We start from the raw sequence: 71,863 nt of genomic DNA, 5'->3' as shown, positions 1-71,863 counted from the left end.
GGTTAAGTATTTTTTTAAGGGCAGTTAATCTCCTTCTAGTGGGCTTTATTTTAAAAACAAGGTTTCCTTCCAGAAAGCAACACAAAACCTTAAGCAGAGCAGTGTGATGTTTGCAGAGGCAGTGTGGATTGGGAAGGTGCTCTGGATTTGCAGTGTCTCACTCGGGTGTAGCATGTGGTTTAGCAGAGCCACCACTTGAGTCTACTGGTGGAATTATTGCTTGGCTGCCAGTATGCTGTATGGTCCCAAATACTCACCTGAAGGCTTGGGAAGGGTTTGCCACTTCCTTCTGCTCCCTGTTTTCTTGGAAGGATGCCTGCTGATGGGTAGGACGGGTGGTTCACTACTGCCTGATGTGAGTCCAAAGACTGGCATCCCCTATGTGTTGGGGAGTACTTGTGAGAAGTGAAGCACAGTCCCTCAAAAGAATAATTTGGGGACTAGATTGAACATTGTCCCAGGTAGCGATTCCTTGCTTTGCTTGTTATAATTTGCATGGTCCAGGTGTGGGATCTAACCACTGGGATATCAAATCAAGTGGTCACTAATTGATGTCCAGCAGCACAAAGCGAGAGCTCTGTCACTATTTTGGACTCAAGTCCTTAATCAAACTAATTTGTGAATTTTTATGCTATGTAAATATCATAAGGTTAAAAAAAAATGATTGCAATATTTATCCTCTCTCCAACCATCCTTCCTTTAATGAGTTTTATAGCTGGTTAAATGCGTGCAAATGCTTAACATGGAGAAAGGGTTGTCACTCAAGTGGGATTCATGCATTTTTAAATGTAGCTAAGCCTCTTCAAAAGCTGCAGGTGGAAGATGACGTCTTTATCATGGTAACAGGAAGCTTTGCTGTGTGACTTCATGCACCATGGGCAGCTGAGCCCAGAACCGAGGGCCTTCAGAGCTGGATCCGGGAAGTGTCAGAGGCGGTCGGTGTTGTGCATCCAGGCTGCTGCGTGGAGCGTGACTAAACTCTGCCTGATGTATTATGGCATTTCTTGAAATAGCGCTTTGTACTTTTTAATGAGCTGGGCTATCAGCTCTGCATCAGTGGATGGTTAAAATGGAGAAAGAATCGCTTTAACGTTAAAACTGTGCCTGGAGGACTTCTCTGGGAAATTGCTTATGATTATTAAGTGAATATAATACGGTAAGACAACCTTGCTTCTTTGCTGTGCTCTTTTTTTCTTACACTGAGTGCAGTTTTGGAAGTTGAAACATGTAGAGATGGAAAGTAACATTCAAATGGGAATGGCTTTGGAAGCCATGCAGTGCTCTCTCCCTTTGAACGTGGATAGGGAAGAGAGGTAAGACACAATTTATTGAGATGCAACTTTTATAGAAGAATTGGATTTCTTCTGAATATGGTTTGATTGTGTGCCAAACGGAAAAGAGGCTGAAGCCAGAGCACTTCATGCACTGACCTGGAGAAGAATTCCTTCCAAAGCAAATGGGCTGGGGAAAAACGAGCCTCATGTTGCTTGTTCCTTCTGTGTGTGTGCGTATGTACAGCTAAATAAATGGGAAGATAGCCACCCTCTGTGACACTCGATGATGATGATGAAGTGGCCATGGGGGGGAGTCGGGCTGGCTGCAGTCTGACCTACTATGGGGCCGCAACACCCTGGGAGTGTTTTATGCAACCTAGGGCAGGTAGCATGGGTTGCCATAGGTAGTTCTGCCAAATTACCACTGAGATTTACCCCTGCATCCTGTGTGTGTTATTTCTTCCACGGTGCATTTGTTTCTTATGCTGTTTTCAGAATTGCCTCCTGTTTCTTCCCCAGAATCATCTCATCTGAGATGGTATTTCAGCAGATAAGTAGCCCACCGGTTGCGTGTTACTCCTTTTCTCCAATAGAGCGGCACACATTCAGGGAGGAAAGCAAGGAGGGAAACTGTGCTGGAGCTGGTGAACTAATTTGTTCTCCAGATAGATGCTTGCACCCTTTTCCCACTCAGATACGTACCGCACCATTAAACACTATTAAGTATTGGCAGCTTCACAGTAAACTGCATTTGTGATTTGTCTACTGTGTAAGCAGAAAAGGCAATCCCATATCTGCTTCAGGAATGGCTTTACTCTGCTGGGTTGGGAATATCAGTAGTAGTGAACAGAGTCCGCTAATTTTGGACTACAGTGGTGACAAAACGTGCTGGTGGAAGCGCTCATGTTGTAGGGCAGGAGTTGGAACTAATCACTTTTCTACAGGTGCTACAGGGAAAATAGGTTATAACTACAGCCCTGTACCATGTGCTGGTTGAAGCTGGTTCCCTTTTAGTCTTTATAGTAGTGATAGAGCACTGCGTGGAATATCATAGTTTTCAAATAATTTTTAACCTTTATTTCTACAAATTAATTCCTCCTAAAAATTGGTGTTTAAGCAGATGCACTTGTCATATAGTTTTTTCATTGTGCCACAGTCAGAACCCATGGTCGTCCTTTATGGCTAACTTCTGCAAACACTTGCCTGGCTTGAACAGCAGAAAATGGTGTTAAATTTGTGTTCCTGTTTCTGTGGGGAGGTGCTGTAGCTCTACAACCTCTGATTTTCTCTGTTGTTCTTGTTGTGACATGGATGACGCTGAGATGCACATAGTATCTGACCAACACTTAAAGATAGAAAAAAGCAAAACTTGGAGCACTTCAATTATGGTGGTTGCTGGATCTCGCCCAAGAGGGAACAGGCTTTGTTGAATGATCAAAGGTCTCCTTTGCTCATCAGCTGCTCAGAACGGAGCAGACAGATGTTTATCTAGCAGATTGTCTTGTAAAACTGTAGAATTGGCTTGTGCAAATAGCTGTGCATGCAAAACATGACTGATGTTATTTCAGAGGCTTTTCTAATGTCATCTGAAAATCTGTTCCAGGCAGAGAACCTGGGATCCAAAATTGAATAAATATCAAACAAAGATACCTTCTGCTCCTAAAGCCACCTAAGACTGAAAATAGTGTGGTTGGATTAAAGGTCGGTATGTTGGGGGGGAACTAGTGGTGATTAATTGACATGGAGTTAAAGTTCCCTCTCGGAATCTGTGACTTCAGTTTTAACAGCTTGCCCATACTTTCTGCTTTTGAGCTTATCTGTTTCAAGCTTTGCTTCTGGACTGAAATGACATACTTCTCTTTAGAAGACCAAACCCTAAAATATTTTAGTTGCAGTGGTCTCCTGAGTAACTTCCCAACAGTACAAACATTTTTACAGACTTTCCTTTAAATGATGGTAACACTTGGGAAGCAAGAGAACAGCCCTCTGTCATCTAGCTCAGAATCAACCCTCAGGAGGCGAAATGTTCACTTTGAGTGTTCAGCTCTGACCACCCTCGGACTTCCCAAGTGGAGACCTAGAGGCAAAGCCTTATTTTGTGCCTACATGGAACGTTTTGTGCTGATGTTCTTGACTGGTGTGTAGGCAGAGGAGCTTTGCGGTGGGCAGTCTGGAGGGCCTCGGCAGCTGTAATGAAAACTCTGATGGGAGTGGTGATGAAGCAGAAATCTTGTGCAGCCATTGCGTTGTACCCTCTGTGCCGTATAGCTTCCCTAAGAGAAGCTCTCCATTGCGGTTCCTTTCTGATGATGGTGCTTCATCAGAGCAGTTGGCCTTGATGATCCTAGCTCATGGCTTGGTGTTTACTTTAGTTGCTTTCTAAATGATCCTTATTTCCAAAGGTAAGAAACTGCAATAAAGACAATGAGCTAGACAATTACTTTTCCTAGACGTATTTGTGGAAGAGGCCAGTAAACTTTACAGATTCCCTTGAAAAGTCTTCTGTGGATTCTTCTTCCATTGCAGAATTGGGGCTGACCCATACAGAAGCGTCACTGCAGATTCATATTGAATCCCTGGGCAATACATCCATCTGCCTTGTATTTGCAATCTACCTGGTTACTGCCATATCAGTAAAATGATCAGAATTGGGCTGGTTTTTTTTTTTATTTTATTTTATTTTGGCCAGATACTGTCATTGACATCACTTAGTTTGGCCTGGAGATTTTTTGAAAGAACTGTATGGCCATTATATATGCAAATAGTTTAGATAAGCACAGTTGAGAAGCCATCAGTAGGGCTGCAGCATGAAGAATTTCAAGTATAAAAAAAATGAATTATAAGATTGATAGCCCATGTGCTTAGTGGTCAGAATGCAAATAACAAAAGCTGCAAATCTGGGCAGAGACACATGCTATAAAAAGCATTATCACAAGACTAAGCTGTAGGAGACACATTTTTGTGCGGTAATCTACTGGATTTATTTTGACAATTATTTATTTGTGACAGTGGTGGTTGTGAAAGTGGAATTTTTAGCAGTCTTGGTGTAATTATAGAGGACTGAATTTGTAAAGCTGCTCAAACATTTTGCATCAGAGTTGGGTGGGTTTTTTTCAGCCAAATACATGCCTTTTTTGATTAAAATAAATATTTGTCTTGAAACTTTTCTTTCCCCAGAGGAGTGACTAATTGGTATTCACAAGATTGAATACTTTAATATTTTATCCGAGGCCCCTAAATTCTGTCACTCCCTTCTCTTTCAGGCTAAATAATTTAGGTTTCAAATGCATCAAGTTCGATAAAAGCCACCTTGTTAACATCTCCTGTAGAACTGCAGCTCTGTGTGCTGTGAGGGATGCTGGAATAACTACATCAGTAATGCTTCTAAGTTAAATTGAATGGGGCAAAGGAAGAAGACAGTGGGGAAATGCTGGGCAGGCAGTTCATTTATTTTAATTTTGTTGGTTCTTTCACATCTGTTTAACTAGCTGCCTGACACAGGTACACTGGAGACCATAAATGTCATGGGTATTCAGAATACTTCCATCGTGTTGTATTACAGGAATATATATTAGATCTGCATCTAGAGAAGCTCAGGGCTTTAACAGCCCAGGCCCTTTTCCCTGGATGTTGATGTTTATATTCTTCCATTTCCCCTAAGCCTGAAACATGTTAAAATATTGTTTGCAATAATTGACTAGATTTGCACCAAGAAACATTTAATAATAAAAAACCCCAAACCACGTCTCATTTACATTCCTGTTTCTTCTGCAACTTAATTTCTCGAAGTTGAGACAAAACTTGCAGATTCAAAATTGATTGGCTTTTTTCAATGCAAAACTATTTAAGTTGCAAAGTGGCTGAGAATGGATGGTGTTTGAGGTAGTCAGCAGTCATTGGAGGGGGGAAGAAAGCTGAGGCTATACTGAGAATAAGGATGCTCCTCTTTGTTGCTCTGCGGGATTGTTTATTCTGCAGCTGTTTTCTGTGTGGAAAACTTGCAAGTCATTGCTGTGTCAAACAAAGTTTGGAGCGGATTGGGCAAAAGCAAGAGTATGATTAGTGGAAAAAGAGAAAATAGCCTTCACAATGTGAAGAGGTTGAATGATGATCCTTGTACAGCCCTGATGTCTTCCAATTCTTCTGCTCTTGCTGGAACGGACTGTTGGATATTTTCGAGCTCTTCTGTTTTCTTTAGTTAAACAACTTAGTATTTCCATCTTTCACTGATCTTCATTTCATTGGTGATGTTAAGACTGAAATAGCAGTTTAGTTACTACTCTAAAAAGTAGTAATAATTCTTCATGTAGATGCATGTAGAGTAGCACGTGTAAAGCAGCAGTAAAGACAGGGACTAATTCTGTTCCTGTTGAACTTCAATTTTGTTTTGCCACAGATTTCTGTGGAAGCAGGGATTTTTTTTTTTTCATGGCATATGGGATTCCTAAAGACTGGGATTTGGTTATGAATGAGCACGCGTTTCCAGAATGGAATTACTTGAGTTTGTTTAATCAATTGTGGATTCCTCCAGAGTGACGCTGCAGTGCCTATGTGAGGAGTTAGTTCTTTTTAATTGCTCCCATATGTACTGGCAGATAGCATATTAACCATGCCCGGGGGGGATAAGGGCATCTGGTTGAATCTCATGGTGCATATTTTATTTCTTTTCTGGAGGGATTTGCTCCCCCGCCCCAGACCGTAGGTATGTATATATGTGTATAATCACTAGCATTTTGAAACTTAATACTCAGCTGAGGGATTAGTTAGGCTTCTGCAAAATTATCTGAACTTTGCTGACAAGTAAAGAAGAAGAAACTGAGGTTTTAGAGAAGCTAGAGTTTCTGAATATCTCTGCGTTTGGGTGCTTAAATTGTGAGAACTTGGAAGCTTAATCTCCCTTCTCGTCAAGTGGTTAAGGACTTGTCCTTTGAAAAATCAGAAAAATGGAAACATCAGAAAAGATTAATTACCTTTGAAAAACCTTGAAAACACCATGCAGCCCCAGCAAAGGGGAGCGCCATCCTTGGCTGCTTTACTTGACTCATTCTGCACTGGAAAAAGCAGAGTAATTTTGCATCTGACTGTCTGGGTTCAGCTTAACCAGTAAGGTAGCTGCAGGAGGAACTGGAATGTAAATGAGTTGGTTTGATTTTCATTTGTAAAGGTTTCTTGGTGCAAATCCTGTCAATTATCCAATTCTAAAGCTTTGCTGAATTAATGAGATGCTTTGTAGAAAGGTGTTTTTGATCACTTTCTGAAGACTCTGGTATTCCTGAGGTAGGCTTTCTGGTGCGCTGCTCTTACTCGTGGCTTTCAGAAGCGGGAAGGCCTACTGCATGAGGTGCCCCTGGGGACAGGCGTTACACATTCGCACTGCAGTGGGACCCATGTTTTGTCTGTGTTCTGCATCATCTGCTTAAAGGTTTGTTAGCCATTAATCCTGGCAGAGTTCCCTCATGATGAATTATTTGCTGGTGGGGGCATGAAAGGAGTAATATTGCAGGAGATGAAATGCCTGCGAGTAGTTGGGGAGTGTGTGTGTGATGGGACAGCAGTGCTGGCCAGACACGGTTCCCTTGGGGATGCTCTGGAGCATGCACTGATGGTGCTCATGGGGAGGTGTGGAGAGAGGGGAGGCTAAAGCCACCAGGCTTTTTTCTTTGCCCTCTGCAAGGCTTGGGCGGATGCACCCTGATGGAGGCTTTCCAAAAAGGCTGACTTGCTGAAGAAGCAGGTCTGTTCACTTGGAGATGGCTTGTATCCATGGGAAGTAGGAGGACCCCCTCTCGGAGACCCTCAGGAAATGCCAGGTTTAAATTCTGGGGGTGTGTCAGACCTGGAGAAGGCGGTGCTGTAAATTAGCATCAAAGGAGGCAGTGTTAGAATGGACAGCTTTAGAGCAAGGGTTGGATTCTCATTATCTTGTAGCTGTAAAGACAAGAATTCATGAGCCTTATCCCAAAAGTTCATTTGGTTTATATTTAAACAATACGTAAGCTTTTTGGGCAAGAATTTGTACCCTTTGTTTCTGCATAGTATTAGGCACAATGTTACCTCTGGCAAGTATTCAGGGCAAATTGCCTGTTTGTAAGCAGGCGTCTATGTCATCCAGTCCATATACCTGTCTCAGCGAACAAGTCTTAGAAAGGCAAGAGAGAGGTCACTGGACTACATAACTGCTTAAAAAGTTATTGATTTACTGCAAAAAATGAAGGAGAAGAGTGAGTGAAATGCTGGTTTTGAAGGGGCTGTGCTGGGGAACGCAGTGGCTGTCTGGCAGGTATTGTACGAGATGGCCTTGCTCTGCCAGGCACGGAGTGAGGAGAAAGAACTTTTTAAAGCATCGTCTGACACAGAATTTATTGGAAAGCCTCCAAGAGCAAATTGAAAAAGCAACAGCCGCCTTCATGCTGCAGGATTCCATTGTTTTAATATCGGGCCAACTATACCAAATAATACATCTACTGGAAGTGCATGTTAGGAGAAAAACATGTTGGAAAGCAGCTAAGAGGTCAGCTCAAAATCAAAGTGAATGAACTTGACATATCTATGCTGCTGTGTGTCCTATTTTGTTCTTTCTCTTCTTGTCAGCTCCTATTTCCTCATTTATTTTCACTCTTTTTTTTTTTAATTTTTAATTTTTTTTTTTTATTTTAACCATTTGTCTTGTGTTGGGCTTGTGTTCCAGCTGCCATTTGTCCTGAAAAATGCTGGGGCTGATAAATACCTGCGCTTGCACAGAGAAATTCTGGCATACTGATACTTTTGCAATTGTAATAAAGTTTAAAATTTCAGGCTTGCACACAGACATGGTGCTTTTGGAGAGGTGCTGCTGCTCTGGTGATGAAGGTGAACAGCAGATAACAACGATGACTTTGTTTTCCTTCAGTGCCATGTAATGGAGCTGTGCTTCCCAGGCTGATTTTTCTTTGCTGGACTTCTGAACGTAGTTTGAAGACCAACATCATCAGGGATGGGATGGAAGAAAAAGGCAGAGTTGTTATTGCGAGTGTAAATGTTATTTACAATGATTGCATTTAATAAAATACACAACACAGCTATCTGTTAATTGGGTTTAGGTGGCATGAGAGCTAGTTCAGTCATGACGAGGTTATTAAAATTTGAGCATTAACAGTGATTTCTGCTGCCAAAAGTCTGGGAAGAAGTTATTTATGAGAGCGGATCAGTTGATGCATTGGTGAAATTCATTATGCTTTATTTCTGTTGATGCTAAAAAAAAAAATGTTGTTCTGGTATAGAATATATGCCGTGAACACCAGGCATCGGAAACTACAACTTTCACTTCAAAATATGTTCAACAGTTATCAGTAAATAATAAACTGTAAAAGCCCAAATCCAAACAGACATATTTAGATGTTAATCTTCCATCCACGTGCTTAATTTCCACTAAAATAATGGACTGGGAATTTAGGTACTGTAATGTAGAGACTGATCAAAGAACTTTCTATTGTAGTACTGTGACTTCTTTTACATCCTCCACAGACATTTTAGGGAGATCTTTCTTACTTTATTTTCATGCTTATGAGTGTCCTGAAATACTGACTCCTTCCTACTCTGATATGGATCTCTATAGTGGGACTTATGGCTAAACTGCGAACTTCGTTTCTGAATATCCTGTATATTCAGATTGCTTAGGTTGGGGGGTTTAGTTTGGCCAAGTGTAGGGAGATGTTAGAGGATCAGCCATGAAATTGTCATCTGGCTCTGAAGTTCCCTGCAGTTTGGAGGGTGTTTGTATCTGGGATTCTGTTTTGTTTGGGCAGCGATCCTGCTGATTGGAATCGCATAAGCTTGGCAGCAGAATGGAGGCATCCAGCCAGAGCAAACTCAAAGTATACAGGGTCTGAGAACAAAACGTTTCACATGAATTAAATTGTGAGGAAACAGAAATTCTTTAAACTTGTAAGAAAACAAGGCAATGCGAGCATCGTCACACAGGCAGCTGTGTGATCGGGGCTATCAATAGGGAGCGCAAGTTTTATCTATGAAATCTTGATAGTTGTGTGTTTTTAAGAGACACGTCTTATCACTGCAGGAAGAAGAATATTCCCCAAGAAACTGGTATTAGAGTGAGATGGAATAACTCTCAGTGCTTGCATGCAAAGATCCAGTAGCATCTTTGCTGAAAGGCTTTTTGATACTCAATTGATTTCGGTTTCCTCTGTACCATACACTGCAGCTGGGCTTGCCATCCTAGAAAGGTTCCCCATGTCCTTGTCCTGCTTTTCCATCTGCAGTTCTGTGTCCCCCTTCCCTTCATCTATCTGTTTTTTCTGTATATTACAGGCTTTTCTATGGGAGAAGTCTGGAGGGTCCCTGTGCCCGGCAGCAGGGAGCGTTGCTTGCAGCGTGCTGGGTGCTGCCTCTCCTGGTGCTTTCCCTTCCCCAGTCTCATGCCTTGCTTGCTTTAATGCCATCTTCTGCTTGCTGTCCAGTCATACAGATTTGAGCTTACCCTGGCAGATGCAGATTACTCTTTTCTATGCCAAAATGCTCCCTGCTGCCCCTGTCTTTCCTCTACGCTATCTGGCAGAGGGGTGGCAGGAGCAGGGGGGCGTGAGAAGGGGAAATGGTGGCAGGCACTGGTTTGCTTGCTAATACACAATCATGAAGGGTGACGTTGGGCACTTCTTTTTTTTTGATCTTTTTTCTTTTGTGGCACGACGTTTCCCAGAAGCCTTGCCCCAAGATCCTTGGGGGTGCGATGCCCTCAGTGTGGGTGTGATGAGTCTCACTGTGGGCCTGTCCAAGTTCCTCTACTTCCAAAACCCCAAAACAGGGCACCCGCAGGCAAGTCCATTGTCCTCTTGTGCCCGCTGCCATTTCTTTGCAGTTGAGACACGTACATTCAGACCATTAACTGCTTTTTCACCTAAGTAGCATCTGTTACCTGAAAGAGATTGAATGGGCTTAGTTTGATAGGCTGGCAAAACGTAGCTCTCTGCATGCTAGGTGAGGTAGGCTTTTAACAACCAGGTTTCTGGAGTTGGATCGGTTTCAAGAAGATTACTCGGGCCGGATCTGCTTGAGTATAAAGAGTCGTGACGTGATCTTGGATTTGTGCGTGCCAGTCAGTTTTGCGTTACAGAGCAGGCTGCTGATGGGATGATTTCTGACTTTGATAAGTGCTTCCATCCCTGCTGCACAGGGTTTTATTGTAGTGTTCACTACAATGTTTATATGAACTGCTAGTAAAGGATAAATAAATACAGCACAGTAAAGTTTAATATGGGGGAGGGGAAAGTATTTAAACTGTATAAGCCATATTTGTTTAATAAGAAATGGATCAGATGTGACATTTTTCTGTACTGGATAGCATTTGCTTTAAACAAAACAAAGCCTTGAAATGATCAGTTTTCATATGAACAGTATCAGAGTTCTGTTCTTGCTGAAAAGCTAGAGGCTTGGGGTGGGGTGGTCCTCAGGTCACAGCTGTGCTCGTGTCACTGATGGTGTAACCATACTGCTAAAGGACTACCGTGGTGTCATCTCCTCTGACCATGAGTGAGGGTGGACTCATATCTACAGACTGGATATGCTGGTACTCAAATTCCACTAGAAAAAAGGACATTTGGACTTTCTAAAATTCTCCTACAGTTCGTTGCACTTGGTTGTGTCTTTCCTCTCCTCGGCTGCTGTGTCTTTCTGTGGGATGATGTTTTAAAGTTTTGGTTTTATTCCAGAACTAAATTGATCTCAAGGTAGAGGAAGCATTTGCACTGAAGTAGTAAATGATACACCTTTTGTTTTTAATTTTCTAGGGACTGATCTTTTGCGGATGCTCTAATGTGGATTTCATCTGGAAATGCCTTTGTAGATGCTGTAGAAGGATGAGTTGCCCAGAGGATTGCTTCTCATTCTGGCAAACCCCTCTTTCAGAGGCTTTGAACTTTTAGAATAACTTTTTCATAAGTTAACATCCTGTCATTCTGGGGTTTGCACTCCATGTGTGTCTTTGGCAAAACTTGGCCAAATGCAGGTCATCTGGAAATGTGATGCCAGTTTGTGCAGTCGTGCGTTGGTTGTAATGCTGACGTTAATAGATAACGGGGGCTGAGGTGCTGAAGACTTTTTCTTACGTTCACCATGTTGCAACCCAATTAGCCTGTAAACTGTGTTCATTTTGCTCATTTCCTGTTCCTGGATTGCAGATTATGACGAGTTACATTCCTCTCTTCCTTGACATTTGTTTTTATATTCGCACCCAATATATAACCCTTTCTTAGATTTATTGAATTTGAGTCTTTATTTCCATCATTGAAATGAAAAGATCCAGTAGCCCATGTTTGGCTGCTGAGTACTCACTATTGTGAACAGCAGTGACTTGTTTAGTTAAGACCTGAAGATGAAGAGCTGTGTGGAAGCGTGAAGCATTATTACTACAAATTGTCAGTGCATACTTTCCCCTCCAAGACACGTTTAATTGTATAGAGTCACAGTTGGTTTCACCAAGACATTTGGCCCAAGTTGTGGAAGTGACTATATTTTTTCTGAAAAACTAACCAAAACCCCAATGCTGTTAATTTTTAGTTTTAACAGCAACAGAAATTGTTCTTGGACTAAATACATAGTGCCTAAAATTTGCAAATTGCATATTGTGTAATAGTTAATCTGGAGGTAATGTGTGGCTGTTGAGCTGATAACAAAATATATGTTGAAAACAATTTAGAAGTTTTTGATTCTTATGTTCAATTAACCTCTATAAGGGGGTTAGTGATCACAGGGTTCTCACTGAAATAGGGAGCACTTTGAAGATCACCAAGGAGGCAAGTATATATTGTACCTCAGTAGTGACAGTCTTGGCCTGTTGCAGGTTTGGGCTACCACTTACACCCCCTTCAGTTTTCTTCTACAGGCAGAAAGGATGCCATTAGGTCTGGTAAACTAAGCAAAAGAAAATGATGGAACTTGAATCCTTGAATAAGCAAAATTACGGTTTTGTATTTAGATAATTTTCTGATGTTATTAGGGGCTTTACTTAAATTCTACTCTGAATGATTTCATGTTAAGCAAATAGGAAAATACAATGCTAATTACAGCTCTGATCCTTTCTTTGGTAATTAAGGTATTTTGTTTGCTCAAATTTTAAAACTTGCTGCCAATTTCTTATTGTTATGTTGCTCCTTGCATTTCTTTCAAATGTAAAGTCTATATCAGTAGCACCATCTCAAAGGATACAGGATGAATGACGTGCAATTTTGAGCTATTGTTACAGTCATGCCAGTAAAGAATATCTTCTTTTGATGATTTTCAGTATAAGAGCTACCAAATGAACGTAGTGGTTCTGGCACATGAAATGTGCATGCTATAATGTTCCCTGAACCTTTATTCACTGAATTGCCAAAGCCATGCTTTTCAAGAACTTTGTAAACTTGAAGTACTTTAAAGAAATATTCTGAGTTCAGAGCAGTGGAGAGCTAACGTCTCTTCTCAAAAAATACACTGGCTGCTGTTATAGGTGAGCATTTGCCAACAGTTTCCGCAGGAGATGCCAGTTTGGAGGGGAAACTAAGAAATGGGTTCAGCGAAGCACTTTATCCTGTTCTTGGCTTGAAGCACATGAATAATCCCATTGACTACCCACGTGTGCTTTACTGGGACTGCTCACATAGTGAAAGTTAGGCATGTGTTTAAATAACTTGCTTATTTGGGGGCTCACTGCGTGATGTCTCCTGGCAGAGACTTGATTTTCTTATGGCAGCCATCATATGACCTGTGTGCAGGGAGCACGGCATTGTCTGCACTAACCATGCACTCCAAAGAAAAAGGCTATTTCTGTGTCCACCCCCAGTCCGTCCTGCACTTCTCTGGCAACTGATTATCTGTTTGCTGCCAATTGTGCTCTGGTGTTTTTGGCACCCTACCACTCCAACTTGCTGCTCATACAAGTATTGAATTGCCTTTGTGAGGCAGAGAGTAGTCTTTTCCTTGTTTAAGACTGTATATGTGGTTGTTAAAACATGACAATAAGTAGATCGTTGTTATAGCTTTCCTCATTTTGGTCAAATTGTGCTCCCTCTGTCAGTAGCCGTGCTGAAGTTGATAGAGATGCTAGCAGAGGAGAACCACCATTTCAGAGGTCCAAGCTCAATACTCAGAGGGGCTAAATGGAGTTTTTTCATCTATTGAGTATCTAATGGAAGCACCATTCTTTATTTGAGAACCTTTGTAAACAGATCATCTATGGAAACAGAGCTCTTTCAGCACACAGAGAGGGAGAATTTAAATGCTAGGATAGGATCTTCTTCAACCTGGTTTTTCACAACCATTATCTCTGGTTTGATCCAGAATTGGCCCACTGGCAAAATAGTACAACTTCAGGCTAAAAATACATTTAGGTAAGTTTTCCACCTCTGCCTTCCTCTCCTGTCCCCTGCATGCACAGGGCAGGAGATGACCTTGGAGACAGCGTTTCCCTGTGCTTGAAAAGGGGCCGATCACAGGCGGGGGGGATTGCCATGACCTGTGCACGGCGGGTCTCCAGCACCCTCGCCCTTCTGCACGTTTTCTCCTCTAGAAATACAACCTCTGCAGTAGGTTAGCAGACCTACAGCCTGTATATAAAAGCAAGTCAAGCTAATAGAGAGAATGACAGTTGTAGTAGATGGCAACTAGTTAATGGGACCAGCAAGCCCAGGCGGTGCAGTTGGTAATCAGTGGTGCTCCTTCAAACTCGGGATCTCAGCCTTTGAGCTTGCTTTACATTTGGTGTGGCTGGTTATCTGTTGTTTAGCCTTTGCTAACAGCTTCACCAGAGAAGCCTAGGGGACTCCCAAAAAAAGGCTGTTAATCGGAACTGAAAGGTAAATTGAAATAGGTTTTCTCAGTGAGTTTAGTAATCCTGGATGGCAAAGAGCTCTGTTATCTTCATGTGTCAAAGAATATTCTTTACATGTGTAGTCATCTTAAATGGAGTACTCTTGCTGGGGCTGTGTTCAGGAGAGTGAATGGGATAATGTGTAGTATGAGACAGATGAAAAATAACATGAGTAGATTTCTTCACTGGGATGGAAACTTGAATGCTTGCACAAACAGCACAGAGGCCCTAAAGTATTGCTGTAACAGGCTGTAACTTCATGCGTGAGGTAGGAAAACAAGTACTGTTTATGCCTTGAATATGCTTATGCGAGTGTTATAACAATTATTAGACTTAAACACTGATGAGCTAAGGTTTAAACTGGTTTAGAAGTGTATTAGCAGACTTTCAGTTAGCTAATGATAAAGCATTGATGAATTAAGTAGGAAGTTTATTTCCAAGAAATTATCATGCATTTTCAATAGAATACTCAAATCCATAAAAATTCATATGAAAACAGCATAGTATCCAAATAGTCGATTCATCCCCTGTGTATAAATAAAATGTTTAATAGGCACACTCCTCACCTAAAGCACAGGACTGAAAAGCAAGGACCTGGATTGATTTTCTAGTTCGGCATAGAGACTTCTTGTACGGTTCTGGGAAATCACTTAGCATCTCTCTTTCTGCAAGCCACACCAAGTACTGTTTGTCTGCCTTGCCAAAGGTGAAGGGGAGGCTGAGGAAAGGGGTGACTGCAAAACAAGTTAGGAATCTCCCATTGAAAGTCAGAACAAATGGTTTGGTTTTGATAAAAGTAATCTGGAGTCATTGCGCATGTGTCTAATAACTGCTGATTTAGAAGAGTCAAGTTATGAAGCTTTAATAAATTCATATTTCCATAGACAGTACTGCAGTATATTACTAGCTGGGAATACTACATCAATTTGCTTCATATCTGCATATTTTCCCCCTTAGAAATGAGAATGTTCAGCTTCTCAAATGAAGGTCAGTTCAAAGAAACATCTAAATGTTGAAAAAAGTCTCTTGACTCCCCTGATTCCACAAAATTGATTTGGAAATCTTTCAAGGATTGGCTTTCTTCACTGTAAGCAATTGCCGAGAAACTTTTCTTTCAATGACACAACTGTCCACTTAGATAGTTCTCCACGCAAGCCCGGGGAGTTATTTCTCATCTGTTATAGCAAGTGACAAGTTTTGAATAACATCTATTGGTTAGTACCAGTAGTAGCATTTGCATTGGAGACTAGGGGGAACTATTGCCTACGAAGGAAGAGAATTTAAAATTCACATACTCTTTGCTTTTAGGCAAGCTGATGAGGCATTCAGCTTGGTGGGAATGGTAACATCTACAAAGGTCAATGGGATGAGATTTAAGTATGAAGGAAAGAAAACAAGAATGGATGAATCTGTAGTTTTTTGAATGGTCTTTGATCCCCTGTTCTTCCCTCCCTATGGTGATTAGTGGAGCAACTGGGTCTATGAACAGTTTTATGATATGCCTGGGAGTGATCAGAGGTTGAATTTAGACCCTTTTTGGGACATACATGGATTCTAATGAATCCTCTCATTTTGTGTGTGTATATCTTTTTTAATTAAAAACAGTTTCCACATTGCTAATAGCAGTAATGGATGTTCACGGTCTTAAAACTTGTTAACTCTCCCCATGGAAATTTCCGAAGCACTGAATGGCAAGTGAAACGTACAGACACGTCCAACTATTAACTCTCATTTTTCTGCACTAGAACTGGAGATAACTGCTTTTCTTTCTCTGCTTAGCACTTTCAGACCATGTTAAAGACTAAGTTGAATGTCCTAACTCTTCGGAAGGAGCCTCTCCCGACAGTGATCTTCCATGAACCAGAAGCCATTGAGCTGTGCACCACAACTCCCCTCATGAAGACCCGGACTCACACTGGATGCAAGGTACTCAGGAGTATAATCGCAAGGAGTGAGACCACTGTGAATGTGTTGAATGTATGTCTGAGGACTCTAAAGAGCCCAAAGTAACCAACATGGTCATTGTTATTCTGGAAACCCCATTAATTGCTACTATTACTATAAAGTTTGTAAATGAAGAAAGTCATTGGGTATTTCTGACCTGAAATTTTGGGCTTCAGGAAAAAAAGGTTTGAGTTGTGTGGCACAATGCAAATTGTGGAGGATTGCTAACAGCCTGCAGTGAACACCACTCATTGTAAACACCACCGTGGTTTCTGTAAGTGCTAGTGCTGAGATGGAAGATGAAGGGCCAAATGCTGTGTATTTGCATTTAGCAATTTGTACTAACAGAGGTATATACCTACTGAAATAGGGTTGCAGCTTAAAACTTGAGGTTAGCTTGGCTTGGGGGTTTTTGGCTTGTTTGTTTTAAAGAGAGAAAAAAAAAAAAAAAAAAAAAGAAAGAAAAAAGGGACAGGGAGGAGACCTAGATCTTGATTTGGTTAAGCAACAAGATGAATTTGCCCAGTTACATCAAAGCACACCTTCTGAAAAAGCTGTTCTTCTTTAAAGTTTAATGGCTTAAGAGCTTTGAGTGTGTTCTTGTGCAGTAAGAAACCATATAAAAATAGCAAACAAATCTGCACTGTTTGCATCTTCTGTTTGAGCCATTTGCCTTGGTCGCAGAGCTTGCCTGGTCTTGCAGAGCCATGGGCAGCCTCGCAGACTGAGCTGGGTACCAGTTTGGCCTGTGGTGCCAGTCGGGACTTGGCAGCCAAGTCCCCTTCATCCAGCCTGGTAGTCAGTTGTAGGGAGTATCCACTCACCCTCGAGGATCTTGGTCAAAATGGAGAGAACTGGGCTTCAGCCTCCACTGCTCCGTAAAGTGTCAGCTCTAGTGGAGCTGTTGCCTGATGCTACATGTACTGGGTAAGGTCCAAAGTGCAATGAAATGTCCTAACCCCCTCCTCTGCCAGTGTCTATACACACATGCGTGTGCACATACGCATTCTTCCTTGTTGGAGGATCTGATTTGAGTGAGACTGGGTTGGAAGAAATTCCTTCCTGGTGGGTTCCCCTGCTTTTCTTGGCATGCTGTGTGGATGGCAAGGGCTGTCGGCATGCTGTGACGGGCTTTGCTTGGGCACTTCCTCAGCAAAGTTTCTTCTTGGGAAGTGTCATTTTTGTTTGACTTTTTGCCTGTCACAACAGCCAAGAAACAAGACTGCTTTTGGGTGTTGAAGCAGTGCTGCCCTGGGCTGGCGTAGAGGAATGCAGGGCAAGGGACCCTAATATGGTTTGTATGTAGCTCATAGCATTCGCTCTTCCGCGGTGATGTGTTTTGTCCTTCATGTTGACATCTAATGAATTTTTAGAGAACACTAGCTATCATAAAAATGGTTCACAAAGTATCTGGCTTTCACCCCTAGTGAGGGAGAGTTCAGACATAATAATGCTTTCTGAAATCAGTTTATCTCTGTGAATGTGTGTAGAATTTAAATGAACCTTTTCACTTAACCTACAGTCCTTTGACTGGAAAAGATGGATTGCGGAGAGATGTTGAACCTCTCAATGAAGAGAATCTCATTCTATATTTAGAGATATCTTTCATTTATTCATTTATTTTTCCTGCAATATAACATAGTAGCGGTGACTAGGGAACATCTGCTGCCACAGGGCTTCCCTTTTCCTGCTTGTACTGTCTCTCCTTCTCCCCTTCCCCCGGTACTTAGTTCACTTCCTGCCAGTTCTGGAGCCTTATGGTGGTGGTTTCGGGGTGGTGGCCAGCCCTTCTTCAGATGATTCAGCAGTTGTGATTTCCCATACCCCCCTGAGAAGATGATTCCACATATATGTTGTTCCTGTGGCTAAGAAATTCTCTTCAGTCATTAACTGTCAGGCTCTGATTTTACCTAGTCACAATCTCTTTCTTTTTCCTCTCTCCTTTTTCTGTCTAAATGTATTCTTCTCTTACATGGCTCATATCCTCCAGCTGTTTATAGGTAATTAGCCTTCCTCTCCTCTTTCCCCTCTGATTATTAGTTTCTTGCTGAGTGATATGATAATAGTGTTGCCATAACAAAGCCATTATTTTATAATACGAGTTTTTGCTCTGTGGGGTCTGATCTATCACTGCTATTCCAGGTGTAAGGGGGGAGATGCTGTGGTGTCGCTGGTACCACTGAGCCTCTCTGGTTCTGTGTCGTTGGCTTTTAAAGCAGGAGCACAGCATCCAGTTTTTACTTTTATGAGTCACACTCTTTTGATCCTTAATCGTTTTATTCCTCCTGACTGAAATCCCTCCAATTTTTGTATGTAATCCCATTAATGAGATAGCATCATTCTTCTGACAGAGGCTCCAGACATCTAATTTTATTGCACAGTTCTGATATAAGCCTCAGCTGGCACCATCTTGTTATGGGAACTTGACACATGCAATTGCTTTGCTATTCAGAGGTCTGGGCATTGGTTTTCTTATGGGATTGCTCTTTTCCTTGTCCTTTCATCCCAAGATAGGCTTCTCTTTTCTCTTTCATTTGGCGTTAGCTGCTGAATCCTGAAGAATCAAAACTTTTCTGCTGAGATCCAGTCTCATTCTGTAATTGAATGGGAGGGTTTTAAGAATACCAGAGAAATGTCTTGCTTGAAGTAATCTAGGGGGAACCCCTGCAAAATCTGGAAAGCTGAGTAATTGAACAAATTTGGAGAGCTTCTCTTTCCTGCCCAATTCCAGATCTGATGCAACTTTGTTGCCATTGTGTTTCCCAAAACATATTGTTTGCTTACAGCAGAAGGCTTAAGACTCGTTCCTCCTGTTACTGCACATGTACATCTGCCTGCTTGGGCTGGCTCTGCTCTCGCCGTTCCCACCCTTCTAGACTTGTGGGCATGATTTCACCAAACAGGAGAAATAGATAAGTAGTTGCATTGATTTGCAGCACAGACCTTTAGGCACACATTTCAGAGTTTGTGGTACTGGTTGCTTAGTGGGGGTTGGCTTGGAAGCCGAAGTTCCCAAAAGGCACCTTCTTGCCCCTTTTTCCCTCTTTTCCTCACCACTCCTGTTTGCAAATGGGGAGCAAGAGCCCTGCACCCTGGGGTTGGACTGTTGCAGCCCCACTCAGCAGACAGCCTACAACAGAGCAGGATTTCTGCGTACAATAAAGCACTTGCACTCTGGGTTTTTTGTGTGTGTGTGTACTGTGTTTGTTTGCTTTCATTTGAGCCATGGTGTGTGTTAGGTGAGAGGCAGGTCTCTGGCCCTGGAGGGACCACAGCTTCTTGTCCTCCTCCAGCCGAGACTGCTGGGGCAGGGCGGTGGGATGCAGTGCCAAGAGGGTTGTCATCTCTCTGGCAGCCGCGGTTGAGGACCCACGGGTGTCCTACCTCTTCCTTGCAACAGACATGGCGTTTGGGAATGCTGGAACACCAAGCTTTAAGGTCAGTTGCTGCTCCAAAGAATGAAAAAACCCAAGTGGCTTATTGTATACCTGTAAATGGCAAGTCTCAGCTTAAGCCAAACCACCCTGTGCTGGGGAAGGACAAAAAAGATTGAGAACAAATCTTTTGTTCTTCCTAGCTGGAACACGCTTTCAATCATAGGTTCCTAATTTGCTTTTATTTAAACAGAGCACATTTCTATATACAGACATGAGTGTGGTTTAGATGCGTGTATATAAAAATCCTTGTTCAGATCCTAAGGATTTTGCTTGGACTGTGGCTGTCCCGCTTGTAGGTCTTTCATGTCAAATGTTGTGCACCCTTGTGTTTCAGCTGAAACCTCCTCTTTCCTTATCACAATACTAAGTGCCTCCAGATGGAAACTGAAAATCTGGAGTATCTCCAGAAAACAAGTTGCTCTTTACTCAGAAATGCATGCTTTCTCTGTGCCTTTTAACATATTTTGTTTAAGTTCTGTGTGTTTTATTCTTCCTTAATGTCCTAATCGGCTTACACTGATTCTAATGTTTCTTGATTTCTGTCCCTTTGAGCTATGGTGGTGGCACGAAGGGAACTGCCTAAATGACTCTCTTCTGCTGTAGCTTTTCCAGGCACTGCTGCAGTAATGCAAAAGGGCAGAGGTTAAAAATGCTGCCTGCAATTTTTGAAGTGGTATTGTAGGTTTAACTTTTTTTTTTAATTTCTACTGGACGGCTCTTCAAAGTGAAGTCAGTGATGAATAATCAGTAGCTCGTTGTTATCCACCTGGGTCAGGCAGTCTTAGTCCTTCACTTCCCACCAGTGGACAAGATTTTCTCGGCAGCCTGTAAGGCTGAGATGAGAGGAGCATGAACACTGCAAATAACTGCATTCTTAAGAGGATGCTTTTATTAAATGGGAAAATATATGTATTAATGATACAGTGTTTGCAGGCATAATACTCGTTGCTTGCCTGTGTTATTGGATTGAGTTGGTGAGATTCTTTATTTAGGCTTTGTGGAAGGTATGATGTTGAAATTTCAGTGATAGTGTATCTTAATTGAAGATTGATGGAAGTCTTGTTTAGCAATTTGTATAAATGGCATTAGAGTGGTACTGGTGTTCTAAAATCAAGTCTTGCACATATTGATATAGACTTAAAAATAGCCAAGAAGCTATTTTTTCATAAATATATTTCCATAATATATTTTCAAAAATATTTCCATAAATAAATGGAACTTGGTCTTTCAGAATAGCTTAATTGCATTACTCACAAGGCAAAAAGAAAACAGTTCCTCTACCAACCTCACTGCAGGGTGGTGATTACGGTGGGGTTTATTCGCTGCCTGTATAGCAGGAAGGGGCTGTGGCCACGGTTGGGCTTCCCTGGCACAGCGTAGTGTCCGCAGTTAGGCACCGCGCTTGGCTCTTGCAACTCCAGGACACTTGTGTCAATCTGTTAGCTGGATTTGAGGTGTTTTCTGGGAGAGCTGGGCAGTGTCTGCAGGGCCTTAACCTGTGCGATGCCAAGGGCCTGCCTTCCTGCAGCCTGCCCTCCTGCTGCAGCTCCGTGCCCTTTCAGCAAAGCCACCGTGGCAGCCTGTTGCCCTTTTTGCTGCTCTTCCCCTGGCCTTGCTGGCTGCTGCCGCGAGTTTTCATTGCCCCCTTTGTGTCTCTGTCTTTCTTCCATTTTTCTTTTCTCAAAGTAACTTTCACCATTAGAGACAATGTATGCCATCAGTCGTGGGCCCTACTAATAAATCTCTCTGCATGCGAAACTGTCTCGACATCCTTTGAGTGACAGGATTTCCACCAGTGTAGCACAGACTGAAAGTTAGTCTGCAAGGGAAAAGTTCGTTGTAAGTTTATAAGATGAATGGCAAGTAATATTGATTGTGATCCGATTATGATCCATAGAAATAAAATGGTTCTCCCTGGGATACTTATTAAATAAATAAAACATTGTCTTAAAATTGCCCTGCTAGGCCTGATTCTAATTTCTTGTGTAAGAGAGTCATTTAGGAATAATGTCTGCTCAGATATTACTGCCTATTTTTGGTTTTCTGCCTTGTTAATTCTGATTGCAAAGGCCTTGCAGCAGGACTGTCTCTTACCACATGCTTGCAAAATACCCCATTTCTTCTCTACCCTAGATGCCTCTTCAGCAGATTTATTAATGCTGTGTTGCTGGTTTTATTGGTCATTGTCCTTTTAAAACTTAGACTGTTATTCTTTGGGTTTTTTTCCCTCTAGATCAGACTTTCCCAAGCTGTTTGCCCAGCATTTCTGTCCTGTGCAACATATTGCCACTTGCGTCCCATCCTTACCAGCTCAGCCATGGCAGTGGCCAAATACGTTATTGCTTTAGCTTTCAGGACACCACGTGCTCCCCATCTCCTGGGCCTGGTTGCCCCTCAACATTCAGAAAACACCCAAAATGATGAACCATTCTCTCAGCTTTGTCCAGCCCACACAGTGTGGTTTTGGTGGTGGCAACCCCAGCCGCATGCCTCTTCCCCTTCATTGCTCCCCAGACCCCAAATTTTTCCCCTGGCGAGCTGAAGAGTGGGTGAATGGCTCCCTTCTGCCGCACTGTTTACTGTACGTGAGTTAGTTTTATGTGTCTTGATACTGAATCAGTCAAAATTAATGCAAGGAGAACATTGTCTCTCATTTCAACATGCAGAGACCAAGATGCTCTTTCCTGTTTGTACCACCCTCAAAAGGGCTGAAAATGTGCCCTAAGGCTTTCTGAGCTTGGGAAGTCCGGATGACATAAATGGGTGGTTAACAATCTAGTGTTTTACTTACATTTCCATAGACAGTTTAAAACCCCTACTCCACTTGAACATTTATTGCTATTTTGGCTACTGAAACTGTAGCTGGTTGGAAGCTGCAGATATTCTTAAAACCACCTCACTTTATCCTTATAAAGCTTAATAAAAATGTTCTCTTTGCAGCTACAGCCTGGTCAGGAATTATGTTTTGAGTGCAGATTTATCCAGCTGTAAATACAAGTCCAGCTAGCTGCCTGGTCTTCATTACCATTTTGTAAGCCTGTAATATTAAGATGGCCATTAACTTTAATAAAGAAACAAATTAAACAAGTGAGACAAGCTAAACTGTACCATTACTCCCCAGCCTACTGTTTTCCACCACGTTTAATGTGAGTGTGAAGCGCAGAGCTCATTTGCTTCTTGCTTCATTAAAGGTCTTCTGCTGTTATCCTTAAGCATTACATATTTTGTACTGTGAATTGAGAGCTTGTTTTTCTGCTTCTTTCTCCCCTCATCAAATGAAACAAATGTGAACTCTTGCATGGGGCAAATCTTAATAGCTTCAGTATATTTAGATATAGTGCTCGTTGGTGAGAGATACAGAGGCTTTAATGATGTGTTTTCCAAAAGTGAAGTGCATCAAATAAACTAATGCCCCAACAAGTATGTTATGTGAAAATGAAGTATTTTTACTTTTTCTTCATGTAGTGTTACAGAAATGAAAAAAAAAAAGTAATACTGAAGTTATGGAAGTGTAAACTGCTTGCAGAAGCCTTGCACATGACTGTATCCCAGAGTGCTTTAGAGAATTTGGCCAAGTCTTGTTCTCATGTTGAAAATGGAGAGTTGCATGTGCTCGTTTCTTTTTCAAGTCATGACCCTATGGTAAGGTCCTGCCCCGTACCTATGAAATTAAGGAGAGCTTTGCCGTGGGCTCCATTGTGAGCATGGTGGGATGTGGCCATGCAGGACGGCAGCTGCCTTCGGGCAGCACACACTGCATGGTGTTTGGCACTGGCTGCTCTCAGCTTTCAGCATCAGAGACTCTCCCTTGCATATGACTTTTTTTATTACATGCATGGAAAGCCCATTTACGTCAGTGAGGATTTATGCTTTAAATGAGCGCGGAGGACCTAATAGAAATATGAAGGGTAGATGCAAGTGGAGAATGTTGTTAAAGCGTTGTAATGCTTCATTTCCTAAAGTCCAGGAGTCTTAGATAGAGAATATAAATTGGCTAAAGCAATTGAATTTAATCTTAAACTGAGCCTGCTTTAAATAGGACTTTCTGCAGTGTTCAGTTTTGCTGTGTTGTGGATGTATTTGGGCATAATTTTATTTGCTTACTGGTAAAGTGGTATTGTAAGACTAATGTATTCTGAGAGCGGTGGAAGTTTTATCCTGTCAGATATGTTGGTGGTATTTTTTTTTTTCTTAGCATTTGTACTGGTGACATTTTTCAAGCCACAGTTCAAGTAAAGGGCATCTTCTTATTCAGGAAGTTCTTCCATCCCATCTAAAAACGGTCACATATTTCAGTCAGCTTCATGTTTCTGCTTTACCCACCTTTACAAAATAAAGCATATTGCTTTTTTCTACTTACAATGGAGTAACTTTGCTCTGAATATATGTATGTTAATTAAAGGAAAACAGTTTTGCCCACTTCTGCTTACTTTTGGATTTTCATTAAGAATGTGTGTCTCAAACCATTTTAAAGAGTTCATAAAAAGAATTAGACCACCGCCTTGGGAGGAGAGCGCTGGTGACTGGGAGGACAGGAGGATTTCTGTGAGATGCTCTGCATGTTGGTGGCCAGCACAGGGCTCGAACTACCATGGGTGCAGGGCCTTTTCCCTGTGCTTCCCCTTGGACTTCCTTCAAGCGGGAAGGAGCTCAAGGCTGGGCATACTGTGAGGAAAAGTAGGGAGTGAGCCGGGTTTCATAGAGAGTTTTGGAGTGAAAATGGTTGTGCGTGTGTGCACGCTCCCAGGAGGACTAGAGGATTGTGTCCTCTGCTCCTCAGGCTGGGTAGGAGGCTTCCAATTATTATGGACTGTGCAGATGATGCCCAGACTGGTCCCCTGGAAGTAGAGGTGTGTCCTCTGCTGCTCCATGGAGTGAGGCCCAGGGTCCCTGGCTTGGTCTGTGGAGTGACCTGTTCCCAGCACTGCTTTCTCTTGCATGAAGAAATTGGAGCAGTAATGTCGCACCAGGTAAGCCAGTTGCTGAGATATATGTGTGTTCCAGCCCATTTTCCTTGGCAGTAAGCTGCAGAAAATATCCCCTAAATAACAAAAGAATCCCTGAAAAATGCAAGGAAATAAAAACTCAGAGCATCCTAATGCACCTTGTGCTTTACTCCTCCTCCCTTTGGTGCACGTACTGTATTGCTTGCACAACCATTCCGTACCTTACATTTCTTCTTATCGCCGTAGTTCTGTCCCTGTAGTGGATGTGGTGAGTCCCAGTGAAGAAAATGTGTGATGATGCATGATATGGAGCCTGGGAAAAAAGAGTTTTTAACATAAAGAGAAGTCCCTTTGGCTGGAATTGAGCACTTCCTTTGGCTTTGGAGTGTGGAAGTTATTAGTTGCTTTTGATTCAACAAAAGCTTGAATTGAAAGTCATCAGCCCTTAATTTGTTAGCAAACGGTATTTATCAGCAGCAGTAATCTAAATCAAACCTCTTAATGTAAAACAAGGCACTGAACAGTTTATATTTCAAGTAGTTATGGAAGAAATAGTGATTGACGTTCAAAGAACACTGTGTAAAAAGCCAAATATATAGGAATTTAAAATGTTCCCTGTGACCTGGTTGAGAATGAGCACTGGCCGTTCCCGAATTTCACCCTTGCTTGTAAAAGCAACTGGGAAACTTGTGAGGTACCAGGGAGGCCAGGCACTGTGTGCTGGTGAATGCTCAGTAGCTCTTTTACTGTGTATCGTTTGTACTTCTGTAGTATTTCTTGCCCAGAAAGATCCCAAAATGCTTTCTAAAACAGCTCTGTTGTCCCCTGCTGTTCAGCTGCCATTCTCGGCCAGCAGCCCTATTTTGCAGAGGTCAGATCAGCTCACCAAAGCTCCGGGGAAGGCTGTATGGGCACACTGTACTGCGGATAAAATATGCTAGGGGAAAACTAAAGAAGATGCTGAGAATTAAAATGCATGCTTCTATTAAGTAGTAATGGATTGAAAAAAGGTACTAAAAAGCAATGTATATTAATGAAATTACTTTGATGCATAAAACTCCAGGGAATACTTCTGTATCTTGAAAGCCAAATGTGTTTTTTTTTGTCAGTTCTAGAAATCCCACTTTTCAGGGTAGTTGGAGCTGTTGTCTAATTATGGCTGTCTTTGTAGGAGATAGCATACCAAAATAGTTTTCTCTCAAAGAATATTTAAATATTAAAAAACAATTTAATCTCTGTACAGCAGGAAATATTTAGTTTGAAATCATAAATTTCCAGAATTCCTTAGGAGATAATCTTCAATTACACAAATATATAGTGCCATATAGTGCATGCCAGTAAGTTTTGTCTTTTGCAATCTGGCACAAAGCCAAGATACCAGTATGAAGCACAGTGGCAACTGTAAGGTCCTAGATAGCTACAGATGTGTTAGGATATTTATTTTTTATGCTGTAGAAAATATTGTGCTCACCACGATTGCTCAGGCAAAGCCTTCTGGTCATAGGAGCTAATTGCTTCCATAATAATGAAGGTTCAAATACCTAAGACCTAATAGCTTTTGACATATAAAAATTAAAATGAGATTGAAATTTATTATAGTGGTTACGCCGAGCAGATGCTGCAGTCACTGTCGATTGTTTTGTTCTAGCATGTCCTTGAGAAACATTTCCATCTCAGTGCGGCTGTTTCAGCCTAAGGATGGAGCTGTGATTTGTGTTGCTGGAGAGCACAGGGGAGCTGGTGCTTCTCCACGGCCCTTCGGGCATAGGTGTAGGCCCTGGTGTGAGCTGGCTTGAGGAGGAGGAGGCACCCTTCCTTCACAGCACGTGAAGTGATACTTTAACAGAATTGGAGAACTTCTGGTTCTGCGGCTCTTGCTCCCTTGTGTTATTGCAGCGGGCACCTCCCCACTCTGCAGTATGAAACTTGCTGGGAGAGGTGGTGGCAGATCTTTTTAGGCCTGCTTTTTCGCCACAAAGACATGCGTGCTGATTCTGTGAAGGTATTCTGTGCGGCTCTTCCCTTGCAGCCATGGATATTGTTTCTTTGATTTCCATTAGAATACTGCAAAATTTGCATTTGGCACTGGCTACCCACTGCTCACGCTCCTTTGAGCCAACATGAGCCTTCTCAGGAATTTGTAATCTCTGCTTACAGCTGTACTATGCCCAAACCCATCAGTTCTTATTTTGGGGCTGATCCTGTGTGCTGAAAGCTTCCCACTGAAGCAAATGACATTGGCAAAAAAGGAGGCTGAAATGGATTACAGATCCATTCTTCTGTAGATGAGGTACTGTTGGCCTCGTTCATTGATGCACAGGCTGCTGGAATGTAGATTAATGTTGCAATCACAAAATAAAATGCCGTCAGAGAAAAGATGTCCTGTGTGTGCCACCTCCATTTCTGTTGGTCCCAGGAGTAATCCTGTCCTCCTCATACTATTCCAATACAGTCTGCAATGCAGTGTGACGTATAAATACATTAGCTTGGAAGAGGAAAGAAATTTTTCCATTCCTGGGGTTGGATGTCAGTGGCTGAGACTAATAACATTTTTTTGTTTGTTTGTTTCATTAAAGGATTTTTTTTTCTTTTTTTTTGCATAGTTAATTAAATGTTCATAACAGCCATCTTTAGGCAATACTTCTGGGCAATTTTAAGGCTTGATGTATGTTATCTATTGCTGCTCAACTACCTTTACTGTAATCTATTGTGGATATTTGACTTAAGGCTTGCGGTAATTCAGTAAGCTTTCTTCTCTGAGATTCTAGGTTGTATAGGAGTAACAAGTGGTACAACAACAGAGGTACAGGGGGGTTTTTTTAAATTTTTTTTTCCTTCTTTAAAATTGATCTGCCTCCTTTCTAAAAGTTTACAGTCTGGTTTGGAAAATCAGTAAGTACTCCTAGGTTAAGAACTTCCCTTGTACTACTAACCCAAGAATCTGTGGTATTCACCTTTAATCATTTCACAGCAAGATCCTATTAAATGATACATATTGTCACTGAAATAAGATAGTGAATTTCACAGCTATGTAAATTGGGAATTAAGTTTAGTTTTACCAGAATGAAAAAATAATATTGAATTGGTAGTGTCCTGTTAACTCTGATAGAACAGAATGCTGTCTTATATACCCACTGAGAGTATGGTCTATCCCTTTTTGGGAGCTGATGTTCATTTGCCTGTTAAATATCAGGGTTGCTTTCTGGCTGCTAGAGCATAGCACGCTGCGGAAAAAAAAATAATGAGTTAATCAGCTGGAAAATGGTCTTAATTCATTATGCTCTTCAGGTTTTTTTTTTCACCTGTAAGGCCATGATGACATGATCTTCTGATTAAAGTGCTCTCAAGATTTAAATGGCATGGCAGTGACCTGCACTTGATAAATTACAAACTTGGGACATGGATAACCTTACATTTAATAGGTGCCCATACACAAACATTTGAAATAGAAGGAAACTACTTTAACTTAAATGAGCAAATTTTGGATTAAGAGCAAGTGGAAAGTGTCTTTATAACTGTACTTTATAAAATTCATTGAACTGTTTGCTGAGAAAGATTTGTGAATGAGTAGCTGTTTGGTGGGATATTTTTATTTTTTGCCCTCAGGGACTTGTTTTATTTTGGTGTGCATTGTGGCTTTCCCCCTGTCCCCCAATTTATTTTTCAGTAGCAGAAAGAAAACAAGAGGGGAAAAAGCAAGCTTCAAGTCAGAACAGATTTAAATTAATATCTCCAGGATCAGAGAAGGATCTTTATAAACATCGGTATAGTTGAGTACTAAACTGGGAGAGGTAAGAAGAAAGGGTAAAATAAGATAGGATAATGCGTGTGTCGTGATTATTTTGAGAATGTCATTGAAGTTGATTCTGAGAATCCTCTGGGACAGGATCGGCAGAAAACAAACTGGTTCTGGTTCTTTATGGAAGCTGCTTTTTTGACTGAATTATCTATAGGCTGGGAGTAATTCCCCTATGCTGATATGTCTGACTCATTCTTACAAATAGCAGAATAATACATTTCAGCTTTGTCAGCTATTTGTAACCACAGCGGCCAGAATCCCTGTGGGAATCCTTGTTAATGGGATGCAGTTTTGGGGTTGGCTTTGCTACGGTATAAATTGGCATACTTCTTTGACTCGACTGCCATGCTAAGTTATATTGTCTCAGAATTTGGCCTTTTAGTTTAACACGTGGCTTGGGATTCCTAATGATTGAAAGCAGTCTGTTAATGAAATCAAAGTAATTGGGTACAGCATATGTGAACCAGTGCTGTTTGTCATTTGTTATTAGGCTGAAGTGTTAAAAATATTAAGTAATCCTTGAAATGATTTTTATGAAACAGCTTGATAGCGATATAAAGCTTTGTCTTGAGTTGTATTTGAAGGTCTTCATACAAGGCCAATGAAATTGTGTGACTCTGCATTCCCAAGTGGGAAATATGATATACAGCTAATAAATATATTGTATATATAATTTAAGTTTGGAATAGTTTACAGCACTTCCTTAGAAATACTGAGGATAAACAGAATGACTTTAATTACCAGCAACTTATTGATGATCTGCTCTAACGTTTTCGTTCTGCAAGACTTTCCTTATCTGTGTATATAGTTCTTTGTTTAAACGTTACCGTTTTTATGCAGACAGTGTGCGTCTCTGGGGTGAAACTTGTCCCAAAGCAAGGGACTAGCATACAGCTATTGCTGTAGCTCTGCTCAGAAGGGGGTTTTACCACAGGGTGGGTGGGCAAGTGTTGGCTGGAGCGGGAGGCATGTGTCTGTTGACGGCTCCAAGCCGCAGGATGTGGGTGCTGGCTGCCCCTGAGGTCCCGGCTGCCCCATCCCACAGCAGCTCCCCTGTGCAGGGATGTGGGGCACGGCTCCTGGCCACGCCACCATTGGGGGCGAGGGGCCCGAAATGCGCTCCGGCCGCTGCTTGGCGTTACTTGGGTGCGTGGTGCTGCTCGGCCTCTCAGTGCCATTTCCTTGAGTGAATACAGCCTGCAAGGGACTCGCTTGCACGATCTCCTGCCAAGCCCTGGCTGCCCTGGGCACGGCTTCGCACTGCCGCTGTCCGACACCAGTGTGTTGCACAACTGAATGCTCTCCTGCATATTTACATAAGGTGCAAATGTGGTCTCTTTTTCAGACACATGCACACACTAAAAAGCTGGCAAGAAAAACACACGGTGGGATTTCTGTGGCCTGGTCCTGCTCAACAGCTGTGGCTGTGTCAACTTTTCAGGTTCTGTGTGTGGTAATGTCACAGGTGAGTGAGCCTGGGTTTAAATAAATGGTAATCGAACAGACCCCAGACTTGAGGTCTCTGTGTGCATCCCTGGGATGCTCACACCACTCATCAGGGACGGGGATGCCCCAGGTCCAGCATGGCCTGTCGCCTCCATGCACCCCGGACCCTTTGCTGGGTCTGCCTCAGGGCTGTGGTGGGGCTATGGCGGGGCTCTGTGTTGATCGGCCTCCAAGACCCGCGCTGGCCTCTGCGCTCTGACCCTGGTTTCCCCAGGCCCCGGCACTGGGAGGACTAGTGGGCTTGCTTCCACTATTCTTTAAGAAAACCTTGAGGTAGTTTATGTACATCAACATACAAGAAACAACCTTTGGGGGAGGGGACTGGACCCCCCCCCTCCCCCCAAGAAAAAAAAAAAAAGCCCCAAAAAAGAAAACAAAAGAGAGCCCTCTGGGGTCTGTGGGTGGTGGGAAGGCCAGAGCAGCCATCCCTCTCCGTAGATCCCCCTTGTTGGCCCTTTCAGGGGTTTTTGTGTGTTGCTGTAGGCCTGAAATCAGATATTGGTATCTCGTGGCTATTTGAAATACTCTCATCAAGAGTTTATGCAGTGGGAATTAAATTCCTGTCATTTCAGACAAAAGAGTTTCAGTTGGAGTCCTCCACTGTGACACTAGAGGACTCTCTGAAAGTCTGTTATGAAACCAGAGAAGAGAAGTTTAGGTAATTTAGCCCCTAGACTTTGCAGCATGAGCCTTGTGAACAATTGTGAGGCGCTCTTGCTGTCTCTTTAGATTTGTTAGCGTGTCCTCGTTTTGCAGTCGAGTCCTCATCTTCGGCCATGTGACTTGGTACGGCATGACTGACGGGTGCCAAGGAGCAGCGAGGCAGGGCCAGGCTTGTGGCGGTCAGGAGCCCTGCTTGATGCTTGCACTGCAAGGCGAAGGGCCAGAGGAGTTGCATCTTTCAATTAAATATTAAAATACTACTTTGCAACACATTTCATAAGATTGCTTTTATTCTCATTGGCTCCTCAGTAAAGTGGTGAATTTTATTTTGGAGTGAGAGACAGAGATTATGATTAGAGATCCTTCTGTAACTTTTTTCCCCCTTCTTTGAATTAGGTTGTGTATTTGCTCTCCATTAGCACTTACCTTCATGTCAGTATGAGTGCAAGAGGTTATAGGAGTGCATGATGTTTCTCACATTGTAGCAGCTTTCTGCATACCAGCCCCTTTGCCCTTTAGACTACATGGAAAACTATAAATGTGTCATGCAGAACGATTTAAATGAGCGCTGTTAAGGTCCCATACGCTCATTCCAGAGCTGCAATTTCTTAAGAGCTGTCTGAGCTTTACCTTACGTGCTGCCATCACAGTCATGCCGACTGAAATCCTGCTAATTATTTTGGAGACATTTTTGTATGACGTGTCTTGAGAAAAGAGTCTGAGCATCTGTGAAACAGATGAAGTGAAAATTCCTCTGGCGTCTATCAGCAAACATGAGCAGGTGGAGCACATCCAAGTTTCTGCAGCTGAGGGAGGGGCTCCAGAAAACACAGTCGTTTGCAGCACAGAGGGAAAATCAGAAGAAAAATAATTACTTATATATCTTAATTTGATAGTGTTGTGTCACATAAGGCCAGTCCAGGAACAGCAGCCTTCTGCTTCATTTCAAGGGCTATTGTAACTCGATTGTCAGCTTTCTATAGGAAATGAACAGGACACTGCAAGATGTAAATCACTGAATCTAGAGCTGTACACTGCAAATAGGGCTCATTCTCAGTTAGAAGGGTGTTACAATGTTTACACTTCTTGCCTGTGCAGGGTTAATCAAGGAAATTGCTGAAATACATTGCTGCATCAATCTCCTAATTGTAGTATTCCTGAAAATCAAATGGTCTGTATGTTTTAAGGCAAACCCAGGAATTTAGAAATAAAAAACATGCTGCTGGTGCCCACTAAAGGAAATGTGTGTGGTAAGAAGCTGGTTTTGCTGCCTGGGATGAAAGGCCAGCTGGCATCAATTAGCATGTTATGCATATGCACTTTTATAGAAATAATTTTTACTGAGCAGGTCTCAAAGCCTTTTAGTGTCACTTAGTTAATCCTCATAACAATCCTGTCTAGGGCAGCACCATTATACACATGGGCAGGGTGGAAATCGGGGAGGTTTAAGTGACTAATCCATAGCTGCACAGTGAATCAGTTCCGTCCTGTCTGTCTTTGCAAGGCAGCACTACCTTCACTCGGAAACCAAAATGCAACATAAAAGTTATGGCAATGGCTATGTGGCATGTTTTAGAACATCCTTCATGAAGCAATGCCTTTTAGCAGTGTATGGAATAGAAATGTGATTTGTTTATTACATGAAGGACAACTATAAAGGGATTAAGTAATTTGTACATTAATTGACTTCTCTACTTCAAGTGAATTGTTGATGTACTTGGATAATTGCATAGACAAAGAATGACATTTCCCAGTACATGAAAGGAAGCCTTGCCGCCTTCTCAAGAAAAAAGAGAGACAGGAATTTATTTTTTTTTTTTTAAATAAATGCTTTCTTCTTCTAAGAGCATGACTATGCAAAAATGCAGGTGTGCCAAATTCGACCCTGTATATGAAATGAGCAAATGTCCTTCACTACTTTCCCTGAAGTTTGCACCCACTTAAAACAGTCTGCACTCTGTTTTCTGTAGTAGTCTTTAAAGGCCAAGAAAGTGCAATTAAAACACGCAAATACGTGGCTACCTCAGTAGCACCTCAGTGGCATGATCTGACCCTTGGGTGAGAGCTCGGTACCTTGCTTTACAACTTTATGGTGCTTGGGTTGTCTGTCCCTGTCATGTGTGGGGTAGGGGGGAAGTTTGAGAGACTGCAGGTTGTAGCTGAGAGGGAGGTGTCAGAAATGTCATCCCTAAAGTACAGGGCCTTTCCCTGTAAGATTCCAGGGTGATAAGGAGTTGTTCTACTTTTGTCCTTCTTGGTTTCCCCCCACCTTGGAAGGGGAAAGGGAATTCATAAAGGGAGCAGGGAATTCATAGAAAGAACCACCTGGTTGCCTAGTATCTCATGCTCCTGTTGAAATCGGACAGTATTTAGACAAATTATCCTGTAGTCATACCTGACTGTAGCCTCAAGATATAAACAGTACTTCTTTATTTCCAGCTGACAGGAGGTGTTACTGATGGTATAAATGAGGATCATCACTGTGAATGAGCTGGAGATGCCCCATGGTTTAACCCTCAGGTTTGGTTAAGCTGGTGTGTTGGTTCACGTCTCAGGGCTATCTTTCCAATGAATTCTTCCAAAGCTGATGCACTGAGTAACATGAAGTGCATTAGGGTGCATGTGTCAAGTGATGGTGAAAGTGCTGCCTGATTTATATAGATATGAAAAGATGTTTTTAATAGAGCACCGTGTGTTGGTAAGCAAATTCCCTATTCATTTTATAGCAGTATAACTCCACGGCAACTGCACTAAACTTGTGGAATTGCTCTGATATCCCACCAGTGCAATATAAAGTACTGTTTTAAGTTCCTCCAAGAAGAGAGGAGTGTTACATAAAACCCCCCACTACATAATGTGTAATATAGGAGACATACTGTTCATATTCTACCATGTGAAATCTGTTTTATATTTCTTTTGCTGAGTGTCCAGATCATATAAATGATTGCAGCCATTGCTGTGTAGCACAAAGCAAGCCATGGTCTTTTCATGTCTGGAACAGTTTGACATAATCAATATGTATCTAAGATATTTTAAATGCTTATTCAGCATCTAAAAAAAGCCATGGCTCAGGCTGCTATTACCAATTGTAAAATTCAGGGATCTTTAGTAGAAAATTAAATCCCTCCAAAAGCTGTGCATTCCTCACAAATAATATCAATGTTACCGTTAACTTAATCCAGTGTTTCATTCTCCCCTTCTAAACATAGAAGCAGGGTAAGATAATATTGGCCACTGCTGTCCTGATCCCCTTTATAAAGTGTGAATAATGCCCAGATCTCTGATTTGTCCCTGTGTCCAGCTGCCGAATGGGTTCCGGCAGGAGATGGGTACGAGGGAGTTTTCAGGTTTTGCATCATTAAGAAAGTGTGTCCCTGCAAATCTTCTGTTCTGACCACTTCTTGGTAAGGGCAGGCAGCTTCAGTTTAGATTTAAGATTTTGCACTGAGGATACAGTCCCTGGCCGTATCGTACTGTTCGTCTCTGAATTATTTTATAGAGGCTGTACAGAAAAACTAGGAGAGTGGTTATGCTGGATATACAGCAGTGCACTCTGGTATCGGTACCATGACTAGATCCTCACGTTTCCTTATGGTAAGAAGTGAAGTTATGTTGTTTTACCAAAGTTTCAGTGAATCAAAATTGATTTACCTGGTTCACTTCAAAGTGTAGGGATGACAGAAGTGGACATTCTCCCCTCCCCACACCACTACCCATCAACCACGATGTCATAAATAATACAAAGCTGATATTTGTTTTATAGCAAAAAGGTTTATTCTTTTTTTTAAAGGTTTTGGCTTTCCTCCCCCCCCCCCCCCCCCCCCGTTTTTTTTTTTTTTTTTTTTTGTAACACAGACATTTCTAAGCACAAAATTTGTGCCTACATCTAAGCACAAAATTTAATTGGGTTTCATTTATTTCCTGGGGGTACACGCGAAAGGTTGTGTGCACACAAGAACAATTCTAGTTTACTATGTGGTATTTTTAGCATCCTTCAAGACAACTAAAAGGGGCACCTGCCTCAAAGCAGATCAAGGCAGTTTTGCAGGATTTGCAGACATGGATTTGTCTTAAACAAGTAGCATTGACTAGAGATGTTACTTTCACGTTTACGAACAGTCCCTTAACAAATTATCCAAAAGATTAGTTCAAACAAACAATTTTCCCATTTATTTTGTTTTTTAAAAACAAAGAAAATAAATTACAAACACTGTAAAGATATTTGTCCTTTTTTGTTTTGAAGCCCACAGAAATAATACTGTCTTGGGGCCCTTTTGTTCCTCTTTGTAGAGTGCCATGAAGAAAATCAGTAATTGCCTTTTTTCTCTGTCATTTTCTTTAGATTGAATAGAGATTGATTGCTCTTCTGGGATGAGCAAATACAGGCTGTGTTGTTCTGTGATCCTCTGTGTTAGCAGCAGTGGAGAGTATGAAGCAAGCAGTTTAGAGGTGCTCTTGATTATCAATGAATGTAGATTCAATTAAGTCAATCTACTTATATTATTTCCTGTTCATACAGCCAGTTCTCCTGCTCTCTCATTGTCTGGAAGCTGCTTTTTTATCATAGTTTTAGATAGAATTTTTAGTCCTGTTTGAAGTTAATGATGAATCTTCCTTTGATATTGGTAGTAGTTAATTTGGCTGAAGGGTACTACTGCATTTTATGTCTCCTGTTTGTTTTTTCCTTTCCTATCCATTAGATAGCATACCTTTGACAAGCAGATGCTGACCTTGGCATTTTGTAGATACGCAGATACTAGGAGAAACAAAGATAAATTGTTCGTTAAAGCTATTAGCAGAAGAAGCTGCAAAGCAGAAAAAGACAATTTGAAAATTCACAGTGATCACATACTTCTTGTGGTTATTTATTTATTTATTTAAATATTTGCATATGCAAAGAGGCCCAACAGGCACAGTAGTGGTTGTTTACTGGCAGAAATGCTCCCTTGCAACTGTAGTTGGGGTAACTGCATATGCAGGCAGAGGCCATTGATGTTCTGTATATTGCATGAGTATCCCGAGTAGTCTGTGGAACAGAAGTTATAAAAATTACTTCTTAGCAGTTTGTTTCCAATGGCTTTTCTCACTATAAGGAAATGTTTTTGTTCTTTTGTTATGTATTTTTATACTTAGTTGCTTCTTGGCATTCAGTTCCCCATAAAATCAACATCTATGTTTAAAAATATTTTTTAAAGGCAGGCTGTCATAAAGCACGTATGAATGTGATGGTATTAATTTAAAATTATATGTTCCAAAAAACTCCACAGAGGTGAACTCATTTGAGAAACAGTCTCCATAGAACACAACATATGTTTACCTAAAGAATGTTACTAACCATCTCTAGGGATATTACCAATGAGAGAGGCAGCAAAAGTTGAAGCATCATTCACATGTCTGGAGGAATGGTTTTAGTTTCATGTAATCCTGTGGTATGTGTTTGAGATATATGGAGAAGTACGAGCATTTTGGCTAGTCTGGGCTTGCGTCCCCACTAGCTGTCTGTATGTGCAAGATACTTGTGTCTCATCTGCACCTTGCTTATATGAGGCAAGACAAGTGGAGCTGGATCATCATCTTGTTCTGTACTTGACCTCGAGCAGTGGCTGCCTTGAAGAAGGAGAAACTGAAAAGTAAACAAGACGACAGTGCCTGCACCTGGTCAAGTGTTCAGTGTTTAAAAGGGTGTGGGGTGAAATAGCTTGTGCCTGATCTCAGCTGGTGATCATCTCATGGATCCTCTTATCCTTCAAGCATGAGATTTGATTACCTCAGGTATTTCCGTTCATGCTCACAGAGCTGTAAATACAACACCCTATGTGTTACCTAACTTTGTAAAATTACCCAATTTTATAACTCTTTAACCAAGTACACTTGGTTAAAAGAGGGAGCCTCTGTCTCAGCCAGTAACATCGGGCCAGACAAAGTAAAAGTGATGTTTCCAGCTGTGTCCTCTGTGAAAGGTGATAGACTACATCTGCTACGTGCCACTCCTCAGGTGGAGGTGTCCTCCTCTGCCTGTGCTGTTCCCAGTGTAATATGCGATGCATGCATGGCAATATAAATATATTCAAAGTTAAACGGACCACAATGACTGCACCTGCTGGTGGTCTTATAAATGGCTCAGTCATGCAATCTGGAGAGTGAGTCTGAATGAGAGGTGCATTTAAATCAGGGCTGAGATATCTGAAATGCCTCTGAATCCTCCCTGTAAGCAGAACATTTAGAAGGATACTGTCAACCATAGGAAATATCTCCAGTTTCTTACTGAGTGCTTAAATCATGGGATTTGAAACAAACAAAATCATGTGTGCTTAAAACCCAGTTCTCTGTATTTCTCCTTGGATGTCATATCTACAGAAAAAGTCATTTGCAGTACAAGGGCAATTAAAAAATTTTGCTCACAGAAGGGAATATTGTAAATTATTGATAAATGACTGGGCCATAGGCATAGCAACCCTTATTTCCAGTGCCAGTCCTGAAATGCAGCAGCACAGTTCAATTGTATTCTGCAGTAAATTTATGCAAATGAATTGTCTTTCATACCAAGGAAAGCTGTTTTCACTCTAGGCAGGATGAAACGACTCTGATGTCTCACCCTGTTTTTTCCTCCCCTTTTCCCTCCACCCTGATCTCTGGGCGCGTGCTCTCATTGTTTTTTCTTTTTCCCCCTGCAGTTCCTCTCTGCATTCCAGACGAGGAACCTGTTTTTAATTTTCATGTGTCATGTCTGTCTCATAAAACACACACACTGGATCATATGACTGTTGGGCAATATTAGAGTGCTGTTGAAACGGATATCACATAGAAGGACTTGTAAAGTCATCTTGGAATAAAATGTCCTAAGTTTCAATTTTGAAAGGGGCAATAATTCCATGCAGATGACAGAAGTAAAGATACACTGACCACAAATGACAAGTACATTTAAAAACAGACCTCGTGGCTTCGGCCCCAGTCACTGTCACAAAACTTGCCCCCCACAGCCCTGCCGAGCATGGTCTGGGGGGATGGGGCTGCCTTAGCCCCTTGAGCTGAGGCATGGTGGGACTGTTCTCATGTGCTGCCGCGGGGCCGTATTCAGCATTGGTGGTGGCCCCCATGTTGTGCATGGAAGAGATCGGCCATCCAGCCTTGACACAAAGCGCCATCTTCGGATCATGGTAATGGTCCAACTATGAAACAGCTACAAATAACTTAGTTATGTTTTTCTGCCCGGTCCTAAGGCTCTGTGTGACTAACAATTTAATAAGGTTTTACTTTTCACATGGAGGCACAGCTCTTTGTCCAGTGTATGAGTTCAGTAAAACACAGTTTCAGGATGTATGTGGGAATTAGGCAAGGGAAGAAGATCCTTTGTGGATGTGGTTGTAGACTTCAGAGACTGGTTTCTCTGTAAGGCTTGTGAACTGGGGGCATCACTGTGTTACTCAATCTCTTTTGCAATCAGTGCTGTATGTTTTTTTTAGTAAGTTGCAGCCGGAAAAATTATAGTTGTTTAAAGTAAATAATCCAGATGAAAACACCTCTTTACTCCTGGCCATTCAGGCAATAATACGCATCCTGACAGGAGACCCCAGATGGGGGTCTACAGGTAGACATATCTCTACTGATTAAGTGGAATGATGTGGGGATTTTAATGATCCATATTGCTGCTGAGTTGCCAAGCTGATCTGGAAAGAGTTTGTTTTCATAGTACTCCAGCAGTGTCAACTCCACAGCACGTATTGCAGCAGGACCTGAACTGTTTTCAGGCTCTCTGCTCTGGAAAGGGTGAATTGGAACCAAAACGAGACCCTCCTCCTCCACCCTCTTCCCCTCCCTTAGCTGAAGCAGCACAACAAAGAGCCAAGCTGATGATGATCTGGAGGGTGAAAGAACAAGGGAAACTGTAAAACATGTAGGATGTTATGGAAGCATGTTACAAGACTTTGCCAAAAAGAGCAATTTTTTTCCACATAAATACGAACCTGTCGTGCATGTGCTTTAGACATGGTGCAAAACAAGAGAAGAGAATCTTTTGAGTGCCCATGTGGAGGGGAAGCTCTGCAGCTACGTGACAACTGACAGGACATCATCATTTGGGATGACTGTTTCCTTCAGGATAATTTTGTGTTCCTGTCTTCCAGAAATATGAATGGGGGCAGGAAGGAGTTCACAGAGAAGTCTGTTAACCTGGAGTACTTACACATGGTCTGCTCGTTACTGCTGTTACTATACACGTCTGTCTGATTAGAGAAAATGTCCTTTGCTTTTCTATTGTGCTGTGTTTCTTGATTTGCTGTCATGTGGGTGTGTTGAATTACAGATAGCTTTCACAAACAGAATAACAAGGGATGGTCAGCAGGGGCACCCACAGTTGCATTTTTCTTTCTCCTGAGTCTGCTTTCATGGGCAGGGGTTGGGGTAAGGCATGAAGGGGTTGGAGCTGAACAGAATATGCCCTGCATGTTTGACATGCCTGCTGAGTTTTGGTTGGCCACTGTACTCTTATAGACTGCTAGTTCGATTAAAATAGCTGCCAGGTCATCCAAGGTTTTCCTTGCCCCTCTCCTTTGGAGCTTGCCCTGTATCCATCATATTGCTTTCGGACTGAAAGCAGAGGTGTGAAAGTGCCTTTTTCTGCATCTGGATATGCAAACCAGTAAGCAAGAGAAACATCATGGCCTTCCAAATTTGCATGAGAGATCGCTCATTTACTGTCAAATCACAACCCTGTAATACCGGGGGTGAGAGCATTCTGCAGTGGCACAGCTCAGAGAGGCTGGGGCTGCCTGTCCTCCATCCATGGCCGAGGGCTGCTGCTGCTGTGGGCTTTGCTGAGAACTTTGTGGTATTTCTTCCCAGCACACGCCAGCTAGGAGGGCTGAGCTGTTTGACTGCATGTCTGTCTGTCCCTGCCCTCCGCCAAACCCTGCCATTGCTAAGGCTGGCACCCAAACAGACTGCGGAGCCAGAGGCAGGAGGTTTGTAAGATCATGGCTCACGGTCCTGAAAATCTCTAGTTTTAAATCACTTAATTTTTTTTGGTAGCCCTTACAGGACAGTCTCCCGGAGAAAACAGTGCTCAGTGAAAAATACTGTCTGGGCAGAAAATGCTGATTAAAATATAGCTTGCTTTATGGAGCTGCTTTAATATGTAGGAGGCAGTCTTCTGTGCCACAGACTGGAAGCAATCATTTGTCAAGAATAGGAGCTTTCCATTCTTGACGTGCAGCTTTGCTTTTAGAAAGATTGTAGTTGGTGTGCTGTGCTCGGAAAAGCCAAAAGCAAACAGAAAGGTCATGGCTCTACCTTCTCCCTCCTCACCAGGTTTAGGAGAGGAGGGAGTGCAGCACACAGGTTTCCAACAGACCAGAATGGGGTACGGCAGCAGCTGCAAACGCTTCCCGTTCGGGTGGAGAGGTAATTTCAGCACTTCTGTGTGCTGATGTTTTGCAAACTGTGGTTGTTTCAGAGGCATTTTTTCCACATGTGCATACTTGGACAAAGCAAAATATTTTTGCTCAGGATTCTTGGACTCCCCTTTGTGTCTCTCTTGTTGTACAGAGATTGTTTGAGTTCTTTGGGCTTTTTGTAGAGTTTCTTTGCACTGACTCAGAGGAAGATTTCACATATATCATGGCAACTTGGAGTCTGACAGGCTGGTGTAAACCTGGAGTTGTTCCAGGGCAGTAACTGAATCAAAATCTGGCACAGAATTACACTGCTTTTTCTAGATCCTGAACTTTCCATTATTTCATTCTAATTTGCTTTATCTTGCACTGCATTATGTTTTAACAATGCTCAGAATAAAACAGATTTGTTATTATAGTGAGTATTTTTAGAAAAATTATGACTAACTATTTTTACATCTGTGTCTGTGCTGCGTATGTGCTTACTTTCTCTATGTCACCCCTGTGTACATCCAAGGATAGGAGTATGCCTGTGGCACCGTGGTTGTGGTGAGAGCTGCCCACAGACAGCCCTGTTCTTGGGCTTTTTCTTCCATTTTCTCTTGCTGAGAATTTTTGCTTTGCAGGGTAAATGGCCATCATATACCCAGAAGAGGTGGTGTTCACAGGCTGTGTGAATGTATGCTAATGCAAGCCCTGTATTATTTCTATTTCAACATGTTCTGGCTACTGGGAAATGCAGGTTGCAAACATGAGCTGGCAGGTGTTTGTGCTCTTTGGCGTGCAGTTTTGGATTATGGTAACTAACTGCAACCACATTTAGAAGTCTCCTTTGTTTTTTTCTTTTTCTTTTTTTTCCTTTCTTCATGTTTCATTTCCCCAAGTTGTGTCTTAAGTGTGGCGATGGATTACAATGTTGGAATTGCTTAATCCCAAAGCGCTGGGATGATGCTATTGGACTATCCAAGTGAATAAACCCGGGTTGGTTTGACTGTAATTTTGCCTTATTTAAGGAGCAGTTCCTAAACAAAATACTGAGAGTAATTGATACTGAATTTTAACATTCTCTTGGTCTTGGAAAGTATCAAAACCCATCCACAGATTCAAAACTAGCATAACTAGAATGCCACAAATCTCTTTGCTCTCAGTGCGAGCTGGGATGAACGCTTCTTCCTGGGACCCTTGCAATGGTGGGGCAGACAGGTCCCTTCTTTGGGTCACTCTTCTGCTGAGGTGACAAGTAGAGACGACTGTGCCCAGCCCTGCTGGCTGCTGCTGCCAGCACTACTGGAGGAGGGCCTCGTGGTCTGAGGAGTTGTCCTGCAGTATGCAGTAAGGGTATGGCAATTTTTTATTTTTTTTTTTAATGTTGCATTTCAAAATGAAGAGGAATATGGTTTCTGATATCAGAGTAGGTGTTGCCACATATGGCCAGATGGCTTGCTTGCTCACTGGGTTAGAAAGGAAGTAGGCTATCTTTCTTTCTAACAGATTCAAGAAAAAGAAAAGTTGTAGAAATGGGAGTATTTAGCAGATGAGCTGAATTCTGGAAGAAGTTTTGAAGTAATTTTTAAAAAAAAACATATTTACTTATTATTTTGTATTTCTAGAAAATTAGTGTATCTTTTGATAACAATTTTAGGTACCCTTTCTGATTCTCATTGTTGAGAAAATTTGTTGTAATGCTTCGTTTTGAAGACTTTTTGAAAACATACATATGTATTTGTGTATAGATATTTTCAAACTATTTCAATGGCATGAAAACATTTTTATGGAACCCTTTCCATTTTCTATTACCAAGTTTATGCTCAGTGTTTTTGGTTTCCCTCCTCCTTTCCCCCACAAATTAATTTGGTGTCAAATTTGTTATGAAAATGTCTTTGTACTTTATAACATGTATATAAAATAATGCTTTGGGTTTGATTGAAGGATTGTTCTTGTTAGGGTTATCCAGGGCCTGGGCTTCAGCGGTCTCAAGGAAAAATCCTAAATTCTTTCATGATTACGTGTTTTGACTATAACGTTTCACTGTTGTCTTTGTAATTTAGCCATTCTTACAGCAAGTTAACAATGTTTTTTTTGCTTGGATCACTATAATGATTTCTGCAAAGCTCATTGAATTTACTTTCCTATGTGGTTGTGTCCCATGTGGGGTTTTTAATTTTGCCCTAAGCTCAGCCTAAACTTCTTCATTTAAATGCATTTCACATCAAAGTCATGGCAAACACAAATATTTTCCTTGGTTTTTAATGACATTACAAAATTGGCAAACCATTATTTAACTCTGGGCCTGAGTTCCCCACCTTAAGGCGAGTTGCTACCAAAGTTACCTGAATTTGTAAAACTTGGTGGATAAAATAATGTCTTTCGTGGAGATGGAAAAAAGCAAATGATGGAGATTTGGGAGAAGAAATTCATCAGGGAAAAGCTTCAAAGCATTCTTGAGTCAGCTCCTGGTTTTCTAATCCCTTCTACCAATAGAGGTCCTTTTGATGCTCACTAAATGACGCTTATCAATTGAAATGGAAATCTGTTATTTACGTTAGGGACTTATGGTTATCAAATAGGCATCCGTGGTGAAAGACCTACACTTCAAGGAGCTCACCTCCAGCAGCTTAGCAGTGAAGCATTGATGATTTTGTCCCTGGAGCCAGAGAGGACCAGGGGTATTCCTAGAGGGCACCCCATCTCTGCTGTGTTAACTGCAGTCTAACGTGTCCCTGAATTTTCCACCTTTGCCAGAGTGGAATCAATTACTCTTTATGTCAATGCAAATCCAGTGCTGTTTGAAGGGTGCTTGGAAGATTTGTGAGGCGTTCTGATAACTGCAAGGATAAATTGCTTTCCTACTTAGCTGGGGAATCCTTTAATTGTGCTGTTGGAGGCTTAGCGTGGCAAGAGTGGAGCATCAAAGGCAGGTAGAGCTTCAGCTGGCTCCTTCGGATGGGCAGCATCGGCTAGTGCTTGGAGGAGGAAGGGATACACTTCCTTCTCTGTCCGTACCTACCTCTGTGCAGTCCATGCTCTGGATAGGGAATTACAGCAGGCAGTGGGAAGTAGGTAACTACAGTCAAACCAAGCCAGATTTTCAAATGTTGGGTAGTAGAGTGTAGGAAAAACCTTAATCCCAGCCAATTTCTATGTCAAGCCCGCCTTCAGTATTGCATAGGGATGGTATGCAGCTCTCCCTCCAGTTTTCCTGCAGGTTGCCACCTGGAAAATCGCCCTCTGCCCTGTTGCAGATGGCAGGGGCAGCATAGGGGATGTGACTGTACTGTGATCCACCGGGTGCTGGAGGGCAGGAGGGGAGGGTGCAACCTGCTCATAGCAGTTTTCTTGGCTGGGTGTGAAAAGCTGTGCAGAGCTGGTCAAAGAGCATGAGCCAGGCTTATTTCAAAAAGAGCTTTGATTGTTATTTAGCTATAATGTATGTTTTACTGAGTCATAGCAATGTTATGATCTGAATTAAGTCATCTGCCCACTTGGAAAATGCCCTAGTATTGGTTTTTACAATATCCGCAGTTTTCAAATTCTTAGCCATAACTCTCCAGGGAAATCCCTGAGGAATCTCTGCAAGTCTAGTTGTGAAGCCCTGTGGGTTTTACTGATTTCCACAGGATAGATCTCTGATTTCCCATTTTATGTACTGTATAAAACATCCTCACTTACCTATGCTGTAAGGGATGTTGGCGAGCAGTGAGATAATACACATTTGCAGAAACAGAGATTTATTACTTAAAGTTTTGAGAGCAGGAGGCAACTATATTAGTTGCTATGATCTGAAACAGCCCATACCAAAGTGTTTAGAACTGCTGTGCATTCTTTAGGGAGTGCATGGAAGTGAAGAACTGGGCTCAATGGCAACTTTGTTCAGTAATTACAGTATGGCTCATATTTAGCCAAGGTAAATCAAATAACCTGCAATGATGAAATAGAGATAGGACCATTTGTGACAGTTACAGCTTTAGTTTAACAGGTTATCATGCATGAAATTAGCTAATAACTAATGGGTCTTTATGCTATGATAATAGCTGGTTTCGTTTTTTCTGCCTACAGTTCTTGGCTTTATTCCAAAAGAAGATGCAGCTTCTCTCCGACAATCAGCTGGATTTTCCATCTGCCAAGTCACAGAGCAAGCTCATTTCAGACCTTAGATTTCTGGCTGTGAATCCAAAGTAATTCAGCTGATTTGAAGCAGTTATTTCATATATGTCTGCATATATATCTGATGGAAAGATTCATCCTATCATCCCACGTAAAGACATCTGTCCATCTCCCCGTATATTGTACCATATGAGCTAATCTTGGCAATGGAAGGTTTATCTGTTTCAGTGCAGACTTAGGAAATGATGACTCCCATGATTTTTTTGTAGTTATCTTTCTCTCTCTGACTTTCCCTCAGGCATCCAAGTACTATCTCTCTAGAGGAGACTCAGCAGCAGACATTAGGAATGGGGAAAGACTTTCTCTCTCTGACTTTCCCTCAGGCATCCAAGTACTATCTCTCTAGAGGAGACTCAGCAGCAGACATTAGGAAAAAGGAAAGAGTCGCGTGATATGAGTCATTAAATAGCAATAAAGAAAAAAGATTATAAACTAGAGCTGTCTCAGAACAGGAACCACCTATTGTGAGTTTTCAGGATTTTTGTTTGATCTTGGTAAATGTCTGCCTCTCTCTTTACATGGCAAGCTGAAAAATGAGCTGGTGAATGGGTATTGTGCACTTTCCCAATGAGTAAAAGCTTCAGTCATGGCAAAGAAGCGACTCTGATGTCCCTATTTCATTCCTTCCCCATTTTCACTCATCTTAGGTTTCTTGCTTACCAAGATACTAAATGCATTTGAGAGGGGAGGAAGCTTCTTTTGACAGCCAGCTTAACTTCCTAGAGAAAAAAAAAAGAAAAGAAAAAACCCTTAAAGTGAATTATTTCTGCTGATTTGGGAAGGCTGCGATGTGGAGGGTGGAGTTGCATCCAGTCCCTTGTTGAGGCATTTGAGATAGTGGCTGAGCTGTGTCCTGGGAGGAGAAAATACAGGTGGCTTATTTGCAAATGCACCTGTGGGGCAGTTTAGGCAGAAGCTGGACTGTGGCAGCCTGTTTTGCAAAGCTGAGCCCCTGCTGAGACAGATGCAGGACAGCCGGGTGCTGTGTGCGAGCTCTCCATCTAGCATGGTTGGAGCAGCTTCGGCAGTACATGCTCCTTGCTGCACATCAGCCCGCAGAATGTAAATATTTAAGGGGCTCTGTTGGCAAGTAAGCTCTTTCAAGAGCCTTCTGTTTATAATCATTCACAAAAGTAAATGTTTCATATTATACAAAGAGCATGTGGTAGGTTCCTATGCTTAAGCACTTCGCTGAGTCTCATGAAAAACGTGAGGAGCTGGTGAGCTTGCTGCTACTCATCAGGGATTCGACCAGTTCGGCACAGCTTTCCGTCCCCACAGCAGTGGGCTCTGGGGCTTGTCCCAGCCCACTTCTGCCCTCCTCAAGCATGAAGCTGGTTGGACTTCAGCCTCCCTGAATGCGGCTGTGGCCCATCTTAGGTGCGTAGCCCACCTGCTCTCGGTAAATCGGGTCCCTTTTTTTCTTCTTTTTTTTTTCATTTTCAAGTGCTGAATAACACAAGATGCAGCTGCTTGCAGACATTTACTGGTCAGACTGTATTTTTTCTTAGGACACAGGGATTTAAAGGTATTTGAAATATACTGCTTTTTAATATCTTTGAGGGCAAAACCAGATGATGGCTTTGTAGCTGATGTGGTGAAAATGTTGGCATCTTTCAGGCTTCTGCTACATCATCCTTCTGCAGAGGAGATGCTGGTTTCAGCACACCGTCACTGTTTGTTTCTAACCTTCTGGTTTAAGAAAATGGTGTTACAAAGAGCCTTCTGCATTCCAGAGCTGCTTCTCGTGGCCCCTCATGCGATGAAATGATAGGGAACAGTGAGCTCCCAGATTTCTTAAAATAATCATGAGTTTTGTCTGATTACTTTACCTTGTTCCTTTTTTTTTTTTTTTTCTTTTTCAAAAGACAGACGTTTGTGCTGCCAGATCAGTGTGATGCACGTTCAGCTCTGGCTTGGAGTTATGAGGTACTGCAAGCAAATAAATAGTTATTTATTCTCCTGTGATGGCAGTGCACAAGGGGTACCATAATGAGATGCTCACAGCTTTACAAGCTGCTCTTTGCCTGCCCCATCTTTGTTTCTGATTCCTTCTCTGTATCAGCTTACATGAAGAAACTGATTGTTTAAGTTAAAATAAATGAATAAATACAAGCTCCCCAGTGCTACAAAATCCAAAATTACCCGCTGGTGAGGATGGCTTACAGGTCCATCTCTGTGCTTGGTGCACAGACGTGTTTGTTGCAGCCTGGCTCTGGAGCTGCTTTTTTTTTGCACAAGAGGCGAGAGATTTGGCTTTTAGTGTTGGAGGTTCTCCAGTTCACCGAGGGCATATCGACTGTCACCAGAGTCCCATGACCAGAGCTTATATGAGGAATAAAAATGTTTCTTGCTTTAGGCTGTCATATAAGCAACTGCAGAATGATTGTTTCCAAATCCAGTATATCCCAAACTGTAGACTCTACAAGACTGCTTGACTGGTGTTAGATAGGTGTCAACTACAACAGGAGTGTTTATATTTGGCCACCGAGTGGCACTCCAGACCCAGCAATCTAAGAGGGGAAGGGTCTATTTCTGCCATCAGGTTGCAAGATTCTAAAATACAATTATTTGCAAGTGTGTAGGCGCTATTGAATCAAATTGAATTGCTGAAGGTTAAATTACTATCTTCAGAAATGTTTTTATGATATCCATCTTGACATTTCATTATCCCAGTACAATGTAAATATCAAATTTGTTTAGCTGTCAAGCAGCAACAAAAATAAACCAACATCTTTCCATCATTTTTACTCTAAAAAATAGTAGGAAGAATTGTAAAAAATAGCTGGTTGCCAAAGGTGGATTAAAGTTTAAAAATATCCATTGAAAATGGTATTTGGTTGGGTTGCTGGAATACTTGCTTCCCAGAAGGTGCTGTTATGAAGAGTGTTGGTGTTGGAGGCAGATGTTCAAGCTGCTGCATCCATTGCTGGATATAACCCATTGCAGTTTGGGCAGTGCTAGTTTTTTCAGCCAGCTTTAGCATTGCTTCCAAGATTCATTTTGACACTTTGAGATTGCGTTGTGCTTACAAGACCAAAACCTCCCAGTAGCTTGTCAAAGATTTGTTTTTTTAATCAAGCAAAATTTGCATAAACCATCGCATTTAACTGGCCTTGTTGGCAAAACCATTTGTGGGCAACTGGCTGTAATCCATATGTTTAAATGAAGATATTATAGGTCAAGCAAACCTCTAGTGTGAATCAAATTTGAGTTACCCTAAATTTGAATATGGTCCTGTGTGCTGGAATTTAGGCAATGCAATATTTAAAACATTATTCAACGTTGTAACAAATCATCCATCATACTCTGAGAATCTAGAATTGTTTATAACCATTTTTATTACTGTGAACAGTTTCTAGCTCATATTATTATAATTACTATTCAAACTACGTGACATCAATCTAATTCTCTTTTGTGAGATTAATGGATATCTCCAGCCTACTATTTTACATACGTAACTGTGAAGGCAGCTGATGGAAGAGGAACTCTAGCAATATTTCTGAATAAATGCACTTGATAGAGCTCCAGTTCCTAATGAAGATGGGATATCTCTGCAGCTAAGAAAGAATTATGATTCCCCCTGGAGCGTGTCTGCCGCAGAGTGTTGTTAACGACTGTTTTTGAAAAAGAGGGAGAAGTTGGTCCCATCCACTGCAGATCTCTTCCTTGTTTCACATTGTGTCTGGTGGTGATCACACAGCCCCGGGTGGGATAAATGATTGCAGCTCCACTGACATCCGTGTGGCTACAAATTTGCAGTGGTCACAGACATCATCCGACTTTCTCTAAACAGTCTTTTAAATGTCAGCTCCCCATGATGGGAGGCTGTACCAGCCGAGGACTGAAATTTCAGAGTTTCAGAATTCTTACTGACAGGATTTTTTTGACTGCAAATGCCAACTGTATTTTCTGTTGACTTGATATTTTCAGGAATCTTTGATTCTTCTCAAGTTATAGAAGTTCACGTCACAAGTGACTGTGTACTGTATATGGGTACCCATGGGGGCTGTCTTCTTGTGACATTAAATACTCTAGCGATTAGTATGCAAACACTTCAAGAACAAAATCTTTATATGCTTTCTGGTTTGTAGTCAAGTTGCAAAGGTGGCTGCTACTTTCTAGGCTATTGCTTAAATTGAGATAAAATCATACATTATCAGCCGAAGTTATAAGGGATTTGTACTGCATTATGAGCTGCATCCTTAATGACTGATAATTGCAATCATTTTGGAAGTGTGATCTTCCTTTTCCATGGCTGTAACTATAAAACATATTTAATGGCAGTGCAGCAGAAATAGTTTGTCCTTTAAAGGCTTAAAATGAAAAGTCATTCTTTATTTTTATCTTCACAAATGAAGAAAACACTTTCTATTTTCCTTGTAAGTAGCAATGGACTGTCATGGAAAAATGAATGACTAATTTCTCTTGAGTTCCTGTTCTTGAACCTGATATCCAGTGATTATTTAGGGGTTGAAAGAGGCATTCGGGGAGTTAAGCCAAACGTTTGGGAACCTTTAGTACTCTGTCCATGTAACCTGGTGGACACCTTCACTTCTTTATCATGAGTTTCCTCTGGTAGTGTCTCATAGTTACATGACAGAAACATATGTTTACATTTTAGCATTTAGCATATGTAGGTTATAAAATGCTGAGCTGTTACGTATTTTGATCACTCTGGTTTTGTTGGGTTTGTTCTTTGTTTGTTTGTTTGTTTTTTTTTAACAAATGAAAGGTCTGATTTCCTGCCCCTGATCTGGTAGAGGTGCTCAGACCCCAGAAGCACCTCTGAAGGAGTAGGTGGTGCTCCAGCCCGTGTCCCGGTGACTGAGGAGCTCTGCCAGCTGGTGCTGGGAGATGAGACGACAATGCATGAACCCCATCTCTTGCTATCAGGGTGAGCACCCTGCTCACCCCCAGGAGACAGGCTAGGTATTGGGCCACTCTTACTCCAGTCTAGTTTGGGTGAAGATGGCAGCAGCATGAGGTGCTAGGGAGGGTGTGCGTGGTCAGGGTTGGGCTCCACACCTCTGCCTGGGCTAGTGCTCCCTGCCTGCACCATCCTCCCCAATAGGCCAGCCCATGGTGATTAGAAATGTTTTGCAGGGTGTGACTGTATCAATGCTATGGTGATGGTAAAGCACTTTATCTGACCTGTTGGAATTTCCAGATGTTGGTTGCTCTGGTTTAGCATACGATGTCCTTTTCCCTTCCTTCTCCTCCTCTGTCAGCCTAGAGAGATGACGCATGCCTTGCACAATAACTTCTCTGCACTTAACTCACTGATCTAACTCATCCAAGCAACTGTGTCATCTCTGCATGACCATGAGCTTTCCTTCTTAATAGGCTTGATCATGCCAGAAGACTTCATAAGGCAGCAGAATGCATTTTGATCCCTTTCTGTTTTGGTTTTGGTGCAACACAGCTGTTAGAAAGGTGCCTCAGCTACACTAGGGACAAGCGCAGTATTTGCCTTGCTTCCTGATGTACTACTGCACTGTGCATAAACCTGGTGCATCAGGCATCTAGTTATATGTACTAAACATGGATTTCCACACTGAAAACAGTTTATGAAGCCTTTTTTAGTTTTTTGTTAGGTCTCTCTGAGCTTTTCAGATTTCAGTCCAAGTCGTTTAATGCTAGTGGCCATGGACTGTGCAGCTGAAGAAGGAGGGGAAGGAGTAGGCATCAGAAGGGCTTCATCGTTAAAAACCAGGGATTGCTTCAAATGACAGACATTAGCGTGCAAGAGACTGTGCTGGCTGCCACGCCTCTGCTTTCCGTGCTCTGTGCCAGAGGTTAAAATCGTATTTGTTTCTTCCACTTCACAAATGCTGGTGTCCGAGTGCAGAGTGGGTCAAAGCCAAACAACCTTCCTCTTAGGCAATGGCTAGAAATAACTTTGGGGCAGTATGAAATGCTTCAGATAGACATCCATGTGAAAACTTGGTATTCAAGCCATGAACCAGAGCCAGGCTTTGCAATTGCTTCAAGTTGTTTCCCTGGCTAGCTTATCTTGGTTATGATAGATCAAACAAGACCGTATCACAGGACTCATAAAGTTTTTGGAAAAGTATTACTGCTGCTGTTGCTGAGGAGAGACTGTTTGTTTTCCCTCCGTGGTGTTGGCTAGCAGGAATTGCCTCGCGTGTTACCAGGGCCCCCAGCTCTGCCCTTGGTTTTCTCCCCGGCCTGGCTATCCTGACCAGCTTTTATGCCTTTTCTTGTTCAAGGGTGTCAAAATCACATTTTCCTTTCAGCTGTTGCTCTTTCTGCATGAAGTCACTCTGAGGGGAGTGGGGAAGAGTACTGCTGTGCTGTGCTGCCAAAACGCATGGTAAATTCACTTGGGCTGACATGGAGCACTGGAAAGCCCAAGGTCATTTTTTGCTGCGTGACCCTGGTGAGTTCCTGCTGCCTGTTGCTTTGCTATCAAAGAGTTGCACACCAGTCTATCTTTTTAATTAAAAGAAAAAACAAAACAGTTGTTTCTTAGTAAATTCAAGCTGAACATCTGTTGGAAAAGAGAAGAGCAATAGTTCCTTTTAACCAGGAATTCAGTGGGTCTTCAGAGTAGGACGTGTTTGGTTTTCCAGCAGTGCTATGCATGTGATAACATCCTTCAGGTGTGTTTCGGGCTTTGTTTGTGTCAGAATCATCTGCTGAGAAGTGCACGTGAAGTAGACGAAACTGGGATTACAGGAGTTAGCATTCTCTAACAGGTTGCATAGTGACCAAGCAGAGTGACTGTGCACAGACCTAAGTCAAGGTCTTTCAGTGTTATGAAGGCTGCTGTGTGTGGCTTTACCCATCTAGGATTTGTGTTAGTCTTTCATTGATTCTTGCAGACTTTTTCCAGGCCTAAGATGATGATTATGCCATCTGGCAAAGCCCAGAGCTTTATCTCATTTTTCCACACTTGCAGGACACCCTTGGATACAAATTTCTGATCTGTTCTTTTACAGCATGTGTGTTTACTTCATTTTCATTTCAAAAAAAGGAGGTGCCTGAAGGTGGCAGCTTAGTTGCTGGAATTGGGGAAGAACACAAGCAAGATGAAACCTGTTCTTGCCATTGCATCCTTGATTTAATTAGTTCAAATGCAAGATCTTGATTATACCTGGCATTATGTTGTGTAAGAGTTGTAAGTGTTAGTTGGAAGGTGTGAAGGGCATTATGTCTCCTTTGCCTACAGCATAAAAGGAAAAGGCTGTTTTCCTTTTAAAAAGAAACTCCAGAGCAGTTTGTACTCTGCATCAAAAAGAAATGTTTGGTTTTAATACAAGTCCAAACCTAATCTTTAAGCAGTAGCCAAAGTGACTTTTGGCTTCTCTCAAGTTCTTGCTGGCTAACCCTAATTGTGCTGGTTATGTTTTTCCGAAGTGCAGCAGACTTGTATAATGGAGAGTAGATTTTGCTTTGGTGTGTGGTACCGTGCTGTCATCCTCTTGGACCACCTCCAGGAGAGCACAGGTGGCAGTTCTGCTGGGATCTCACAGCTTCTCTGTTTTTATGAGCCTTTCTGGCTGGTATCCTCTACAGTATGACCCACCCCTGAGATGCACTTTCTTTAGACCACTCTGTGGAATTTCTTCTGTTCACCATCTAAAATTTCTTCCCAATATCTTAAATGAAAAATGTCTGGGTAAACCTTTCACTGTTCATTCTAATAATTGGTTTATAATCAGATTAACTCCATGTGAGTGGCTATAAGGAGCCTAGGAGTATCCTTGTGGATCATCCATCCACATGCTTCCCTATGAAGGGTGTACTCTGGTTTGCGATCCGCCCTGGACACAGCTGCATATCCAGCAAGGGCTTTCTTGGGGTCCTGTTGTGACTCTTTCTCTGTTCTACGCATTTCCAGTCTTCCCTATATAAAGTTCCCACTTGCTGTGGTTTTCATAGCTCCTACACTGTCCAGGCTCTGTCCCCAGCAGATGCAGCTCACACCTATTCCCATCGCCCAGCTGGTGCGGGCAGTGCTGGTGGGGCACTTGTCCATCGCCAGGATTGTGCTTTCCAGGGAGGGAAGGAAGGAAGCAGAGCAAATGGCAGGCAGGAAATAAGGCAGATGCAAGAAAGCAGTGAAGTTACCTTGCTTCATGAATACCTTTCCTTTGTATTTGCTGATTTTTGGGTGTTTATGTAGCCAGGACCTGCTCTGCAAAGTGAGTGGGAGCGTAGCAGATGTGGTGGTGCAAAGGCAGTGCTCCCCCATGCTGCTGGGAGACAGCTCTCCCAATGACACTGTGCTGTGAATGAGGCAGACAGTGTCCCGAGCACTGCAATCCCTGGAAACCTGTGTCTCTGTCTGCAAAGGTAGCACTCTGAGTGTCGCTGTGATAGCCCAGTTTCCATTTCCATTCATTACACTGCTCCCTCATAAATTGCCCTTGCAGTTTTCCTTGGTAATGCTATTCGTCACCTCCTCTCCTAAACGCTGGATTTGGGGTATACGGGGACATGTAGGCAGCTGCTGTGTATATTTTAATGGTACAGCTTGCTAAATTGAGAAGGGTGTTATAAATAATTCAATGGAATTATCCTGTAGTACATATATATGTATATCATATTCTCTTAGAATAGCATAAAGCCACTTTATGCATGCAGATAGAAAGCTGTCTATGTGCACTGCGGAAAAATTTGGGATCTTAGGAACCTAAGGTTGTGACAGACATTACGATGTGATGCGTTAATGCCATTTCTGGGCGTTGGCGAGTTCATCCCTAGAAGGGCTGTGCTCCAATTCACTAGTGCATGCTCTGTGATCTTGCTGCCATGGGAGGGACTGCCTTGTTCTTGCTGTGGCTGTTTAAAGTGTGGAGATTTTTCTAATCTCTCTTTGGTGCTTTTGTGAGAAGGGAGATGCATTGTCTACATTTTTTTAATGAAAATAAAAATCTTACTTTGCCAACCAATGACAAAACGTGAAGACAAATTATAATTGTCTGCCATAGCACTTGGTTTTTCATGGCAAGGACTAACCTCTATTTCAGCTTTTTCTCCTTGGTAAAGAAAAGGTAAACCAGGTCCTCCAAAAAAAACCTATCATGTGCTGGCTGCCTTTGCCTGGAGTAAGAAACACTGGTGGGGGGATGTATGTGTGCTTGATTTCTTTCTTTTTTTTTTTTTTTTTAATGAGTTTCTTGTAGAAACAGGATGTTTTCTTGTAAATAAGTTTCCCTCACAGGAGTAGCTAGGTTGGCCTGTTCAGATTTGATTTTTGCATACATGGCTTGAACTTTAATGCTGTTTATGGTTTGTACTGTAATTAAAGAATCTTCTACTTGGTTTTGGCCCAACAAGAGCTACCAACTTGTTTTGATGAGGAAGCAGCAGAGGAAAAGAGTGGAAAGCTAGAGACAGATGATAGAGGACAAATAATATAGTGCGTGCTTTTACTGTAAATACATTTTTAGCATAAAGTAAAGCTAAAGTAAATTCTGTTACCCAAAATTATGTTTTCTTTCTGTTGTGCTGTCATATTAAGCTCATGCATAATTAAACCTAAAATATATGTTGTTTTCTATTTAAAAGTATTTAACCAGAATAATAACAGCTTTGATAGGAAACCAGACTGTTAGGAGAGCCTTAGCAAAGGCTGTACCCTGTGAGTGAGAGTACAACTGTGTCTCGTACCAGCGTTGTATCGGGCTCCCTAGGAACAGGAGCACTTTCACTTTGCTTGCTTCAGCCGAGATGGGGAAAGCTAGAGAATTTTAAAAGATGAGTAATTCCTCATTTGTTAATGCATGCACTGATCTCTCTTGCCAAATTTCTGTCTGTATTTCTAGATACTGAAAGAGTGGTCAGCTTTTCTTAAAATGCTCAACACGTGGTGCTGTCTGTGCTCTTTTGAAAATCTCCCTGTCAATATCTGAAAGCAAAGGGAGAGAGCACTCTACACCCATGGGCTTTCTTGAAATGCCTGGAAATATTTGGTTCCCGCTGTTCGGGGAAGAGAAACTTTCCCCTGTGGGCAGTTTATTCCAGTCTTGGCGATTGCTTTGTCAGTTCAGACCCTGCTTCTTTATGCTTTCCTTTCTGTCTGATACTGGAAAGTGCTGGAGAAAGTATTATGCACTGGTTGGACTCTTAGTTTGATATGATCAAGAACTATTAAGGTCTTAAAAAGATCTGTTTATTCTATTAAATAGTTTTAATAACTATATGGAGAATTGTAAGTGTAAGACGATCATAAATGGCTAAGACTAAGTATTTACTTGTTAGAGAGCTGTGAAACACCTTGTTAATGGAAAATGTTTGAGTAATTGTTTGTATAGAAAACAATCATCAGACTTCTGAGATTTTTACCAGATACATATTGCAGTCATGCTTAGTAATACATTAACTTTTGGGTGGTGAGACCTCATTTATCCTATTATGCTACGAAATGGCCTGTGCTTCATAGGATGGTTATATTTTGCTTAGGGACAATGTCATAGGCAGCCTGTAACGTTCTTTGCTTTAGGAAGGTGTATTCTGTTGTCATGCCAAAGAGTGATTTCAGAGAATCACTGTTGCTTTATCCAGAACCGACCCTCCATTGGTAGGCCAAGCAGTAACTGGAGTGAAGGTGTCGGAGCTTCAGTGGCTGAGCACCCGGTAGGTGATCAGCTCCCTACGCCTTGGCCATGTAGTCCCAGCAACTGCCAGATTGTCGAGAGGAAGACACAAAATAGGAATGAGCATGGCTGCTGTTGTATTTCTTTTACCCTAAGTTTTTCTAAAGCAACGTAGGCTGTGGAGAGTAGGTGAATGTGATGCTCTGCAGGTTCAGTGATTGCTCTGAATCAGTATTGATCCCACCGTTGTGTTTTGCTACTGTATCTTTATATCCTTCCTTTCTTATTATTCATACAAATACAGAAATCCTCTGCAAATATAAACTGGAGCAATTTTTCAAATCCAGGTGGCAGTTTTGGTTGGCTGAGAACTGCAAGACTGGGGCCTTTTTACAATGTTATTGATTATTATATTTTTAACTGCAGGTATTTATTGTTGCACAAAGACAGTAAGTGTCAAGAAAAACAGTGAAGGGTTTATTTATTTCCATCATAAGTAGTTTCTTTTCTTCCTTCGATCCCTAAAATTTGCACAGGTTTGTCCTTCATCAAGCAGATCAACAGCAGGGCTATTCCCTATAGATTTTGTCTTTGAAAAGTCAACTTCAGGGCAGTGGAAACTGTGAAAATGCATTTTCTGCCCTTTGTAAAAGCCATGACCTCTGTAATACCAGAGAGATGAACTGTGGATATGACGGGAGCTCCTAGGAGTTTGCTGTACAACTGGTGTGAATAGCGATTGGGCCTGACCTGCAGCCATCCAAATTGTACTGGGGGCAAGCTGCTGTAACAGATGATCTAAATTGCAGCAGTGATAAGTAGAGCTGTCCCCAGAGAAGAGGACCTTTGCTCCCCTCCCCTTCTTCCCTCCAGACAGTCCTCCACTTTGGAGTGCCGCCTTCTGGGCTCTCCAAACCAAGGCCTGGTCTTTCCTTTCATCTTGGCTGAAATAAGCACTGTAGAAATCTCCATGTCTCTGTTTTTGCTCCAGGTGGTTAAGGACTGTGCTTTCTGGCGGCTATGTAGGCTCAGCGCCTTAGAGCTGAAATACCTGCCAAGAGAATGGGTTGGAGGCAATGTACCTTTTTTTGGAGAGGTGTGAGGTGCACAGATGATGCTGTGATTAAATTAGTGAGAAAAGGAGGGAGGCTCCCTCTGTGTCACTGTAAAAGAGCTCTTGCTGCCTGGAGGAATTCCCAGGAGACGAACCTCTCTGGAGCGCAGGCAGCCTGCATGAACACCCAATTCACTGGATGCTCATGGGGGCTAAGGATTGCTTTTGGATCTTTTTGTGCTGGTTGGAAAGACATTATCCAAATGGAAAGTGACTGTATTGAAGGCACAGGCAAGCACTAAATCCATTGTGAAAACAGGACCCTGGAGGCTCTGTGAACCATGGCTTTGGAAATGAATTAAGAACTGTATGGCACCATTGTCTTCCATCATAATACTCTGTGGGACATGTTCGTTCTTTTAAAATCTTTTGTTTAGTCTGCTAACATACTGTTGCATTGTTGAGTGGGAAATTTCTGGTTAAATTGTATTATAGTGTCATAAAACTCAGAGGCAGCGATGTTGTATTCTTTCTGTCTGTGCAGAGCCTGTGCTGCTATGGCCCTGATCCAGAATTTGATAACACAAACAAACATAAATGATAAATCAGGCGTATTTATCTGAGGGCTAATTTAGCAATAAAAAGAGTTGTTTAACTATATTTTCTTTTTAATAATGTGTTTAGTGCTTTTTATTAAGTTGAAATATGCAAGGTCTGTTTTTCATTGCTGCAGCGTAAGAGGTCCATCCCAGTGTAGGCACCGTATTTCTTCTCCAGCCTTCACATAAGACTTTTCCTGGAGATGCTAAAACTTGTGAGAGCTGGAAAAATCTCTAAGGGTTTTGCTTAGTCATAGAACTCATTTCACATAGCGATGCACAAAGGAGATGTAAAACTAAGAGTACCTTAATAGGAGACTTTGAAGATGCGGGTATAGTTACATTTATATGGGGGGTGATATTTCTGTGTTCCCCCGTTCTCTTCAGGGGAATGTGTTTCATTTGCAGTGTGCGTGGGATAGCAGAAGGAATAAATGCTACCATTTCTATGATTCTATGATTTCTGGGAGTCTCTTGTGTCTGTGTTTTTGTTTGTTTGGCTGGTTGGTTTTTTGAATGTTACTGGTCTTACAGCACTCAGGGGAGGAAGAACTGAAATGGTTTAGCTGTCATTATTTTTCTTCTGTTCTTCCTGCGATGTAGGCCTGATGTTTCTCTTGAAATACAAACACAATTTGTAGTCATCTTCAGCGGTCCCTGAAGCTGGCTCCCTTTCCTTCTGCTCTTCATTTCAGGTGTTGTCAGGTTGTGCCAGGAAGCAAGTGCAGCTGAGATATTTGGTCTCTGGAACTGAATGTCTTAGTAACACGGGCTTTCTTTGGTTTTATTACTTGGCATCTTCTTTTAAAAGGAAGAACTAAAGTGGAAATACAAGGATCTCCTGGGGAATGTGTAAAGAAGGGAACCTTGAGGACAGATCTCTTAGCCATAAAGGATCCAGAATAGTGTGCACTCTGCATGGCTTTCTGGGAGTACTTCAGTGTCCAAGGTCCTGGAGTATGTAAAATGCACATGCCTCAGTGGAAACGGTGGCCCAAGTTATATAGCTGTTCCTGTACTTGCTCTTTGCATGCTTCATTAACTACAACTGGAGAAGTTTTTGTAGGACTGGTGCCAAAGTGAGCTTTCTGTGGGTTGGAAAGGAAGGGGATCAAAGTAAAGCCTGCTCCCCACCTCGACCCATGGGCTCCTTCCCTCTGCTACAAGACAACAGCTGTGAGGAGCCAAGGACCGAAAAGCTTTCTGAAACATGATGAGTTGCTTAATCGGATTTCCACACTCGGTTTCAACCTCGTGTAAGTAAAGAATGTGTAAGGAAAAAAGCTTGTGTGTAATTTGAACATAAACGTGTGAAGGTAGATGTCTGTCTGGGGCAGATCATGATAGTACAAACTTATACTACATTCCCCTGGCGGAAGGGACATTCTCAAAGTGAAGGTTTTGAGGTGGTAGAGGAGAGGTTTTGGAAGGACCTTGTGTGAAGGAACCTCCAAGTAATTGCAATTAGTGACAGCAGTGTGGGTTGGTTTTCTTGTCGCTTGCCTGACTGCCTCCACATCTCTCCTCACACTGGGAAGGCTCCTGAAGGACAATGGGAAGTGAACTGGCTTATCCAAGAATTAATTTCAACCCAGTGGTTAACTGGGCACAGAGAAAGGAAGTTATGTGAGGCAATGAAAGGAGACAAAGGAGGAAAGTCATCTAAATGGCAACATAAAGAAAATATTTGGGAATAAAAGTAATCATTAACTTGTACAGTAGGGTGTCCAGCAGCCCTGCTGAGGTTGTATATGATTGATGTATTTGTTCATTCAGTTATGTCTTGCACTACAACATTTTTAAATCGCTGCTAGAATTAAATTGATTTCTTGAGTTTTAAATAGTGCAGCGTAAATCTTCCACTCACACCAGGACCCAAGTGTCTCCAACTGCAAGCTAGCTACAGTTTGCCAGTTCCACTTGATTTCATTTCAGACTCATCCCCACAAGCCAAACCACAGAAAGAGCTTCCTGTCCAGTGGAAAATGAAATGCAAGAGGCGATCCTTTTTTTTTGCAAACAGGAGGTTGCAGGAAGCAGAGCTGGCTCTTGCTGAAGTTGTGTTTAGGCTTGCTTAACAATTTTGCCAATTAGGCAGAAACTCGTGGTTGCTGGATATAAGTTAGATGCTCTTGGGTCTGACTGAGGACAGTAGTTTAATACCCAGGGTAGTTTATAAAGAGGCTTGTTGAGCAGCCGCCTGATGTAATGAAAGGTGAAAAGCTTGGACTGTTGCGTTTCTCAGGGTTGTATATCCTAAAGAGAGCTCAGCTTGCTGCCTTATTTATCCCACACTGGCTATTTGGCCTGTGGAGCCAGTGGGCTTTTTCTTGTTTGCTTTTGTTCCTCTCAGAGCTTACACATTAAGCCGTCGAGAGTAAGTTTTTTGTCTTCCAGTACATGTACTTACTAAATCTTAAACTTGCCAAATGTCAATGTTTTTCCCCCCCAAGCAGGGTGGGTTGGTGTCAGTGATGGGTCTGGTCATGCGGGGTAAGGAGGGCTCCGTTCCTGTGGGCACTCTGCAGAGGCTTTTGCCTTCTGCTCCCCTCCCCAAGCACCATCAGTGGGAGGCCTGGCACAGCTCTGCTCTGGGAGGACTGGGGTTTTATTTGGCTGGGAAGAGGGGCTTTGGGATGTCTGCGTACTCTTGGGTATCTCGCTCAGAGCTGGGACAGGATCTCAGCGATGAGCCTTGTGCTTGACATCCGTTGTCCGCAGTCCCTGGAGTGGGACTTGTCCTGGGTCCCTTGTCCTGCTCAGTGTCTGAGGAATGAGAAGTCCTTCGTGGGTGAGCTCTGTCCTGTGTCGGAAAAGCCCCATGCCCAAGATGCTGCCCTGGCAGATGTGGGACTGGACATTGGGACACCCACCCTGGACCAGGGTAACTCATCTGCTCTGCCTGCTGCCATCTTAAAGGGCTCTTCTAGGCTAGCTCAGAAGCAGCAGTGAAATTGGTAACATGCTTTTCTTTCTACTGGGGATGTGCATTTTTTCAAGAAAAGGCATTTTCACAGTGCCCCAGCTCTTCCTGCTTCTTCACCTGCTACAGCTACCTGGAAGCACGGAGGCTGTAAAACCTGGAAGAATAATGATGGGTTAAAAATAACCAGAGCTTTAAATGGATTTAGTTGGAGGATTGAGTTATGTCCAAAGTGACTGCCCCGCGCTGTTCACTTTACACCTTACTTGTGTGGTGAACCCTTCCTGAGGCTGAGCTGAGGCAGGATCTGCTGCATGGTCACAGCTGAGAAACACATGGGAAAACAAATGCACCTGTGAAGGGCTGCTGCGAGTGTGGCTGTGGGGACAGACGGATGGGGGGAGGGAAGGAGCAGCTGCTGCCCAGTGGTTGTTTTTTCAAAGGAGTTCTGAAGATGTAAAGACTTGAATGCATTTCTTGCTGGGCTTGTTTATTATTTTTGTTTTTGAGGGGGAATTTAAGCGTTGTTTTAAGACTTAGGTTTGGTTTTGTTCCCACTAAAGGAGTCAGGTGCTGGCTGTTGACATAACTGCTGAAGAGGTGCTGACGCTTCCAGCTTTTTCTGGAGCTACTCTTTGATTCATCGGAATAAATCAGACATTAACTACTGATCTTTTTTTCCCTCCCTGCTAAACTGGAAGGCAGCCGTCAGAGTCAATGGTTATTTTCCATTAAGCAGTTGACCAGCTCAGTCAGCTCTCCCTCTGAATTTAGTCTCCAAAATAAAACAGTTCTTCACATATGTCTGTAAGCCATGTTACTGCATTTACTGAGTATTTCTGTGTGCTGAGGAGCCCTGTGGTTCCCACAAAGACCCTCGTGTTTGTGCTGCAAAGGCTTTGGCTGGACGGCGGGCGGCGTGGGTGAGGAAGCAGTGACAGGCAGAGGGGAACTGTGCCGCCTTTTTCTTTCACTGAGTTTGTTGGGTCTCGCTTGAGCAAATGTTGCTTGAATGCAGTTCACGGTATTTGCTCAGTGATCCAGTGGAATGTCTGGGATATTTTTGTTTTTACTCCAGAGCCAAAACCTGCTTTTTGGCTCTAAATCGCAAAGCTGCCAGTCTGAGGCAGTCAGGGTGCAAGGAGAGCCGAGCTGCTGTGGTGGGGCGGCGAGACAGGCACCCTGGCTGGCACGGAGCGCTCCCCCTGTGCCAGGAGCTGGGTGTGTTAATTAAAGATGTTGCAAATGACTCTACAGCTAGATTTGCTTTTAGTGAAATGAAAGATGTGCCATGACTGACTGAACTGCTGGGCATCCTGCTGCAGGCCTGTCCTGCTCATATCCCAGCTCTGCTGTGGATAAAAAAATTCCAGTTTCAGTGCTCAAAACTGTGCAAGTCACCAGTGAGCCCTGGCTCTCCCCAGCCACTTGGCATGGGAGACGCTGTGGGCTTTGTACATGCTGCCACTGCAATGAAGCTTCCCTCCGGCCCCCTTGTCTCCTCGCTGGCTTTCCAAACAGCTTCCCCCCAGCCCCAAGGGACCAGCAGATGTCCTGGTGGGTCCTGCCTGGATGTCCAGGGCTCCTCTCAGAGAGTCTCTCTGGAACTTTGTGGACCACGGGTAGGAGGGTAACACACTGCGCGAAGAGGAAGTATTCCAGGTGGCAGTGGCCATGGGGAAACATGCCCTTTTAATCTGATTCTTATACATATTTTTATTTATTTCTGTCTATGAACTAAAAAAGGTGATACTTGGATCCACCGGCACCTTCTGATGCTGTTTGGAGGCAGTGGAGGATATGGGGCTGTATCCAGACAGCTTTGGACTTCACCAAGCCCAGTGCTTGGTGGTGTGGCCAGCTGCTGGGGCACAGGGAGGCCCGAGTGCAGATTTCTGAGTAGCAGCTTCTTGAGTGTTTTTCGGATATGGGGCTGTATCCAGACAGCTTTGGACTTCACCAAGCCCAGTGCTTGGTGGTGTGGCCAGCTGCTGGGGCACAGGGAGGCCCGAGTGCAGATTTTCTGAGTAGCAGCTTCTTGCAGTGTTTTCCAGACCTGGTAACAATGCGGAGATCGAGCTTGCTGTGTTCTGGCCTCAAGGGTACGTGCATGGAGGCTGGGTGAAGCTTGGGCTTTCTCGTCCTGCATGTGCTTTTGTGTTGTTGCTAACCCAGAGAACGTCTGTGTGTTTATCTGTGTTCCAGCAGCAATTCATAACAAGGCATGCATGTGTCCTCCCAGACCTGCTTTTGGCTACTCCTTTCTTCAAATCTCCTCTGTATTCCGCTTAAATATTTTTGCGAGTTTACCCGGTCTCCAGGCTGGTGCTTCTTGCTTGGCTGGGACAAGCTGACGGTTTACTTGCTGACTGGAGGGTCTATACCTGTGCGTTCTGACACAGGCCCTTCCAATCATTTTTTTCATTACCACATGCCCTGAAGTTGCCACAGGAGAAATTCTTGTGATTTCAGGAAGAAAACGTCTCGTTACCCCTTCTTGCCTCACCTTTAAGTGAAGGATATCTTACTGTCTCAGATCTAATGTTATCAGTTGCAACTAGACCACATTTGAGGCTAAAAGAACGTTTATTTTAAAACACAGATTGACAAAAGAGACAGTCACCTATTACTAAGATTTGCATAACATTCAAGATCCTCTAGGGCATCCTCTGGTGACTGCAAATACACAGAGTAAGTACCTGCTGGCTCAAGTTCAGTGCTCTGTTTTAAGTTTTTAATTTTCTTTGTTAATCTTGTAGACAAAGACCCTCGTTACCTGGTGTGGAAGAAATACTTATATTAAAGAAATAACTACATAGTTAATTTTCCATATGGTCCTTTGATCATGGTCTTGAATAGTGAGAGAGCCCAGGGACCTGTGTGCATACATGTTCTTGTGCCAGGGTCCTGTGCCAAGAGAGCATCTGCCCCTGTATAATGCAGTAATTATGGATCTTTACAACTTGGATCTGCTTTCTTGGAGCAATGACAGTCTATGGACCGGGGACAGGGAACAGAGGGAGAAAAAAAAATTGGGCTGCCTAACTTTAGGTCCCCAGCTGAGGCTTGTGAGTTAGGAGCAGTATGGACTTTTGGTCCATAGAGGAGTTGGATCTGAAGTCAGGTCAACACATGCAGGAGCTAAGCTTTTTCTTTATCTCACATGAGCTGCAAGTAAACAACATGAGGTCAATGATAAAGAAAAGAATTGAGTATGGGAAGTAAAACCCCTTTATTGCTTCTGAGAAACTGTGATGTGCTAGAAGTGAAAATGTCGATGGCAGCTGCTATATCGGTCTTTTCAAAGTTTTAAGCTCTTGAGCTTAGCTATTAAAAGGTATTTTCACTATGCGCTACTGGACTGAAGGTGTTGAAAACAACAATGTCAAAATACTCGGATGTTTTTGTGTGTCCAGGACAGTGCATGAAAGATGACATCGATTAATTTTCATGTCCTTTGACAGGGAACATCTCTCCATGTCAGATGGCTGTAGCTGTGTTATGAAAGGGCAAAGGCACAGCGTTTTTCTCCTGAGGACAATTTTGTCAGATACTGACACCGGTGTTGGCAAGGCTCTAGCGTGAAATAAGGAGCTCTTCAGAGCATCTTGGCTTTTGCTAAAGGTTTGAATGTCTGTAAGCACAGAAGTGCTGGAACCACAAGTGTATTTTATGTCATGTTGGGTGACGGTGGCTTGCCAGGGAGCAAAGGATCAGATGGAAAATGCCAGTTTGCCATAGAAAGGCTGGAAAGAATGTGGATAATTTTTAACACACAGAAGAAGTTGTTGTTAGTTGTATCTTCCAGAAATCCACGGGAAAGATGGAACACACAAACCAAAGGACTGAAAGTGCCATTCCTACCCCTGGAAGAAGATATGTTATGAATTGCCTTTATTGCTTAAGGTTAACACAGTGGCATTGAGCTGGCTTTTGCATTCCTTTTCTCACTTAAAATACAGTGTCCAAACCAAGTAAAGGCTGCAACAACTTGACCATAATTTACAAGTTACAACCAACCTGTGGCTACTCTGCCTTGCACTGAGGCTAGAGGGGAGGGAACACGGCTACTGGCCTTGGTGTGTGTAGGATGACACTTGCTATAGGACATGCCATGCTGTCACAAATAAGTAATTTTCCTGGATGGATGTTCGCTGCCAAGTGACCTCTGTCCAGTGTTGTGGGGGAAGGAAAAGCATCATTCAGCCCTGGTGAACTTTGGCTGGCAGTCAGAGCTGTATTATTACAGATGTGGCTTTTAGCCTGAGCTGTGGCTATTGCCACTTCTTGTCAATGATTACTCTCTAGTCAGTAAGGCTATACAGTTGATTCTGTTCAGGCACTTGTTCAGTGTGTGTTTGCACATGCACGCATAATAATAACGATGATGATGATGTCTTTTTGTGCCCTTCATATCAGGTTCTTACAAGTATTGAAGATGTAATTCTTTTTATATATATATATACTTCCTGCTGGCTTCATACTGATGAGACATCATTGATTTTTATGGAAAAGACCACCAGTGGGAATTTTTGCCACAAAATAATTTTCTTCTCCATCTGATAATGGAAGGAATAATCTATTCTTTCATCTTTGGTTGGCAAACCTGGAAATCGGAAAGGATGGTTGTACTATAACAGCTTTGCTCTAATGATGTGCGTGGTCAGTGGTTTCTGGGCATTTAAATAAAGGTGGGTGCGCTGTGAGACGTGGTGAGGTAGGAGCTGAAATGCAGGGAGCATTGCTTGTGGAATAACCTTGTACCTGAGAGCTCAGAGAGAAGTGCCCTATCAATCCATCTGCTGCTGCTTTTAGTTCATACTGGTACCGTCCCTGCAATTACGCAAGTGTTAATGTCTGAGTGAGTAAACTGGCCAGCTCCAGTGGATTAATATGTGATGGGTAACATGTAGATATTTAATCATGAAGAAAACTTTGTTCTGAACAGGATACTGCCTTTTTTGTGTCAAATATTCACGGTGTCTCGCCAGCCCCTGTATCCCTGTTCTGTATTTAGCAGGGGACCATGAAGTGATGAAATGTTAGACGCCTGTCTTCATGAAGAGCTTTGGTAATGCTACTCTTGTGAAATGCTTGTATCTCAACTAGGAAAAAAAAATGATCATTTGTTTAAAAAGAAACAAAAAGTAACAACATTAGCAGGTGTTGATGTTTCTATGTGAGATACAGTACAGGAGAGACTCTAAACCAGACATTTTGTTTATTCTCTCTCTGGTGAACTCCTTGTTGTAATGTCTAAGCACCTTATAAATATTTATGAATGTGTCCTCAAAGCACAATGGAATTTATATAATGGTGATACAAAGTGGTGTTAAAGGAAGCAAATTTCCAAAGGTTCCTACACAGTTATACTGTGACAGAACTGGGACAGTAAATCAGACCATTAAGTCCCATTTTGGTAAACAAGCCATCATCCCATCCTTCTTCTTAGTTGCTTTTGCCTTGGCTGCTTTCAGAGTAATTCACTGCTGTTCTTCGTAAAATACAAATACTTTATGTGTAAGGAAATACATTATTTTTTTGCAACTTCACACTTAGGCAGGCCATGCAAGGATTGATGGCCAACAGGGGGTTGCAGTTAGCGGCAGGGAAGGAATAGAGAGAACATTAAACTCAGTTTACACTCCCGTGTGACAACCTGCTCCAGTCTTGCTCCTCAGCTGCCAGAGGTGTCCCGAGAATCACCTGGGAGTCGTCAGTGCTGAGAAGCTGATGCTCTGTGTGCTGGGGGTGAATTTGCAGCACTGAGCGCAGCAGCGCTGGCTGCCTGGGAAGGCCCCTAACAGTGCTTCCGAAGTGGGATGTGGCTGCATTTGCCTTCATCTCTTCTCCCATCCCTCATGCCATTGTGGCAGGGCAGCTCCTGTGCTGTCAACAGTGTGCACGAATGAGAGGTGCTTATTTCTGCGTGCTCCAGGTCATCCCGGTCTTCTCCAAACAGCGTCTGGGGGGACAAAATGTTGCTTGTGGTGGCAGCATCTCTCCTGTGGCTGGGGATTCAAAACTGTATTTGGGCAGTGACAAAGCGCATGAGCAAGAGCCTAATTCTTTGTTCCTCAGGGTTTAAAGGCTTTGTGCAAATCTCTTTGAAGTCAGTGAAGGACTTCTGTTACTGCGTGGGGCTTTGGGTCTAACCCCAATTGCTCAGTTAATTTACAGTGTGCGTTAGTCTTTTGTTTGCTGGCTTGTGACTATGAAATGGTGCTGAGCGAACCTTTGGAGAATATATTGAATGTGCAACTTTGCGCACTGATCTTGGTCTTTTCACACCAATGTGACTGTGGATATATGTTGTAATACCCCCAGTCTGTTGCAGACACATTCCTCTTTGGTCTTGTACGTGCTGTTTGTATGTACGTAGTTGGCACTATGAGCTCTGAGGTTTTCTTTTAAGTTATTCCACAGTACTTTAGGGAAGTCAACTCTCATCACTAATAAAATAAAATAAAGCAAAACACTGGTAGGTCTTGCCTTGTTAACTGTTCTAGCTGTTGTGTTTCCCATTGTTCCAAAAAATATAAAGCTTTGTAAGTTTTAACATATTCCCAGTGCAAAGCATGAATATTTATAGGCAAAGAATAAGACTTCCCATTTTGAAATGTCAATGCTATGAAATTACTTTTTTGGCAGGCGTGATTAAGCCACACAGACTTCCAATAATGTTTTGTAAGCTTTTTCCTTAATTATGGCTTAATATAGGTCTCGGAGTTTAACAAAACCTATGAAGCTTGCAGCAAAATATTTTTCTTGTGGAAAATTCTGTTTGCATGGAATATAAATCCTGTATTCCTTGTGGGTATGATTTTTTTAATGTGTTTAAAGGTGGAAATCCCATATTTTTTCTTTGCATTTCTTAAAGGATATACAAAATAAAAAGAGCTGATACTGTGTGTTTCATACAGAATGTGGTGGTTTGACCCTGGCTGGATGCCAGGGGCCCACCAAAGCTGCTCTATCACTCCCCTCTAACTGGACAGAGGAGAGAAAAAGTAAATCAAAAGGCTCGTGGGTCGAGTTAAGGACAGGGAGAGATCATTTTATCAGTTACCACCACAGGCAAAACAGACTCAACTTGAAAATAATTAATTTATTATCAATCAAAATCAGAGAAGGAGAGGAGAGAAAGTGCTAGATCTTAAAAACCTTCCTCCCACCCCTCCCTTCTTCTCTGGGCTCAATTTCACTCCCAGTTCCTCTACCTACTCCCCCCAGCAGCGCAGGGGGATGGGAATGGGGGTTGAGGTCAGTTCATCACGTGTCGTCTCTGCTGCTTCTTCTTCCTAGGGAGAGGACTTTTCCTCTGCTCCAGCGTGGGGTCCCTCTCACGGGAGACAGTCCTCCAGGAACTTCTCCAACATGAGTCCTTCCCATGGGCTACAGTTCTTCACGAACTGCTCCAGCATGGGTCCATAATCTCCACAGGGTGCAGTCCCTCAGGAGCAGACTGCTCCAGTGTTGGGTCCCCTGCAGGGTCACAAGTTCTGCTGGCAAACCTGCTTCGGTGTGGGCTTCTCCCCCCATGGGTCCACAATGGCTTGCCAGGAACCTGATCTGGCGTAGGCTTCCCACGGGGTCACAGCCTCCTTCCTTTGGGCATCCACCTGCTCCAGCGTGGGGTCCTCCACGGGCTACAGGTGGATATCTGCTCCACTGTGGACCTCCAAGGGGTGCAGGGGCACAACCTGCCTCACCATGGTCTTCACCACAGGCTGCAGGGGAATCTCTGCTCAGACACAGGGAAAACTTCTAGCAGCTTCTCACAGAAGCCACCCCTGTAGTCCCCCCACTACCAAGACCTTGCCACAGAAACCCAATACACAGAATTTTGAAGAAATTAGTTTGGAAAGTGTATGTGATTACTTTTTTTTTTTTTTTTTCTCCAAACACCGTGAGTAAAATGCTCATAAGGTTATAAGACATCAAGCAAGAGGCACAAGATTCTGTCTCAAGCAGTTGCTGCTGCAAGAGACAAATTGGAAACAATTTTGCTTTCATATAGTTTTTCTTAAATGCACTGTTCTGACAACAGCAATAAATAATCTGCATAATTGTACTTATGTGGTGTTGATCTGTCTTTTCTAGTGAAAATCCCTTTTCCCAGATAAAATAATCTTCCATTCAGCTGTAAGTGGAAGAAAGCCTCTTTAGCAGCTGCAGAGACTTAGGGGGAAGTTTCTGCACAGGCTTAATACAGAATTTTGATATGGACCTCGGCGAATTTGATTTTTCATGAACAAAATATACTAAGGGCACTAACAACACCTTGGTTTTCTATGGAGATTGGATAACAGGATATTTACTCAAAAGAGCTAGACAGAAAAGCACGGAGATGATGTGATTAAACTAAGGTAGATTTATTACTAGATTCTTCTAACAGCGTATTTTCTTAAATTGATGTAATAAATGTCTCGGCTCTGCTCAGAGGTAGAGTTTTGGGCAGCTTTGAGCTATTCCTGGCTTAATACTTAAGTAGAAACAGCAGAAGTGGTGGAAAAACAGGATCATATTGGGAAAAAAACGCATTCAAACAGTTTAAAATCCTCTGCTGTGATCTGCTGTGCTTTTCTGACCCCCTGCAGCCTTTCATTATCAAACTGAGAATGTCTCAGTCTCCCTGATATTAATGTTTGAAATATGATACAGATAAATCGTGTGAAGAAAGTAGAAAGAAAAAAAAAGAAAAAAGTGGTTAGCATCACAGCTACCTGGGGCCTGCTCCACTGGTACTTAGACTCGCTAACCTGAGCTTAGAGGTACAGTCGTGGGCTCTAAAGCTGGGCTTTCCGGGGCAGCTGAAGGGAGTGAAATCCCCTGAAACTCAGAGACTGTGAATGTTTTTAACATCTGTGTTTGAATGGTGAAGTCAGCATATGAAAAAGCAAATACCTGGAAAGCAGTTTGAAAGCTGTTTTGCTGAAGATGATGGGGAAATTGGGGAGTTTCCAGGGGGGTGCTTTTATTTTTCCAGACAAAGGGAGGTTCCTTTGGATGGCAGAAAGCAACGCCGGAGTCTGATGTCTGTGTTTCACTTATCTTTGCTCTTCTTTGCAGGTTACATATTTGGGTAAGGTTCCCACAACAGGGATGCAATTTTTGTCAGGCTGCACAGAGAAACCAGTCATTGAATTATGGAAGAAGCACACGCTCACCAGGGAGGATATTTACCCAGCTAATGCCCTTCTGGAAATTCGCCCTTTCCAAGTCTGGCTGCATCATCTGGACCTCAAAGGCGAGGCAACAGTCCACATGGATACCTTTCAGGTAGCACGTATAGCCTACTGCACTGCTGACCACAACGTCAGCCCAAACATCTTTGCTTGGGTCTATCGTGAGATCAACGATGACTTGTCCTACCAGATGGACTGCCATGCTGTAGAGTGTGAGAGCAAGCTGGAGGCCAAGAAGCTGGCCCATGCCATGATGGAGGCCTTTAAGAAGACTTTTCACAGCATGAAAAGTGATGGCCGGATCCACAGGAACAGCTCGTCAGAGGAAGTGTCTCAATGGCCTAGGGAATGAGAGCTGATAGATGATGAATAAGCAACAATTGAAATTGGGGAATGAAAGGACTGCCAAACACTTGTCTGACCAGCTTTTTAAATCAAAAGAGCAATTCAGTACCTACAGATATGCGTCATTAAAGTAATTACATTACATTGAAATCTGCTGCTGTTGTAAAAATGAGACAAAAGCTCCCTCCCCCATCTCTCTACCCACTCATCACTGTTCCTTTCTTGTCTCTCTAGTTCAGGTGCATACCATGAATTAGAGCCATTCCTGTTTGTCTTATAAGACTGGTCAGGCAATTTTATTAGTTGCTCCTCTGGCATTTCTAGCTAGGCACTGATGCACAAGAGCAGGTAGACCTGGAAAGTCCTAATGGTTCCCGAAGAGTCTTTCTCCATGATGCAACGCAAAAATCCTTTGACCATACGTAGGCTAAGACAGCCATACATAGCCTTTTAGACTAATGGCCTGGCATTTTGCAGTTAATTCACATTTCACAGATAAAAAAAATGAAAGAAGATGCTTGTATGTACACATTATATCGTATGCTATCCTTTATTTTATTCATTGTACCTATTTTCTTAATATACCTGCTGCCACGTCTTTCACGCAACACCCAACAGTAGTTGCAGTTTCAGACTATATACTGCAGGATACCAAAAAGGGGTGGGCAAAATACTCCGTGATGGCTAGGGGTACGGTGAGCCAGCACCCCTGTCTGTGCATTTTCCAACCCTGATGCACTCGGCAGGAGGGGGCCCGCTGGTAGGAGTTGAGGGGACACTCGGGTCTGTTAGCGTTTGAACTGTGACTTCTCATCAACCTCAGGTCTGAAGTGATAGGAGCATGGTAGCCTCAACTCCATGTTGCTGGTCTCCACATTGCTGGTCAAGTGGCCCTGGTGGGATGGAGCTGGTAGTGTCTCGGCACGCAGCCAGGGCTGTGTTTCTGTAAAAATCAAAGGAAGCGGTCCCTTGGGAGTCAGGTTTGAACGTCTGTTCTGGTTGAGAAGCTCATGTTAAGATTCCCATATCTTTCTTTGTTCACAGTTATGCAGAGTCATGCCTTTCTTAAATGCAGATGTTTAATAAAACTCAAATAAAAGGAAAAACTTGTTTCACTTGATATTTTTTAAGGCCAAGAGCAGATCAATAGTTTGCAAGTAATGCTGCTCCTTTATACAATTTTGTTTGTAATTATGGTAATGTTAGGGGCACTAGGGCACCTTACAGAAGCCTTAAAAGAAAGCTGATCAAAGCAGATAGCTGTGTCTGTGTTTTGTGGGTCTGTAAGTTTGTATGTGAGAGTGTACGTGTGAGTCCAGTGTTAAAGCATGTACTGAGCATGGAGACATATTGAGGAGGGCCCACACCTCTCGAAAATAAGCTTGTTGCTTTACAATGTATGTAAACTATTCTCCAGCATAAATGCATTCATACTTTAATAAAAAAAAAAGTTTTGAGTTAAAGCTTCGGAGTTTTAAGCTGTCTTTCCAATGCAAACTCTGTGGTTTTGTTTTATGTGTGTAGGTTCTGTGTTCATTTTGGTTAGTGAGATGAAAATGTTAATTTATTTCCATTCAGTATTACATCAGTCTCCATGAGAATTACCTTTAATATTTTAAAATTCTTTTCTTTTAAATATTTAGGTAAATTATTCCTGTGAGTTGGTCGATTTGGGTTTTTTTTTTGTTTTTTGTTTTTTAACTTTGTTGTGTGTGGATGTGATTTATAATTTCTGCTTTGCAGGAGGTGGCAGAGATACCCCCCCTGCACGCCTGGCCGGTTGAAATGAGCTCTGCTGAGTGGGAGTGGCATCTTGCCCTGCTTACAGAAATCACAGAGCAGCTCAGGTGCGGCAGTAGATGGTGGGGGTAGAGAATAAAACACCAGGCCGGCAGCTTCCAGAACTGTTTGTCTCTGAATCTTTTGATGATCCAGTGTTTCCAAATATGCCTCTAAAAATGATTTATTTTTTTCCTTCCCACAATACTCATTTGGAAGTGGAGGGCCATGTATGGGCTATATAAGGGTCAAAAAAAAAAAAAGTCCTGGCAAGTATGTATCTGTCTTTTTGACCAAAGGCAAAATTAGGCAAAACTTCCTTCAACTTTTGACAACTTGTTTTCTTTTGCTCAAAGCTGTAATCTTGTGCTAGTTTCTTTACTTGTTTGGATGCTCTGCCACCAAAGTTGCTGTGGATCAGCGTGTGAAGTCCCCTGTTGTGTCCTCTCATCCAGATGCCCCTGCTGACAACGGAGAGCTGTGACTGCGAGTCCCAGCTCTGCACCGAGGGCTGCGCGAGTGTGGGAGGGGGAGAAGGAAGATGCCAGCCCTCTTCACACGCAGGAGCTGAGATGCTGCCCGCCCACCCGCCTCACAGAGGACTGCTGTGTGTGATTTGGGTTTGGGATTTCCAATTCTGGAACAAATCCTTAGAAGCGTGGGGTGTGTTCCCACCGTGGGGGTGGGTGGGATCCTTCTGACTGACACAGCCCGCCCTTCTCACCAAGTAGTCCAGGCCAGAGTACAACTGGACAAAAATGTTGTCATCATTTTATTTTTAATTACGGTCTTTCCTCTAACTTGCTGGGATCTGCTGAAAATATCCTGTCTGCCTTAGTCACCTGCAGGTATGTGTTATGCCAAGAATACCTTTGCTGGGGGGTTTGTTGTTGTCTTTTTTTTTTTTTTTTTTTTTTTGAAAATGCAGTCTAAATTTCTGCAAACAGTGCTGGCTTTATTTGGGAGCTTTTATTCTACACCCTGAAGTGGTGTCTTGCTGCTCCCCTTGTCATGTCTGTGACTGGCAGCATCTGCCAGCCAGAGCCCTGGGCTGTGGCTTTACTCCCCCTGTAGCCCACAGGCACGTGGTGTTACCCAGAACAGGAGTAATCTGGGAGTGTGATTTTTAAGCTGTTTCATCTGCAGGTCATTGTCTAGGGTGATGCTCCATGTCAGGGCATGGCATCGTGCGTTGACGTTAGCAGCACCGCGGTGCACTCGCTCCGTGATGGGGGTGCAGGTTACTCGGTTGTGGCTTTGGACTGTCGCATTTCATGACTTGGTGTCAGAGAAATGGATGCTTTTGGGAGCACAGGGCCTGCCTGTTTGCTAGTTGCCTCTGTGCAAATCTGTTCCTAGGTGCTGATTAGGACCCTGAAGGGCCCGATAGGCGAGGTGGCTGCCCTGCCTGCAGCTCCTGCTGACCTTGCACTGATTTACAGTGGGT

The 71,863-nt window shown here is 42.6% G+C and overlaps 1 protein-coding gene across 1 annotated transcript; it reads left to right on the top strand.

Annotated features, from left to right (window-relative positions):
• The first annotated feature begins 15,895 nt into the window (after window positions 1-15,895).
• Window positions 15,896-68,644, top strand: PID1 (phosphotyrosine interaction domain containing 1). The gene is made up of 2 exons (XM_009639699.1): window positions 15,896-16,038; window positions 68,177-68,644. Exons 1-2 carry the CDS (start codon window positions 15,904-15,906, stop codon window positions 68,642-68,644), a joined length of 603 nt encoding a protein of 200 aa, XP_009637994.1. The 5' UTR covers window positions 15,896-15,903.
• The last annotated feature ends 3,219 nt before the right edge of the window (window positions 68,645-71,863 follow it).

This window comes from Egretta garzetta, unplaced genomic scaffold, assembly GCF_000687185.1.
Source record: "Egretta garzetta isolate BGI_Z169 unplaced genomic scaffold, ASM68718v1 scaffold425, whole genome shotgun sequence".
In the NCBI taxonomy this organism is placed as follows: domain Eukaryota; kingdom Metazoa; phylum Chordata; class Aves; order Pelecaniformes; family Ardeidae; genus Egretta; species Egretta garzetta.
Note: the sequence above shows the minus strand (reverse complement) of the source record. Positions and strands in the feature narration are given on the sequence as shown.

What these genes read in the sequence shown, in the direction of transcription:
- PID1 (XM_009639699.1), top strand. Translation starts at nt 15,904, where the DNA reads ATGTTAAAGACTAAGTTGAATGTCCTAACTCTTCGGAAGGAGCCTCTC. An exon ending in GGACTCACACTGGATGCAAG is followed by an intron (nt 16,039 to 68,176) that starts GTACTCAGGAGT and finishes TCTTCTTTGCAG; the next exon opens with GTTACATATTTGGGTAAGGT.